This window comes from Oncorhynchus nerka, linkage group LG15, assembly GCF_034236695.1.
Source record: "Oncorhynchus nerka isolate Pitt River linkage group LG15, Oner_Uvic_2.0, whole genome shotgun sequence".
Taxonomy (NCBI): Eukaryota; Metazoa; Chordata; class Actinopteri; order Salmoniformes; family Salmonidae; genus Oncorhynchus; species Oncorhynchus nerka.
Window position 1 is genome coordinate 94,576,638 of NC_088410.1, and position 71,427 is coordinate 94,648,064.

The 71,427-nt window shown below is 44.7% G+C and overlaps 4 protein-coding genes across 6 annotated transcripts in view; 2 read left to right on the plus strand and 2 right to left on the minus strand.

The window, feature by feature from the left end:
* The first annotated feature begins 23,608 nt into the window (after positions 1-23,608).
* tarbp2 (TAR (HIV) RNA binding protein 2) lies at positions 23,609-37,643 on the plus strand. 2 transcript variants are annotated; one of them, XM_029645869.2, is made up of 8 exons: positions 23,609-23,819; positions 24,541-24,614; positions 29,933-30,164; positions 30,416-30,491; positions 34,134-34,251; positions 34,516-34,643; positions 34,888-35,083; positions 35,915-37,643. In XM_029645869.2, the coding sequence occupies exons 1-8, from the start codon at positions 23,767-23,769 to the stop codon at positions 36,070-36,072; spliced, it is 1,035 nt and encodes a 344-aa protein (XP_029501729.1). In that variant the 5' UTR covers positions 23,609-23,766; the 3' UTR covers positions 36,073-37,643. The 2 variants fall into 2 exon arrangements, with proteins under 2 accessions (XP_029501729.1, XP_029501730.1); XM_029645870.2 differs by having other exon boundaries at positions 23,795-23,819; positions 24,541-24,664.
* Positions 37,639-58,070, minus strand: LOC115117396 (protein ITPRID2-like). Its single transcript, XM_029645868.2, has 12 exons — positions 57,708-58,070; positions 54,626-54,798; positions 54,034-54,076; positions 45,537-45,580; positions 45,369-45,422; positions 44,621-44,660; positions 44,375-44,431; positions 43,995-44,087; positions 43,580-43,788; positions 39,597-41,017; positions 38,971-39,058; positions 37,639-38,254 (listed from the first exon to the last, which is right to left on the minus strand). Exons 2-12 carry the CDS (start codon positions 54,777-54,779, stop codon positions 38,166-38,168), a joined length of 2,292 nt encoding a protein of 763 aa, XP_029501728.2. The 5' UTR covers positions 54,780-54,798; positions 57,708-58,070; the 3' UTR covers positions 37,639-38,165.
* Positions 58,071-60,151: 2,081 nt separating this feature from the next.
* On the plus strand, positions 60,152-68,998 carry sp1 (sp1 transcription factor). 2 transcript variants are annotated; one of them, XM_029645871.2, is made up of 7 exons: positions 60,152-60,256; positions 60,898-60,974; positions 61,872-62,954; positions 63,527-63,734; positions 66,257-66,398; positions 66,899-67,089; positions 68,651-68,998. In XM_029645871.2, the coding sequence occupies exons 1-7, from the start codon at positions 60,250-60,252 to the stop codon at positions 68,950-68,952; spliced, it is 2,010 nt and encodes a 669-aa protein (XP_029501731.1). In that variant the 5' UTR covers positions 60,152-60,249; the 3' UTR covers positions 68,953-68,998. The 2 variants fall into 2 exon arrangements, with proteins under 2 accessions (XP_029501731.1, XP_029501732.1); XM_029645872.2 differs by lacking the exon at positions 60,152-60,256 and adding an exon at positions 60,266-60,345.
* A 106-nt stretch (positions 68,999-69,104) lies between these two features.
* The window catches only part of LOC115117401 (cell division cycle-associated protein 7-like), a 7,124-nt gene continuing 4,801 nt past the window's right edge, over positions 69,105-71,427 (minus strand). Inside the window, exon 9 of the mRNA XM_029645874.2 lies at positions 69,105-71,427. This exon is cut by the window's right edge and continues 117 nt beyond it. The gene's annotated coding sequence lies outside the window, so the exon portion shown is untranslated.

Here is a 71,427-nt window from a genome sequence, read left to right on the forward strand (position 1 = left end):
GGGTTTGTGTATTTAGAGGACAACAACATGTAGCTGGGTTTGAGTATTTAGAGGACAACGACATGTAGCTGGGTTTGTGTATTTAGAGGACAACAACATGTAGTTGGGTTTGTGTATTTAGAGGACAACAACATGTAGCAGGGTTTGTGTATTTAGACAACAACATGTAGCTGGGTTTGTGTATTTAGAGGACAACAACATGTAGCTGGGTTTGTGTATTTAGAGGACAACAACATGTAGTTGGGTTTGTGTATTTAGACAACAACATGTAGCTGGGTTTGTGTATTTAGAGGACAACATGTAGCTGGGTTTGTGTATTTAGAGGACAACATGTAGCTGGGTTTGTGTATTTAGAGGACAACAACATGTAGTTGGGTTTGTGTATTTAGACAACAACATGTAGCTGGGTTTGTGTATTTAGAGGACAACAACATGTAGCTGGGTTTGTGAATTTAGAGGACAACAACATGTAGCTGGGTTTGTGTATTTAGAGGACAACAACATGTAGTTGGGTTTGTGTATTTAGAGGACAACAACATGTAGCTGGGTTTGTGTATTTAGAGGACAACATGTAGTTGGGTTTGTGTATTTAGACAACAACATGTAGCTGGGTTTGTGTATTTAGACAACAACATGTAGCTGGGTTTGTGTATTTAGAGGACAACAACATGTAGCTGGGTTTGTGTATTTAGAGGACAACATGTAGCTGGGTTTGTGTATTTAGACAACAACATGTAGCTGGGTTTGTGTATTTAGAGGACAACAACATGTAGCTGGGTTTGTGTATTTAGAGGACAACAACATGTAGCAACAACATGGGTTTGTGTATTTAGAGGACAACAACATGTAGCTGGGTTTGTGTATTTAGAGGACAACAACATGTAGCTGGGTTTGTGTATTTAGAGGACAACAACATGTAGCTGGGTTTGTGTATTTAGAGGACAACAACATGTAGCTGGGTTTGTGTATTTAGAGGACAACAACATGTAGCTGGGTTTGTGTATTTAGAGGACAACAACATGTGTATTTAGAGGACAACAACATGTAGTTTGTGTATTTAGAGGACAACAACATGTAGCTGGGTTTGTGTATTTAGAGGACAACAACATGTAGCTGGGTTTGTGTATTTAGACAACAACATGTAGCTGGGTTTGTGTATTTAGAGGACAACAACATGTAGCTGGGTTTGTGTATTTAGAGGACAACAACATGTAGCTGGGTTTGTGTATTTAGAGGACAACAACATGTAGCTGGGTTTGTGTATTTAGAGGACAACAACATGTAGCTGGGTTTGTGTATTTAGACAACAACATGTAGCTGGGTTTGTGTATTTAGAGGACAACAACATGTAGCTGGGTTTGTGTATTTAGAGGACAACAACATGTAGCTGGGTTTGTGTATTTAGAGGACAACAACATGTAGCTGGGTTTGTGTATTTAGAGGACAACAACATGTAGCTGGGTTTGTGTATTTAGAGGACAACAACATGTAGCTGGGTTTGTGTATTTAGAGGACAACAACATGTAGCTGGGTTTGTGTATTTAGAGGACAACAACATGTAGCTGGGTTTGTGTATTTAGAGGACAACATGTAGCTGGGTTTGTGTATTTAGACAACAACATGTAGCTGGGTTTGTGTATTTAGAGGACAACAACATGTAGCTGGGTTTGTGTATTTAGACAACAACATGTAGCTGGGTTTGTGTATTTAGACAACAACATGTAGCTGGGTTTGTGTATTTAGAGGACAACAACATGTAGCTGGGTTTGTGTATTTAGAGGACAACAACATGTAGCTGGGTTTGTGTATTTAGAGGACAACAACATGTAGCTGGGTTTGTGTATTTAGAGGACAACAACATGTAGCTGGGTTTGTGTATTTAGAGGACAACAACATGTAGCTGGGTTTGTGTATTTAGAGGACAACAACATGTAGCTGGGTTTGTGTATTTAGAGGACAACAACATGTAGCTGGGTTTGTGTATTTAGAGGACAACAACATGTAGCTGGGTTTGTGTATTTAGATTTAGACAACAACATGTAGCTGGGTTTGTGTATTTAGAGGACAACAACATGTAGCAGGGTTTGTGTATTTAGAGGACAACAACATGTAGCTGGGTTTGTGTATTTAGAGGACAACAACATGTAGCTGGGTTTGTGTATTCCAACTGTTCTGTGACTCTGGCAGCGTATAATTATCACATTAACAGGAAAGAGCTGCCAAATAATATGCTGGAGGCCGGGGGCTCTGTCTCTCTTCCTTTTTCACCAGCCAGCCAGTCCTGTGTGTGTGTGTGTGTGTGTGTGTGTGTGTGTGTGTGTGTGTGTGTGTGTGTGTGTGTGTGTGTGTGTGTGTGTACTATCCTTGTGGGGGCCAGAAGTCCTCACAAAGATAGTAAAACATTGACAATTTGGACAAGTGGGGACATTTCACCAGTCCACACAAGGAAAAATACTATTTTAGGCTTAGGGGTTAGGTTTACGCGGAGGTGGAAAAAGTACTCAATTGTCATATTTGAGTAAAAGTAAAGATACCTTAATAGAAAATGACTCAAGTTAAAGTGAGTCACCCTGTAAAATACTACTTGAATAAAAGTAAAAGTACTTCGTTTTAAATATACTCAAGTGTCAAAAGTCAAAGTAAAAGTATAAATACATTTCAAATTCCTTATATTAAGCAAACCAGACGGCATCATTTACTTGCTTTTTAAATTTACGGATAACAAGGGGCACACTCCAACACTCCAACACTCCAACACTCCAACACTACAACACTCCAACACTACAACACTCCAACACTCCAACACTACAACACTCCAACACTACAACACTACAACACTCCAACACTACAACACTCCAACACTCCAACACTCCAACACTCCAACACTACAACACTCCAACACTACAACACTCCAACACTCCAACACTACAACACTACAACACTCCAACACTCCAACACTACAACACTACAACACTCCAACACTACAACACTCCAACACTCCAACACTCCAACACTACAACACTACAACACTACAACACTCCAACACTACAACACTCCAACACTACAACACTCCAACACTACAACACTCCAACACTCCAACACTCCAACACTCCAACACTACAACACTACAACACTACAACACTCCAACACTACAACACTCCAACACACTCCAACACTCAACACTACAACACTCCAACACTACAACACAATAATTTACAAACGAATGTCAGCAAATTCTACTGGTGTAGAAGTCAGGTGCAGGAGAGCAGAGAGTTGTGCTCTACTGGTGTAGAAGTCAGGTGCAGGAGAGCAGAGAGTTGTGCTCTACTGGTGTAGAAGTCAGGTGCAGTAGAGCAGAGAGTTGTGCCCTACTGGTGTAGAAGTCCGGTGCAGGAGAGCAGAGAGTTGTGCTCTACTGGTGTAGAAGTCAGGTGCAGGAGAGCAGAGAGTTGTGCTCTACTGGTGTAGAAGTCAGGTGCAGTAGAGCAGAGAGTTGTGCCCTACTGGTGTAGAAGTCCGGTGCAGGAGAGCAGAGAGTTGTGCTCTACTGGTGTAGAAGTCAGGTGCAGGAGAGCAGAGAGTTGTGCTCTACTGGTGTAGAAGTCAGGTGCAGTAGAGCAGAGAGTTGTGATCTACTGGTGTAGAAGTCAGGTGCAGGAGAGCAGAGAGTTGTGCTCTACTGGTGTAGAAGTCAGGTGCAGGAGAGGGAATTAGGGAATGTAAACCAGGTGTGCGGGGAACAAGACAAAACAAATGGAACAATGAAAAATGGCCGCCGAACGCCGCCCGAACAAGGAGGAGAGCCGACTTCGGCGGAAATCGTGATAACGAAGCATTTGTGTTTAGTGAATCCGCCAGATCAGGGCAGTAGGGATGACCAGGGATGTCCTCTGTTTAGAGAGTCCTCCAGATCAGGGCAGTAGGGATGACCAGGGATGTCCTCTGTTTAGAGAGTCCTCCAGATCAGGGCAGTAGGGATGACCAGGGATGTCCTCTGTTTAGAGAGTCCTCCAGATCAGGGCAGTAGGGATGACCAGGGATGTTCTCTGTTTAGTGAGTCCGCCAGATCAGGGCAGTAGGGATGACCAGGGATGTTCTCTGTTTAGTGAGTCCTCCAGATCAGAGGCAGTAGGGATGACCAGGGATGTCCTCTGTTTAGTGAGTCCGCCAGATCAGAGGCAGTAGGGATGACCAAGGGATGTTCTCTGTTTAGTGAGTCCGCCAGATCAGGGCAGTAGGGATGACCAGGGATGTTCTCTGTTTAGTGAGTCCGCCAGATCAGGGCAGTAGGGATGACCAGGGATGTCCACTGTTTAGTGAGTCCGCCAGATCAGGGCAGTAGGGATGACCAGGGATGTCCTCTGTTTAGTGAGTCCGCCAGATCAGAGGCAGTAGGGATGACCAGGGATGTTCTCTGTTTAGTGAGTCCGCCAGATCAGGGCAGTAGGGATGACCAGGGATGTTCTCTGTTTAGTGAGTCCGCCAGATCAGGGCAGTAGGGATGACCAGGGATGTCCACTGTTTAGTGAGTCCGCCAGATCAGGGCAGTAGGGATGACCAGGGATGTTCTCTGTTTAGTGAGTCCTCCAGATCAGAGGCAGTAGGGATGACCAGGGATGTTCTCTGTTTAGTGAGTCCGCCAGATCAGGGCAGTAGGGATGACCAGGGATGTCCTCTGTTTAGTGAGTCCGCCAGATCAGGGCAGTAGGGATGACCAGGGATGTTCTCTGTTTAGTGAGTCCGCCAGATCAGGGCAGTAGGGATGACCAGGGATGTCCTCTGTTTAGTGAGTCCGCCAGATCAGGGCAGTAGGGATGACCAGGGATGTTCTCTGTTTAGTGAGTCCGCCAGATCAGGGCAGTAGGGATGACCAGGGATGTCCTCTTGATAAGTGTGTGAATTTCACAATTTTCCTGTCCTGCTAAGCATTCAAAATGTTAGGAGTACTTTTGGGTGTCTGGAATATGTATGGAATAAAAAGTACACTCATTTCTTTAGGAATGTAGTGAAGTAAAAGTACAAATATAAATAGTAAAGTAAAGTACAGATACACAAAAAAACTACTTAAGTAGTACTTTCAAATATTTTTATGAAGTACTTTACACCACTGGGTTTATATATAAGGTTCCAATCAGGGTAGGGGTTTGAATTAGGGTTAAGGGTTAAGGGTTAAGGGTTAAGGGTTAGGAGTGAGGATTAGGGTTAGGAGTGAGGATTAGGGGTTAGGAGTGAGGATTAGGGGTTAAGGGTTAGGAGTGAGGATTAAGGGTTAAGGGTTAGGAGTGAGGATTAAGGGTTAGGGTTAGTTTAAGGGTTAAGGAGTTAGGAGTGAGGATTAAGGGTTAAGGGTTAGGAGTGAGGATTAAGGGTTAAGGGTTAGGAGTGAGGATTAAGGGTTAAGGGTTAGGAGTGAGGATTAGGGGTTAAGGGTTAGGAGTGAGGATTAAGGGTTAAGGGTTAGGAGTGAGGATTAAGGGTTAAGGGTTAGGAGTGAGGATTAAGTTAAGGGTTAGGATTAGGGGGTTAAGGGTTAGTTAGGGTTAGGGATGAGGAGTGAGGATTAAGGGTTAAGGGTTAGGAGTGAGGATTAAGGGTTAAGGGTTAGAATTAGGGTTAGGAGTGAGGATTAGGGGTTAAGGGTTAGGAGTGAGGATTAGGGGTTAAGGGTTAGGAGTGAGGATTAAGGGTTAAGGGTTAGGAGTGAGGATTAAGGGTTAAGGGTTAGGAGTGAGGATTAAGGGTTAAGGGTTAGGAGTGAGGATTAAGGGGTTAAGGGTTAGGAGATGAGGATTAGGGTTAAGGGTTAGGAGTGAGGATTAAGGGTTAAGGGTTAGGAGTGAGGATTAAGGGTTAAGGGTTAGGAGTTTAAGGGTTAAGGGTTAGGAGTGAGGATTAAGGGTTAAGGGTTAGGAGAGGTTTAGGGTTAAGGGTTAGGAGTGAGGATTAAGGGTTAAGGGTTAGGAGTGAGGGGTTAAGGGATAGGAGGGATTAGGAGTGAGGATTAAGGGTTAAGGGTTAGGAGTGAGGATTAGGGTTAAGGGTTAGGAGTGAGGATTAGGGGTTAAGGGTTAGGGGCAGTGAGGATTAAGGGTTAAGGGTTAGGATTAGGGTTAGGGGTGAGGGTTAGGGGTTAAATTTTAGGAGTGAGGATTAGGGGTTTTTGGGTTAGGAGTATAAGGATTAAAAAAGTTAATTTCTTAGGAGTGAGGATTAGGGGTTAAGGGTTAGGAGTGAGGATTAAGGGTTAGGAGTGAGGATTAGGGGTTAAGGGTTAGGAGTGAGGATTAGGGGTTAAGGGTTAGGAGTAAGGATTAGGGGTTAAGGGTTAGGAGTGAGGATTAGGGGTTAAGGGTTAGGAGTGAGGATTAGGGGTTAAGGGTTAGGAGTGAGGATTAAGGGTTAAGGGTTAGGAGTGAGGATTAAGGGTTAAGGGTTAGGAGTGAGGATTAGGGGGTTAAGGGTTAGGAGTGAGGATTAGGGGTTAAGGGTTAGGAGTGAGGATTAAGGGTTAAGGGTTAGAATTAGGGTAAAGGTTTGGGGGTTAGGTTAAGGATTAGGAGTTAGGATTAAGGGTTAAGGGTTAGAATTAGGGTAAGGATTTGGGGGTTAGGTTAAGGGTTAGGAGTGAGGATTAAGGGTTAAGGGTTAGGGGTCAGGGAAAATAGGATTTTATAAGGATAGTAATGTGTGTGTGTGTGCTTGCATGTGTGTGTGTGTGTGTGTGTGCTTGCATGTGTGTGTGTGTGTGTGTGTGTGTGTGTGTGTGTGTGTGTGTGTGTGTGTGTGTGTGTGTGTGTGTGTGTGTGTGTGTGTGTGTGTGTGTGTGTGTGTGTGTGTGTGTGCTTGCATGTGTGTATGCAAGAGCGAGAAGGGAGAGTCAGTAAGAAAGAGAGAGTGAGAGAGAGATATTGAGAGTGATATGTGGTATATGTGTTTTTCCCATTCCGTTACCTCAGATAAACTGTGTGTGTTTTGTCCAGCCCTCTGTTCTGTCTGTTCTCTGTGACTCATGATCATTGTTGATCATCTGGGGAAGCATCAGGCAATAGTAGTCATCTAGGGAAGCAACAGTAGTCATCTAGGGAAGCAACAATAGTCATCTAGGGAAGCAACAATAGTCATCTAGGGAAGCAGCAGTCCCACAGTAGTCATATAGGGAGGCAGCAGTCCAACAGTAGTCATATAGGGAAGCAGCAGTCCAATAGTAGTCATCTAGGGAAGCAGCAGGTCAACAGTAGTCATCTAGGGAAGCAACAATAGTCATCTAGGGAAGCAGCAGTCCAACAGTAGTCATCTAGGGAAGCAACAATAGTCATCTAGGGAAGCAACAATAGTCATCTAGGGAAGCAGCAGTCCCACAGTAGTCATATAGGGAGGCAGCAGTCCAACAGTAGTCATATAGGGAAGCAGCAGTCCAATAGTAGTCATCTAGGGAAGCAGCAGGTCAACAGTAGTCATCTAGGGAAGCAACAATAGTCATCTAGGGAAGCAGCAGTCCAACAGTAGTCATATAGGGAAGCAGCAGTCCAACAGTAGTCATCTAGGGAAGCAACAATAGTCATCTAGGGAAGCAGCAGTCCAACAGTAGTCATATAGGGAGGCAGAAGTCCAACAGTAGTCATATAGGGAAGCAGCAGTCCAACAGTAGTCATATAGGGAGGCAGCAATCCAACAGTAGTCATCTAGGGAAGCAACAATAGTCATCTAGGGAAGCAGCAGTCCAACAGTAGTCATATAGGGAGGCAGCAGTCCAACAGTAGTCATATAGGGAAGCAGCAGTCCAACAGTAGTCAGATAGGGAAGCAGCAGTCCAACAGTAGTCATATAGGGAAGCAGCACTCCAACAGTAGTCATATAGGGAAGCAGCACTCCAACAGTAGTCATATAGGGAGGCAGCAGTCCAACAGTAGTCATATAGGGAAGCAGCAGTCCAACAATAGTCATCTAGGGAAGCAGCAGTCCCACAGTAGTCATATAGGGAGGCAGCAGTCCAACAGTAGTCATATAGGGAAGCAGCAGTCCAATAGTAGTCATCTAGGGAAGCAGCAGGTCAACAGTAGTCATCTAGGGAAGCAACAATAGTCATCTAGGGAAGCAGCAGTCCAACAGTAGTCATATAGGGAGGCAGCAGTCCAACAGTAGTCATATAGGGAAGCAGCAGTCCAACAGTAGTCATCTAGGGAAGCAGCAGTCCAACAGTAGTCATCTAGGGAAGCAACAATAGTCATCTAGGGAAGCAGCAGTCCAACAGTAGTCATATAGGGAGGCAGCAGTCCAACAGTAGTCATATAGGGAAGCAGCAGTCCAACAGTAGTCATATAGGGAGGCAGCAGTCCAACAGTAGTCATCTAGGGAAGCAACAATGGTCATCTAGGGAAGCAGCAGTCCAACAGTAGTCATATAGGGAGGCAGCAGTCCAACAGTAGTCATATAGGGAAGCAGCAGTCCAACAGTAGTCATATAGGGAAGCAGCAGTCCAACAGTAGTCAGATAGGGAAGCAGCAGTCCAACAGTAGTCATATAGGGAGGCAGCAGTCCAACAGTAGTCATATAGGGAAGCAGCAGTCCAACAGTAGTCATATAGGGAAGCAGCAGTCCAACAGTAGTCATATAGGGAGGCAGCAGTCCAACAGTAGTCAGATAGGGACGCAGCAGTCCAACAGTAGTCATATAGGGAGGCAGCAGTCCAACAGTAGTCATATAGGGAAGCAGCACTCCAACAGTAGTCATATAGGGAGGCAGCAGTCCAACAGTAGTCATATAGGGAAGCAGCAGTCCAACAGTAGTCATATAGGGAGGCAGCAGTCCAACAGTAGTCATATAGGGAAGCAGCAGTCCAACAGTAGTCTCTCCTTTCTCCTGAAGTATCCCACTGATCTCTCTCTCCTGAAGTATCCCACTGATCTCTCTCTCCTGAAGTATCCCACTGATCTCTCTCTCCTGAAGTATCCTACTGATCTCTCTCTCCTCTCTCCTGAAGTATCCTACTGATCTCTCTCTCCTTTCTCCTGAAGTATCCATCTGATCTCTCTCTCCTGAAGTATCCATCTGATCTCTCTCTCCTCTCTCCTGAAGTATCCATCTGATCTCTCTCTCCTGAAGTATCCATCTGATCTCTCTCTCTCCTGAAGTATCCATCTGATCTCTCTCTCCTCTCTCCTGAAGTATCCATCTGATCTCTCTCTCCTGAAGTATCCTATGGATCTCTCTCTCCTCCCTCCTGAAGTTTCCCACTGATCTCTCTCTCCTCTCTCCTGAAGTATCCCACTGATCTCTCTCTCCTCTCTCCTGAAGTATCCCACTGATCTCTCTCTCCTGAAGTATCCCTCTGATCTCTCTATCCTCCCTCCTGAAGTATCCATCTGAGTGCTCTCTCCTTACTCCTGAAGTATCCCACTGATCTCTCTCTCCTCTCTCCTGAAGTATCCATCTGAGTGCTCTCTCCTTTCTCCTGAAGTATCCCTCTGATCTCTCTCTCCTCTCTCCTGAAGTATCCCTCTGATCTCTCTCTCCTCTCTCCTGAAGTATCCCTCTGATCTCTCTCTCCTCTCTCATGAAGTATCCCATTGATCTCTCTCTCCTCTCTCCTGAAGTATCCCACTGATCTCTCTCCCCTCTCTCCTGAAGTATCCCTCTGATCTCCTCTCCTCTCTCCTGAAGTATCCCACTGATCTCTCTCTCCTCTCTCCTGAAGTATCCCTCTGATCTCTCTCTCCTGAAGTATCCCTCTGATCTCTCTCTCCTCTCTCCTGAAGTATCCCTCTGATCTCTCTCTCCTGAAGTATCCCTCTGATCTCTCTCTCCTCTCTCATGAAGTATCCCACTGATCTCTCTCTCCTCTCTCCTGAAGTATCCCACTGATCTCTCTCTCCTGAAGTATCCCTCTGATCTCTCTCTCCTCTCTCCTGAAGTATCCATCTGAGTGCTCTCTCCTCTCTCCTGAAGTATCCCACTGATCTCTCTCTCCTCTCTCCTGAAATATCCATCTGAGTGCTCTCTCCTCTCTCCTGGAGTATCCCTCTGATCTCTCTCTCCTCTCTCCTGAAGTATCCATCTGAATGCTCTCTCCTCTCTCCTGAAGTATCCCTCTGATCTCTCTCTCCTCTCTCCTGAAGTATCCCTCTGATCTCTCTCTCCTCTCTCCTGAAGTATCCCTCTGAGTGCTCTCTCCTCTCTCCTGAAGTATCCATCTGATCTCTCTCTCCTGAAGTATCCCTCTGAGTGCTCTCTCCTCTCTCCTGAAGTATCCCTCTGATCTCTCTCTCCTCTCTCCTGAAGTATCCCTCTGAGTGCTCTCTCCTCTCTCCTGAAGTATCCCTCCGCAGACTATGTCTGTTGTGTTTATTTTCTCAGCAACCATGCACGTGTTTATCCAAAGGGATGCATTATTTCTCTGCTCCTCCATCATAGTGGCTTTAGTGCTCTCTGTGGTCAGTGTGTGTATTTGTGTGTAGTTTACTCCTACATGGGGAGACTGATGTGCTGTTCCCTTCAGACCCCTCCTCTGCTGTCTAAAAAGAAGAGAAAAAAAACTCTTCGTTTTTTTCCGTTGACAGACAAACTGACTTGCAGTAAAGTGTTCTCTCTGTTTCTCATGCTCACCACAGCTCCAGCTAGGGTGGGTGAGTCATCTCATACACACATAAACAACAACGTACAAAGATATTAATCAGAGAGATGCATATCCACAGTACACATCAATGTTGTATAATATACATACGTACACTCCCTTTACTCATGTAGAACAAACACACTAGTATCTTAAAGGCTCTTCTCCCCCTTGTCTGTCTTCATCTTTCTTTTATGATCGCATAAAGAAAATACAGTACCCATTCGTATGCATGCACGAGCACACATATAAACACACAAAAGGAGCACACAAAAGAGTAAAAATGCGCTGTAATTATTTTTGGGGAAATAAAAATGGAAACTGGCACCAATTAAGGAAACCCATAAAGAAACCTCAAAGCAGAGAAGCACAAGGGGATTCAACTGAGAGTGTACATGTCAGAATACACCCAGGCTTCAGGATGCCATCCAGATACGATCCTCAGTCTATATAGCAGTGTTACCCTTTTTATCTGAACTTTTATACAGTTTTCCAGGTGTTGTTAGTCCATGTTATCTATAAATAAATAAAAACACCTAGTGCCTTAATGCGTCTTAATGTGTTTCGACCCCAGGAAGAGTAGCTGCTGCCTTGGGAGGGTCGTCATTGTAAATAAGAATTTGTTCTTAACTGACTTGCCTAGTTAAATACAGGTTAAATACAGGTTAAATAAATCAAATAAAAAGCTAACGGGGATCCCTAATAAATACAAATACAAAAAGGCCTTGAAAAGCAGAAAAAAAGATGTTGAATGTAGATTTATTTGGGCTCACTATTCTAGTTAGATAAAAAGTTTAAAATACAAAGATTAGATCAAATATACCTGGGTGCTGGTGTTTTTGAGTTGCTAGTTTGGAGAATATAATTTGGAAGTATACAGTATATTATTTTTTTATTTTTTTTATTTTTTAATCAGAAATGATTGCTTATGGGTATGTCAAACGTGTGTGTACTGTTCTCAGATGTTTAATTCATAGATTTTAGATGTGTATGAAAATGTTTTTTTGTTTTTTTTGCGAACCGTTATTACAGTGCTTTGAAAAATATTTTCCCCCTTTTCTAATTTTCTATACTTTTGTATATGTTTTATACTGAATGTTATCGGATCTTCAACCCAAAACCTAATATTAGATAAAGGGAACCTGAGTGAACAAATAACACAACAATTACATACTTTATTTAATTTACTTCATAAACAAATTTATGCAACACTCAATGTCCCTATGTGAAAAAGTAGTTGCCCCCTTACACTCAATAACTGTTTGTGGGACCCATGTCGTCCAAAACGTTATACTTCTGACTCATCTGTCTCTAGAACATTCTTCTAAGAGTCTTGATGTTCATCCAGGTGCTTCAGGGTGTTTTTTGGCAAACTTAAGTAAAACTTTTTAGAGCCATGCAGCAAGCAAGCAGCAAGACAAAAAACACACAATCAACAAGACAAAACACATTATCAACAAGACAAAACACACAATCAACAAGACAAAACACATTATCAACAAGACAAAACACACAATCAGCAAGACAAAACACACAATCAACAAGACAAAACACACAATCAACAAGACAAAACACACAATCAACAAGACAAAACACACAATCAGCTAGACAAAACACACAATCAGCTAGACAAAACACACAATCAGCAAGACAAAACACACAATCAGCAAGACAAAACACACAATCAAAAGTCTACATGAAAATGTCTAAAGAGCAACACATTTGAAGATTGGAATGGCCTAGTCAAAGTTCAGACCTAATCCCTAGTCCCAATTGAGATGTTGTGGCAGGACTTGAAACGAGCATTTCATGCTTGAAAACCCACACGTCGCTGATTTAAAGCAGTTCCGCATGGAAGAGTGGGACAGAATTCCTCCACAGCGACGTGAGAGACTGATCAACAACTACAGGAAGTGTTTGGTTGGAGTCGTTGCAGCTAAAGGAGGACTGATCAACAACTACAGGAAGTGTTTGGTTGGAGTCGTTGCAGCTAAAGGTGGACTGATCAACAACTACAGGAAGTGTTTGGTTGGAGTCATTGCAGCTGAAGGTGGACTGATCAACAACTACAGGAAGTGTTTGGTTGGAGTCGTTGCAGCTAAAGGAGGACTGATCAACAACTACAGGAAGTGTTTGGTTGGAGTCGTTGCAGCTGAAGGTGGACTGATCAACAACTACAGGAAGTGTTTGGTTGGAGTCGTTGCAGCTAAAGGAGGACTGATCAACAACTACAGGAAGTGTTTGGTTGGAGTCGTTGCAGCTAAAGGTGGACTGATCAACAACTACAGGAAGTGTTTGGTTCTGTATATCCATCTGTATATTCAGCTGTATATCCATCTGTATATCCATCTGTATATTCAGCTGTATATCCATCTGTATATCCATCTGTATATCCATCTGTAAATATCTGTGTGGTTGTCTCATCTATTAAGATGAATACACTGTATATCCAAATGACTTCAGTAAAAAAGGTTGTTATTTGATACATTAGACTGTGTAAAAACCCAGCAGTGAGGCGAATATATAGCATTTTGGGGGGAAAAAGCATGATTATTTTTCTCTCTGAAACGAAACCATCAAGTGATAGGTTTTAAATAAATGCATGTCTGTCATTGAACAACCCCAAGCCATGATTAGATATGGGGAAAAAAACACACCAATCTTTTTCATAATTTCTTTAACCTTTTAAATGTAAACCAAAATGTAATCTACATAATCCCCAAAAGTAATTATTTATCATGAGAGGGCCATAAACAATAACTAGTAATGCTGCATACCCCAAGAAAGGATCCTATCTCACCTTTCTGTTAAAAAAATAGTTATAAATTGCTGAGATATAGTCACTTTTGAGGACCCAAGCTCAAGTACACAGTATAAACAGAAATGTTTTTTTGTTTAAAATCTATTAATTATTTTAGATTGCTGGCTATAAATCGATCTCTGAATGTGCTACAGCTGAATGTGCCCCTACTCTCTCCTGCTGCGTTACAAAGTAAGGATTCCAGGGGATTGTTAGTGGCTGTAGGGTTTAGCCAGGAATTGATGAACAGTCGGTAGAGCGAATGAAATGGTAGGAGGGACATCCCAGCTTCATGTGGTGTCAGATTTCACGTCCTGCTTCACACAGGCAGAAGAGACACACTCATGTGTCTGTGAGAATCAGGGCTACCTCTCAATGCAAGCCATTTCCATTTAATGGTGCCCATACATGAGTGAATATAGTCAGAACCGATACCAGAACCACGCAGGTCCCCAAAACAGGGAACTTTACATATAAGAGGTTTTAAACAATAAAAATACCTTTACCAACAATTTTGAAAATGGATATATAGCATTTTGGAATTAAACTCTTCATATGGCTTACAGTAGGCTGTAGACTTACAGGAGGCTGTAGACTTACAGTAGGCTGTAGACTTACAGGAGGCTGTAGACTTACAGGAGGTTGTAGACTTACAGGAGGCTGTAGGCTTGCAGGAGGCTGTAGACTTACAGGAGGCTGTATACTTACAGGAGGCTGTAGACTTACAGTAGGCTGTAGACTTACAGGAGACGGTAGACTTACAGTAGGCTGTAGACTTACAGGAGGCTGTAGGGAGGCTGTAGGCTTGCAGGAGGCTGTAGACAGGAGGCTGTAGACTTACAGGAGGCTGTAGACTTACAGTAGGCAGTGTGGCTTAGGAGGCTGTAGGCTTACAGGAGGCTGTAGACTTACAGGAGGCTGTATGATTACAGGAGGCTGTAGACTTACAGTAGGCTGTAGACTTACAGGAGACGGTAGACTTACAGTAGGCTGTAGACTTACAGGAGGCTGTAGACTTACAGGAGGCAGTAGACTTACAGGAGGCAGTAGACTTACAGGAGGCTGTAGACTTACAGGAGGCTGTAGGCTTACAGGAGGCTGTAGACTTACAGGAGGCTGTAGGCTTACAGGAGGCTGTAGACTTACAGGAGGCTGTAGACTTACAGTAGGCTGTAGACTTGCAGGGAGAGCAGAGACCCTACACTCTTAGAAGTAAAGGAGCCTCAAAGAACCTTTTGGGGTTCAGATTGCCAATGTGGGGGAACCCCTGTGATATGATGCATTTTTTTGTGCAAAACCTTCACAGATTGACATTTCTACGTTGATATTGGGCTGCCTGTGTAAAGGTTCAAACAGGAACCTTTTTTTTGTGATGGAAGGGATTCAACCTTTTTCATAATATATTGTAGTGGCAGCAGCCTATTAGAAGATTGGAGGTTTGACTTTCAGATAGTTTTGGCCACACGTGAGAGTAAATGTCATTCCTGTTCATCACATTAAATTTGTACACTACGGATTAAAACTGTTCAACCGTAACATGAGATGACAATACAACAGAACAGATGAACAGGAATGACATTTACTCTCACGATGGTCAAAGTTAATTATCTGAAAGCCATGTATCTACTAAGCCACGCTTCCAGTCCTCAGATCGGACCCACTGGGTCATATTTTAATAACCCAACCTGGCTCTTTTTAAAGAAAACAACTAAACTAAGTGACTCAATGCCTGCAACCCAGCAGTTTGGTCAATCAAACAACCCAGCACTTTGGTCAATCAAACAACCAAGCATTTTTAAGAGTGTAGGCTACAGTAGGTTGAAGATTCTGTAGCTAGCTAGCGACCTAAGCCAACACCTAATAATTATCATCATAAACAAATGTCATTATCATCATAAAAAACTTTTCAGAATTAAACCTGGCTGGTAAAATAGTACTCATATAGGAATGGCTATTTGTTTACAAGTCGCTAGCTATCCCAAAAACCACATATTTTCATCTTCGTCTGAGTCTGGCAGCGCAACAAATCCAACAGCTAAATGAATTCAAAGAGCTCTGCACGTGCCAGCAACATGGTTCCTCCAGGATGCCTTTGCTACATTGAAACATTAAAGGTTTCTCCATTAACCCTTCAACTAACCAAAGGTGCAAATATTAACCTATTGACTGCAATGTTTCCTTGAAGAACTCCAGGGTTCCTTGAGAATGTCCAGGGTTCCTTGAGAATGTCCAGGGTTCCTTGAGTCACACCTAAATCTAAGAGTGTAGACAGTTGAGAGGGGGAGCAGGGAGATGTTTTGATTTAATTCAATTAAAAACGAATTATGCCCTTAACGAGAAGAGCAATGGATCACTTTCTACAGAACGTAACTTTAAATAAAGAAATGAAGAGGGTGCTGAGACTCCTGCCACTCGGTACTGTGACGGGGGAAATGTTTTGAGTTGCTTTCGTCCTGCCAGGGTGTGTGTGTGTGTGTGTGTGTGTGTGTGTGTGTGTGTGTGTGTGTGTGTGCGTGTGTGCGTGTGTGTGCGTGTGTGCGTGTGTGCGTGTGTGCGTGTGTGTGTGAGCTCTTCAGGAGAACCACTAATGGGTGCCACATTCAACCAGCACCATGACGCCATGCCACACGATCACACACACGCACACAGTACAATTACTATATACTGTATGTACACTCTGACTTGCAAAGATATGCATAGTCACACAGCTACAGTACACATACAGCGCTCCTTCAGCCTTACCCTGAGACAAACATACTGTCAAATATGATAATCATGTAAACAGTTTTGTACAGCGAACAGTACTGGATTAAGACTGGATTGAGACTGGATTAAGACTGTATTGAGACTGTACTGAGACTGGATTGAGACTGTACTGAGACTGTACTGAGACTGTACTTAGACTGGATGGAGACTGGATTGAGACTGGATTGAGACTGGATTAAGACTGGATTAAGACTGTACTGAGACTGTACTGAGACTGGATTGAGACTGTACTGAGACTGTACTGAGACTAAACTGAGACTGGATTGAGACTGTACTGAGACTGTACTGATACTGTACTGAGACTGTACTGAGAATGTACTGAGACTGGATTGAGACTGTACTGAGACTGTACTGAGACTGTATTGAGACTGTATTGAGACTGTACTGAGACTGTACTGAGACTGTACTGAGACTGGATTGAGACTGTACTGAGACTGTACTGATACTGTACTGAGACTGTACTGAGACTGTACTGCGACTGGATTGAGACTGTACTGAGACTGTACTGAGACTGTATTGAGACTGTATTGAGACTGTACTGAGACTGTACTGAGACTGTACTGAGACTGCACTGGGACTGTACTGAGACTGAATTGAGACTGTACTTAGACTGTACTGAGACTGTACTGAGACTGTACTGAGACTGTTTTGAGACTGTTTTGAGACTGTATTGAGACTGTATTGAGACTGTACTGAGACTGTACTGAGACTGTACTGAGAATGTATTGAGACTGTACTGAGACTGTACTGAGACTGTACTGAGACTGTACTGAGACTGGATTGAGACTGTACTGAGACTGTACTGAGACTGTATTGAGACTGTACTGATACTGTACTGAGACTGTACTGAGACTGTACTGAGACTGAGACTGTACTGAGACTGTATTGAGACTGTACTGAGACTGTTTTGAGACTGTATTGAGACTGTACTGAGACTGCTTTAAGACTGTATTGAGACTTTACTGAGACTTTATTGAGACTTTACTGAGACTGCTTTAAGACTGTATTGAGACTTTACTGAGACTTTACTGAGACTTTACTGAGACTGTATTGAGACTGTATTGAGAGGTTAAGTGATATTCTGGATTTTGTTTCATAATGACAGTTATTCTTCCAGGGCTGTCATTTAATTCCTATAAATCGTTTAAACCACTGGGACTTCCTCTCCATTTCTCTCTTCTCCTCCTCTCCCTACCCCTTCACTGCCCTCCCCACTCCTTCACTCCTCTCCCCACCCCTTCACTCCTCTCCATTTCTCTATTCTCCTCCTCTCCCTTTCCCTTCACTCCTCTCCCCAACCCTTCACTCCTCTCCCCAACCCTTCCCTCCTCTCCCTACCCCTTCACTCCTCTCCCCACCCCTTCACTCCTCTCCCTTTCCCTTCACTCCTCTCCCCAACCCTTCACTCCTCTCCCTACCCCTTCACTCCTCTCCCCACCCCTTCACTCCTCTCCCCACCCCTTCACTCCTCTCCCCAACCCTTCACTCCCCTCCCCACCCCTTCGATCCCCTCCCCACCCCTTCACTCCTCTCCCTACCCCTTCACTCCTCTCCTCACCCCTTCACTCACCTCCCCACTCCTTCACTCCTCTTCCCACCTCTTCACTCCCCTCCCCACTCCTTCACTCCACTTCTCATTCCTTCTCTCTTCATTCCACTCCTTTTCTATCCCCCACTCTCTCCCAGTTGGCTTCATGTGAGCCTGATTGAGCTTGAGGATTCAGCCCTCATCAAAAGCAGCATGTGGTTGAACGCAAACCACTTGGACTCCAAACCACTGACTCCAAACCACTGGGACTTAAAACTACTGGGACTCCAAACCACTGGGACTCCAAACCACTGACTCCAAACCACTGGGACTTAAAACTACTGGGACTCCAAACCACTGGGATTTCAAACCACTGGGACTCCAAACCACTGGGACTCAAAATCACTGGGACTCCAAATCACTGGGACTCTAAATCACTGGGACTTCAAACCACTGACTCCAAACCACTGGGACTTAAAACTACTGGGACTCCAAACCACTGGGACTCCAAACCACTGGAACTCCAAACCACTGGGACTCCAAACCACTGACTCCAAATCACTGACTTCAAACCACTGGGACTTCAAACCACTGGGACTCTAAATCACTGGGACTCAAAACCACTGACTCCAAACCACTGGGACTTCAAACCACTGGGACTCCAAACCACTGACTCCAAACCACTGGGACTTAGAACTACTGGGACTCTAAATCACTGGGACTCAAAACCACTGACTCCAAATCACTGACTTCAAACCACTGGGACTTCAAACCACTGGGACTCTAAATCACTGGGACTCAAAACCACTGACTCCAAACCACTGGGACTACAAACCACTGGGACTCCAAACCACTGGGACTCCAAACCACTGGGACTTCAAACCACTGGGACTCCAAGTCACTGGGACTTCAAACCACTGGGACTCTAAACCACTGTGATTCCAAACCACTGGGACTCCAAACCACTGGGACTCCAAACCACTGGGACTCCAAACCACTGGGACTCCAAACCACTGACTCCAAACCACTGGGACTTCAAACCACTGGGACTCTAAACCACTGACTCCAAACTACTGGGACTTAAAACTATTGGGACTACAAACCACTGGGATTTCAAACCACTGGGACTCCAAACCACTGGGACTTAAAACTACTGGGACACCAAACCACTGGGACTTCAAACCACTGGGACTCCAAACCACTGGGACTTCAAACCACTAGGACTCCAAACCACTGGGACTCCAAACCACTGGGACTTCAAACCACTGGGACTCCAAACCACTGGGACTTCAAACCACTGGGCCTTCAAACCACTGGGACTCCAAACCACTGGGACTTCAAACCACTGGGACTCCAAGTCACTGGGACTTCAAACCACTGGGACTCCAAGTCACTGGGACTCCAAACCACTGGGACTTCAAACCACTGGGACTCCAAGTCACTGGGACTTCAAACCACTGGGACTCCAAGTCACTGGGACTCCAAACCACTGGGACTCCAAGTCACTGGGACTCCATGTCACCTTAGCCCTAGTTAATTAGCCCCCACCCCCCACCCCACTCCCCCAACCTCCCCTTCCGTCCGTCTGTCCGCCCCACTCCCGGCATCACTCCTCCCTAACCTACCATCCCTTCTCCTCCTCGCCAGTCCCTCCACACTCCGTCAGCCACAGTCCCTCAACAGGATCTGTTCCAAACCCAGCCTGGCGTCTGTCTCTCTGTGTCGGACCCCCTCCAACCCACCACCACCATCACCACACTGATCATACATACTCCCTTATTTTGCACACACACACACACACACACACACACACACACACACACACACACACACACACACACACACATACATACACACACACACATCTTATACATGCAGAATCAAACACACACTCCAGACACGAGCACAGAAATATTCCCAGTTCTTTCCCCGGTAATTGCTTTAATGTGAAACTTTGAAAGGGCTTTCTTGTCACTTCATGTTTTCTGCAATAGTGATGTGGCGAGTATTTTGATGTTATCCTTGGAGTGGCAGTGGTGGGTAGTGTTGGGTTTTGGTCGTTATGCTGTTACTAAAGAAGATATTCCTAGAGCTTCCTACAGTTGGGTCATAAGAAGTTAAAGAATAACAAAACAACATGGAGACAGGGAGGACCTTGTCTTGTCTTAGTGTGCCTGGATGTGAGTGTGGAGGAAGAAATGAAATGGTGTTGCTACCTCGCAGTCCAACCGGGGTGCACGGAGGAAGGAAACAGCTGGATGTGTGTCTGTGAGACATTCATACAGCGAATTGTAACGCTCAGTGGCCCCTAATGCTTCTGTTGTGTCCCTGTGTCTGTGAGACATTCATACAGCGAATCATAAGGCTCAGTGGCCCCTAATGCTTCTGTTGTGTCCCTGGGTCTGTGAGACATTCATACAGCGAATTGTAACGCTCAGTGGCCCCTAATGCTTCTGTTGTGTCCCTGTGTCTGTGAGACATTCATACAGCGAATTGTAACGCTCAGTGGCCCCTAATGCTTCTGTTGTGTCCCTGGGTCTGGATGTGAGTGCAGAGGAAAATAAATTGTTTCTACCAAGGTACTGTATACGTAGACTGGACATATGAGGTACATTCAGCCACTGTCTGGACTGGAAAGGAATGAGAGGCCAAGGACCAGACAGAGGAGGAGGGGCCAGGAAAGAGCAGACAGCACTCAGGCCCATCCATATGTTTCCAATTCCCCCTCCCCCTCCCCTCGTCTGTCTGTGGTGCTCTCTGCCTGGGCTGGGGCAGGGCTTGGCTGGGCTGGGCTGGGCTGTGGTGACATCCTCACTCACACCTATTACTCCATGGGAGACCACTGCTGATGCCCCCCCCCTCCTCCCCCACTTTACTGCAGGGGATTATATACAGGGACAGACCAGACTTTACAACCCACCCTCTAAATATTTATAATAACATACACCCAACACTACTACAACCCACTACAAAATACCACTACAGTACACACACAGCCAAGGCAAAAAACCCTAGACACATACACAGCTGTATAGCTGTACACAACGTATCAATCAAATCAAATCAAATGTTATTGGTCGCATACACATATTTAGCAGATGTTATTGTGAGTGTAGCGTAATGCTTGTGTTCATAGCTCCAACAATGCAGTAGTATCTAACAATTCACAATAATACACACACATCTAAAAAATAAAATAATGGAATTAAGGATTATAATATTAGGATGAGCAATGTTCATGAATCATGGGACCAGCACTTTACATGTTGCGTTTATATTTTTGTTCAGTGTATATATATGTATGATGGGATGTATAGACATTATGGACAGTATGTGGATAGAATGTGTAGTATTTCTGTAGAATACGTAGGATAGAATAACAGTACAGTAATAGTTGAATAGGGTGGGCTTTGACTAGAATACAGTATATATATATGAAATGGATAAATCACTATGGGGTAGCCTAGTGGTTAGAGCATTGGACTAGTAACCGGAAGGTTGCAAGTTCAAACCCCCGAGCTGACAAGGTACAAATCTGTCGTTCTGCCCCTGAACAGGCAGTTAACCCACTGTTCCTAGACCGTCATTGAAAATAAGAATTTGTTCTTTAACTGACTTGCCTAGTTAAATAAAGGTAAAATAAAACTATGTAAACATTATTAAAGTGACTAGTGTTCCATTATTAAAGTGACTAGTGTTCCATTATTAAAGTGACCAGTGTTCCATTATTAAAGTGACTAGTGTTCCATTATTAAAGTGACTAGTGTTCCATTATTAAAGTGACTAGTGTTCCATTATTAAAGTGACTAGTGTTCCATTATTAAAGTGACTAGTGTTCCATTATTAAAGTGACCAGTGTTCCATTATTAAAGTGACTAGTGTTCCATTATTAAAGTGACTAGTGTTCCATTATTAAAGTGACCAGTGTTCCATTATTAAAGTGACTAGTGTTCCATTATTAAAGTGACCAGTGATCCATTATTAAAGTGACCAGTGTTCCATTATTAAAGTAACCAGTGTTCCATTAGTGATTGGGGACACTGCCCTGTGTAGGGTGCCGTCTTTCGGATGGGACGTTAAAACGGGTGTCCTGACTCTCTGAGGTCATTAAAGATCCCATGGCACTTATCGTAAGAGTAGGGGTGTTAACCCCGGTGTCCTGGCTAAATTCCCAATCTGGCTCTCAAACCATCACAGTCACCTAATCATCCCCAGTTTACAATAGCCTCTTTCACCCCCCTCCTCTCCCCTGTAACTATTCCCCAGGTCGTTGCTGCAAATGAGAACGTGTTCTCAGTCAACTTACCTGGTAAAATAACGGATAAATTAAAAATTAAAAAATTAAATTAAAGTGACCAGTGTTCCATTATTAAAGTGACCAGTGTTCCATTATTAAAGTGACTAGTGTTCCATGACTATGTACATAGGACAACAGTAAAATTAAAATAAAACTATGTAAACATTATTAAAGTGACTAGTGTTCCATTATTAAAGTGACTAGTGTTCCATTATTAAAGTGACCAGTGTTCCATGACTATGTACATAGGACAACAGCCTCTAACGGGACCTCTAAGGTTGATTAACTGGGTGGTAGCCAGCTAGTGACAGTGTCTGAGTTCAGGGAAGCGAACTGGGTGGAGGCTGCCTGGTGATGACTATTTAACAGTCTGATGGTCGTAAGATAGAAGCTGTTTTTCAGTGTCTCTCGGTCCCAGCTTTGATGCACCTGCACTGACCTCGCCTTCTTGATAGCCGGGTGAACAGGCCGTGGCTCGGCTGGAGGGCAGGCAGTGTGACCGCACCACCCTCTGGAGATCCATGCGGTTGCAGACGGTGCAGTTGCCGTACCAGGCGGCGATACAGCCCGACAGGATGCTCTCAATGGTGCATCTGTGAGGGTCTTAGGGGCCAAGGGTTTTAGGGGCCAAGCCAAATTTCTTGAGCCTCCTGAGGTTGAAGAGGTGCTGTTGCGCCTTCTTCACTACACTGTTTGTGTGGGTAGGCTATTTCAGATCATCAGTGATGTGTACGCTGAGGAACTTGAAGCTTTTCACCTTCTCCACTGTGGTCCCGTCGATGTGGATAGGGGCGTGGCTCCTTCTGCTGTCTCCTGAAGTCCACGATCAGCTCCTTCGCTTTGTTGATGTTGAGGGAGAGGTTATTTTCCTGGCACCACTCTGCCAGGGCCCTCACCTCCTCCCTGTAGGCTGTCTCGTCGTTGCTGGTAATCAGGCCGACCACTGTTGTGTCGTCTGCAAACTTGATGATTGAGTTGGAGGGCTGAGCACGCACCCTTGTGTAACAAAGTAGAATTTTGAATATCCATAAGAGGATCCAATACTTGTTCACAATAATATCCAAATATTATCAGAAAGGAGAGAGAATGAAGAATGAAAGGGTGTGAAAGGGGTTCTCATTAGATTCAACTGACTCAAATCAACCATGAGAAAGACTGATAGATTACGGCTTTGTTTTGTGAAACTAAAGTCTAGTGTCATGTGTCTTTTTTTATATAGTGGTTAGTTTGACTAAATTCAAGTTTAAAAAAAATATCCTTCCTTTCTTTAGTTCACTCAGTTAGAAAGGATGCATCTCAATCATCATCACTTCCATTCCATGTTGTGGGATGAGGAGGAGGAGTTGAGAGCCAAAGTTGAAACCAGGAGCCCCTGAGGCCCCAAAGGACTGGGGCCGCAAAACACTCGTCCTCGGCCTTAAAGTTCATTAAAAAAAATGTTTTAATCAGTCTGCTGCCCCCTTGAGGTAAATGTAATATGAGTAAAATTGCATTACCCCGAAACGGGACACGCCGCCGTGTAAAACGAGCGGATCGTAGATTTCTAGCGGACCAATGAACTGTCGAGATTGAAACGATTCCCGGTGCGTATTGACGACGTCATAAAAATTCGCCAAACAGAAGCTGTTTTCTGGTGGGACTGGGAGAGCGAGGTGTCTCTTCACATGTCGCTGCCTCCACTGACTTGGAAAATAGCTCATGAAATCAAGTGTCAGTATTTGTGGGGGGGGATTTGCAATTGTTGGCTTCATCTCTGTCGATAGGGAATGAATGACGAGACAACACCGGGCAGTTGCAAGATAAACTCTGGGTGCTCCAGGTAAGCGTGTAGCGATGGCTAGCTACCATATGTAGCTAGCTAGGCGGTCCAGAATCTCACCTAGTTTAGCTAACTAAATGTCCTCTAAGCACAAATTGTGTAGCAAAGTAAACCGATGAATTAATTTACCATTCAATGTCAAGCATTTTAATAATAGCATTTTGTAGTTCAAGGCCAGGGTATTTTTCATTAAACTGTCTGAGTTAGTTAGCTAACTAGCCAGCAGATCCGACCCGTTTGCTTACAGCTGCACTGGGGTCGGACAGCATTCCTGTGTATATTAACTGCGGAGCCGGTGCGAGTTCGGCAAACGTACCTCAATCCAGAGATGAAAAATGCATACTCCAAATTGTCCCATTATACCAACAGTAACATCAATAAGATTGAATGAGTGTTAGTTGAAAACAAGCAGTCATTCAATCTTGGTTGGGATAATGGGACAATTCGGGGGATACAGTGAGTTTCTTATCCCTGGATTGAGGTATGTTTTGCTGAGCCATATCTCATATCTCAAAATGTCTTAATTACATGCAAGAATGCTGTTCGACCCTCGTGCAGCTGCAAGTGGGTTGGATCTGTTGGCTAACAAACCTCCCAACTAGACAAGTGTTTCGGTCTACCTGCCTGTCAATCACTTCATGTCATAGTTCCTCGGAGAGAAACAACATATCGTTCCTCTGAACTGCTGACAATTTAATCTCTCCCATCTTTTTGTCCTCAGTATTGAGCAAATGCTGGCTGTGAACCCCGGCAAGACACCCATCAGTCTGCTACAGGAGTATGGAACGCGGATAGGTAAGGCAGAGATGGTCTAGGAATGCTTCCTCTTCTGTCTCAGAGTCTGGGTAAGGTTTCATTCTGTTCTGTCTTAGCTAGCTACCTACAACTATACCAAATGGACTGGTTTATCATCTGCTTATTTAGTAGAATTAACATACTGCATCAATACAGGTACCTGCTGGTCACTAGTCAAATATATATATTTTATACTGTAGAAGCCATAGAATTCTGAATTTGAGTACTAGAATGGACATGGCCAGTCTTATGATGGGATAAAGGTCAGACATTTTGGTCAGTTGGTCAACCCTGGTTTACCAGTGCTGCAATAAGATATTGTGTAAATAATGCATTTGAAGAATTTATCTGCACTCTTTGTTAGCTAGCTAGCCAGTCAGTTTCAGAGGAATAATTCCATAACTTAATGAAATGAACTGCCAAGATGCCAACATTAATCTTCAAACAATAGTGAGTCAATAGGCATTTTTCACGCCCCCAAAAGACCACTTCCTTCCACGCCGAGAAGTGTGCGATGATATCCGGTTGTCTGTAGTCTTCTGCTCAATTCAAACATTGGAGTTTACCCAGTCACTGCTCAATTCAAACATTGGAGTTTACCCAGTCACTGCTCAATTCAAACATTGGAGTTTACCCAGTCACTGCTCAATTCAAACATTGGAGTTTACCCAGTCACTGCTCAATTCAAACATTGGAGTTTACCCAGTCACTGCTCAATTTGCCCAAGTTTGGCATTAGTGGCTATCGTTCACGAACATTCCCAGACGAAGAGATCAGAACTTCATAAAAAGGATACAAGTTCTTCCACAAAGAATGTCTTCAACGATCAAGGTAAGTTAGTACTTGAAGTGACCAGTTGAGATAGATATCTTAGCTATCGTTAGCTAGCTGTTACCAAATTGGTTAGTGCTATCATGAGTTACCTAACGTTACTTAAGATTTGTCAGACTTAGTTAACGTTAAGTTAGCTAGCTATCTGACCAGCCACTGTAATCTACTTGTTTCTCGTTAGCTAGAGCCATCTCAGTAATGTTAAGAGTAGCAATGGTAACTTACTTGCATACATCAATTTAATATTTGTCACCTAACATTCTTACATGCTCTGCTCTTCTGAATATGCATTGTGAAATATGGTAGACCAGGAGGGGGCAGTGGTAGTATGGGCAAGGTGTCACATGTGAATGAGGAGCTCTAGTCACTGGTTACGAGAGATGATAGGCAGTTTCCCTGTGTTTTGTTCAAAATAATCCAACTCTGTATCTGTTCACCGTAGGCATAGTTCCTTTGTTACTGATCTGAAGAAGCTGGATAACCGTAACATGTCATATAGTCCACTTTTATTACTGTTGGTCAGTTATGTTTTTAATGTTAGAATTGATGAGAAGCAAACATGCATGATCTTGCTGGTGCAGATTATCAAAAACATTGTATGAACCCACCCCCCCACACACATGTTATTTTAGATTACATTGCAAGCACCCGAAAACATTGTATGAACCCCCCCCCCCCACACACATGTTATTTTACATTTACATTTAAGTCATTTAGCAGACGCTCTTATCCAGAGCGACTTACAAATTGGTAGATTACATTGCAAGCACCCAAGAACATAGTATGAACCCCCTCCCACACACACACACACACGTTATTTTAGTTTACATTGCAAGCATCCAAGAAGCCTGTCATCGTAAACGGCTTATCTAGCTGAGGGCGCTTTGTGCAATATGGTGGCTCTACTCTTCCAGACTGCACATTACACCACAATGGTGTTGTAGACCGTGTCAGCACCATTGCTTTGCACGGAGACACTGTAGTTGTGGCATTGGCCCAAGGACTCGGATGAGTTTTGAATGTGAGGATTATTCATATTGTCATAGAGAACACCCATTTAGCATTTCTGTGAACTCATATTACTGCACATAGTGTTAAATTCATCCTGAATCTTTTTTATGCATTTAAAAAAAAAATATTTAGCAGGGGATTTGACCAGAGCCCATTGGATGAAATGGTTCTGAGGAAGCCAAGGACATCAGGCAAGAGTGGCATAAAACCCACTCTTTACCAAGCATTCCCCGTGAGTTAAACTGTCTTTTAAACAAGTTGGCGTCCCCATTACGCTCACAAGTTGCTTTCACTTGTGTTGAAATTGCTTGAACTAAAGTTTTACAATCTTGGTTGACACTCATCCCTTGTCTGTGTTTCAGGGCCCCTTCCTGACATTACTGTGTCTGCTGAACAAAGTTTGAGGAGCATGTGACCACAGCCTGCCGTTGCCACGGTGCTGCATGGACTCAAAGAAATTACTCTGGGTGACTCAGTGCTGTCATGTCATTGTCCCCCAACTGTCACCAGAGATTCTAAAACACCCAGATGCTCCTGTGTTCCCCATGGGTCAGTGCTGTCATGTCATTGGCCCCCAACTGTCACCAGAGAATCTAAAACACCCAGATGGTCCTGTGTTCCTCCAGCTCTCAGTAAAATAAAGTAAATTGTACAGTAATTTAAACTGTGTCCCTACTTGCACTCAGTTTTACCACTTGGAGAGCTTAAAGGTGTCACCTGCATTGTAATCTGCTATTGAGAAGGACACAGTCGAGCAGTATTGTCTGTCAACTATGGAAGGAAATGAGGAAACCACGTGTGATTGCTAGCCAGTTTAGGGAGGCATGCCACGTGTGTGGGGAAACATCTAGCCAGGCCCTAGCCATGAGAATGTTTCCAGGTGAACGGCAAACCGGAGCTATGTGAAGGGGTATTGAGCTTAAGGTTCTCCAGAACTACTCTGAATGATTTGATGTCTCAGTCAAACGTTGTGGTTTTGTTGTGCACCCAGATGCACCCCATCTCGGGGCAAACCACGATGAGAAAGTTTATGGCCCTTCTGCAGCGCCACCCTTCAGGCTAGCTGACATCAAGTGCCTGATGTTGAGTGTAACTGGCACATTTTCAGTTTGTCAATGGCCAGGCCAAGCTCAAACACTGCCACACATCACTAGCAAGTCCAGGGCCAACTGCCTGTAACCGGTTTAGTTTAGTACGACTTCACTACAAGCACTAGAAGTGCCATTACAGTAGAGTTTGGAGAGCTGATTATTTTGAGGAACCTGACCTCTACACCTACAGGGATGTTTAGATAACTCATCAAAGTTGTATGTAGAGGAATTGTATTAATTGTTTTGTTCTTTTGTCTATCCCGTGTGGCTCAGGTGGTAGAGCATGAGGCTTGTAACGCCAGGGTTGTGGGTTCGATTCCCACGGGGGAACACAAGTATCAATGTATGCTATGCAGTCACTACTGTATGTCACTCTGGATAAAAGCATCTGCTAAATGACTTGGTGTAAATGTAATTAACATTGAATTAGAATGAGTTACTGATGTAATTGTGATTTTATTTTATGACTTAACATGTCACAAATGTATTTATTGAGTAAAGTCTTCAAATAAAGTTCTCTTTAACAAACACTACATCCCAAAAACCCATGTTATTCATAACCGTTTTATCAGTACATATTCCATATAAAAATTATCCCAAATTCATATATTCTTTGAACAGATTAATTTAAAAAAAATGTACACCGGTTTAAAGCTGTTATTTATCACGATCTAATTAATTTAACTAAAATCATTTATTTTGTTGTGTGTCCTGCTGTGCTTGACCATGTTTTCACACTGGCTGATCACCCTTGAGATCCAGAGGTCTCTGGTAGTTCACCAATAAGCAGCAGTTGATTGACAGCCTACCAGAATGAGTGGGATAATCTTGTCCCAGATACAGTGCGCTCTACTAGCATACTGACGTGCAATTGACTTGCTTTCGCTCTTGTCCTTCCACGTTAGCTGAGTTGCTCTCTTCAATGTGGGAATGATGAGTGTTACCCCCACATCTGACAGCATCCTCTCTGACGAACCCCTCGTCTTCCATGCATCCATCACCAGGCTCGAGGATTCCCGAGAGACTCGTGATCTCCTGATCAGTGAAGAGTTTGGATACAAAAGTGATGCCTCAACGAGGTGCAATCCCAATCAGGAACATCTCAGATCTGTGCAGTCCAGGTTAACTCTGACCTCTGGACAGTAAACCTGGAACTGATCCTATGGCATCTAAATGGGCGCAGAGCCTGAGACAAGATGCAGGTAGTTGGTCCAAGTTATTATAATGCGGTTCATTTGAAGGGACAAAGATGTCCGCCAACACCTTATCCAGCCCAGTTGCTACTCAACAGCATTACAGAAATAATTTGTCAATGAGTGGCAGCTTCCTGTTGGGGCTTGGTGTTGCACTTCCCATTCCATGTCTTCTGGGCCTTGGACCAGTAGATTCATCCTGGAGGTCAGAGGAGGCAGTAGACTCCCAGAACACCATGAAGATCTTCTCTGAATGGAACCGACTATAGGAACCTGAAGTCCTCATTGGCTGCGCAGAATGTTTGGAGCTGGATGTGTACAAAAAAACTGTTGGACTTAATAGCGCTTGTTCCTTGAGTCCATCCAATGCCGCATTCAACACACCTATTTATATTGATCAGTTGTCTTTTGAACAAAAAAAATATATGAATAATTTCAACGATTTTACTGAGTTCAGTCAATTAAAATAAATACATTAGGCCGTAATCTATGGATATCACGTTACCGGGCAGGGGCACGTCCATGGGTGGGTCTTGGATTGCTTAGGCCCACCCAATTGGGAACCGGAGCCAGGCCCAGCCAATCAGAATGAGTTTTTATTTAAGAGAAATGCTCCTCAGTTTCATCAGCTGTCCGGGTGGCTGGTCTCAGACGATCCCGCAGGTGAAGAAGCAGGATGTGGAGGTCCTGGGCTGGCATGGATACACGCGGTCTAATGTTGTGAGGCCGGTTGGACGTACTGCCAAAGGAGGGGCTCAAGTTGGAGTGCAGAGTGGGAGAAAAGACATGCAACCTGGCTAGCCAGTTAGCGCGATACAGCTAATGTAATACCTGAACTATAGCAACTGTTTTCAGAACTACAACACCAACCATCTGGAAAACCTAAGTTCACGTTACTCACCAGGGAGAGGAGGGCTTAGTCGTGGGGGGGACACACACTACAGTAGCATCGAGAGGATTGTGCTGCCATTAAGCTAGCTTGCTAACTCTGCGCTGTTGCTAGCAACCTTAGCTTAAACCGCAACAACATTCCATTCAAACAAGTCAATCCACAGCCATACGCTGCCTGAAATCAGTTGCTGATAGGACAGACAAGTTGTACATGCAACAAGTACTGATATTGTATCTATGGTAGTAGCATGGTAGGATCTCAAGTGTCTGTGCTGCAACACTACCAATCCTTTTGTTCCAGGTAACACCCCAGTGTATGACCTGCTCAAGGCCGAGGGCCAGGCGCACCAACCCAACTTTACGTTCCGCGTGTCCGTGGGAGAGATCAGCTGCACCGGCCAGGGGCCCAGCAAGAAGGCTGCCAAACACAAGGCAGCAGAGGCCGCCCTGAAGATGATGAAAGGAGGACTAGGGGGACCAGTGGTATTGGGAGAAGGGTTTATTGGGGCGGAAGAGCCTTTGGATGGGGACAGGTGAGTGGATTATACACGTTTGAATCCAGAGAAAATTAGTAGTTGAACGCAGTGATAATTGGCTTCAATGGCTTATGTGGCGAGAGTAATGTAGAGAGGCTATCTATTGGAAGCCAGGACGCAATAACACTAGACAAGTGCCTCTTATTTTGGTAAAAGTTGCAAAACCTCCTTGCCAACCATTTTATAATTATGATAGATGGTGTGCTCTTGGTCAGTCTGGTGTTTCCTCTGCTGTTTTCCCTCCCTAGTTCTCCGTCAGAGATGAAGACTTCAGGTAGCGGCACGTCTCAGCAGTCAGAATGCAACCCTGTGGGAGCTCTGCAGGTGAGATGCATCCCGAGTTCATTTACAGATGAACTCAGTCCTCTCAGAACTACATTTTGAACCCCTTTCAACTCAGTTCAATAAGCTTTATTGCTATTAATGTGTACATATGTACACAGTGCGTTCAAAAAGTATTCAGACCCCTTGACTTGTTTCACATTAAGTTAATTTAATCCATTTTAGAGTAAGACTTCATGTTTTTCCTCAATCTACACACACTACTCCATTATGACAAAGCGAAAACTGTTTAAAAATAAACGTTTTTGCAAATTGAATACAAAAAAAACTAAACATACCTTATTTAGTATTCAGACCCTTTGCTATGAGACTAAACATTTCTCAGGTGCATCATGTTTCCATTGGTCATCCTTGATGTTTCGACAACTTAATTGGAGTCCACCTGTGGTAAATTCAATTGATTGGACATGATTTGGAAAGACACACACCTGTCTATATAAGGTCCAACCGTTGACAGTACATGTCAGAGCAAAAACCAAACCATGAGGTCATTGTCCATAGAGCTGAGACAGGATTGTGTCGAGGCACAGATCTGGGGAAGGGTACCAACAAATGTCTACAGCATTGAAGGTCCCCAAGAACACAGTGGCCTCCATCATTCTGCAGCATTGAAGGTCCCCAAGAACACAGTGGCCTCCATCATTCTGCAGCATTGAAGGTCCCCAAGAACACAGTGGCCTCCATCATTCTGCAGCATTGAAGGTCCCCAAGAACACAGTGGCCTCCATCATTCTGCAGCATTGAAGGTCCCCAAGAACACAGTGGCCTCCATCATTCTGCAGCATTGAAGGTCCCCAAGAACACAGTGGCCTCCATCATTCTGCAGCATTGAGGTCCCCAAGAACACAGTGGCCTCCATCATTCTGCAGCATTGAAGGTCCCCAAGAACACAGTGGCCTCCATCATTCTGCAGCATTGAAGGTCCCCAAGAACACAGTGGCCTCCATCATTCTGCAGCATTGAAGGTCCCCAAGAACACAGTGGCCTCCATCATTCTGCAGCATTGAAGGTCCCCAAGAACACAGTGGCCTCCATCATTCTGCAGCATTGAAGGTCCCCAAGAACACAGTGGCCTCCATCATTCTGCAGCATTGAAGGTCCCCAAGAACACAGTGGCCTCCATCATTCTGCAGCATTGAAGGTCCCCAAGAACACAGTGGCCTCCATCATTCTGCAGCATTGAAGGTCCTCCATCATTCTGCAGAACACAGTGGCCTCCATCATTCTGCAGCATTGAAGGTCCCCAAGAACACAGTGGCCTCCATCATTCTGCAGCATTGAAGGTCCCCAAGAACACAGTGGCCTCCATCATTCTGCAGCATTGAAGGTCCCAGAGAACACAGTGGCCTCCATCCAAGAACACAGTGGCCTCCATCATTCTGCAGCATTGAAGGTCCCCAAGAACACAGTGGCCTCCATCATTCTGCAGCATTGAAGGTCCCCAAGAACACAGTGGCCTCCATCATTCTGCAGCATTGAAGGTCCCCAAGAACACAGTGGCCTCCATCATTCTGCAGCATTGAAGGTCCCCAAGAACACAGTGGCCTCCATCATTCTGCAGCATTGAAGGTCCCCAAGAACACAGTGGCCTCCATCATTCTGCAGTATTGAAGGTCCCCAAGAACACAGTGGCCTCCATCATTCTGCAGCATTGAAGGTCCCCAAGAACACAGTGGCCTCCATCATTCTTAAATGGATGAAATTTGGAACCACCAAGACTCTTCATGGAGCTGGTCGCCCGGCCAAACTGAGCAATCGGGGGAGAAGGGCCTTGGTCAGGGAGGTGACAGAGCTTCAGAGTTCCTATGGGAGAACCTTCCAGAAGGACAACGATCTCTGCAGCACTCATCAATCTTGGAGTTTGCCAAAAGGCACCTAAAGGACTCTCAGACCATGATGAAACCCAAATTGAACTCTTTGGCCTGAATGCCAAGCGTCACGAATGGAGGAAACCTGGCACCATCCCTACGGTGAAGCATGGTGGTGGCAGCATCATGCTGTGGGATGTTTTTCAGCGATAGGAACTGGGAGACTAGACAGGATCGATTCAAAAGATGAACAGAGTAAAGTACAGAGATCCTTGATGACAACTTGCTCGGGACCTCAGACTGTGGAAAGGGTTCACTTTCCAACAGGACAACGACCTTAAGCACACAGCAAGACAACACCGCATTGGCTTCGGGACAAGTCCTTGAGTGGCCCCACCAGAGACCAGACTTGAACCCGATCGAACATCTCGAGAGACCTGAAAATAGCAGTGCAGCGACGCGCCCCATCCAACTGGACATGGCTTGAAGGTCTGCATAGAAAAGTAGGAGAAACTCCCCAAATACAGGTATGAGCTTGTAATGTCATACCCAAGAAGACTCACGCTGCCAAAGGTGCTGCAACAAAGGGTCTGAATACTTACAGTACCAGTCAAGTTTGGACATCCCTACTCATTCCAGAGGTTTTCTTTATTTACTCATTTCTACATTGTAGACTGTCTTCACATAATATTGAAGACTACTATGAAATGACATATGGAATCATGTAGTATCCAAAAAAAAGTGTTAAACAAATCTAAATGTATTTTATTTTATTCAAAGTAGCTATCCATTGCCTTGATGACAACTTTACACACTTGGCATTCTCTCAACCAGCTTCATGAGGTAGTCACCTGGAATGCATTTCAATTAACAGGTGTGCCTTGTTAATTTGTGGAATTTCTGTCATTATTGTGTTTGAGCCAATCAGTTGTGTTGTGACAAGGTAGGGGTGGTATACAGAAGACAGCCCTATTTGGGGGGGAGGGGCAATTTAATCAATTTTAGAATACGGCTGTGGAAAAGTTAAGGGGTCTGAATACTTTCTCAATACACTATATATAGATCAGGGTTTTCCAACCCTGTTCCTGGAAAGCTACCCACCTATACGAGGGTAGCTCTCCAGGAACAGGGTTGGAGTGAAAACCCTACAGGAGGGTAGCTCTCCAGGAACAGGGTTGGAGTGAAAACCTACAGGAGGGTAGCTCTCCAGGAACAGGGTTGGAGTGAAAACCTACAGGAGGGTAGCTCTCCAGGAACAGGGTTGGAGTGAAAACCTACAGGAGGGTAGCTCTCCAGGAACAGGGTTGGAGTGAAAACCTACAGGAGGGTAGCTCTCCAGGAACAGGGTTGGAGTGAAAACCTACAGGAGGGTAGCTCTCCAGGAACAGGGTTGGAGTGAAAACCTACAGGAGGGTAGCTCTCCAGGAACAGGGTTGGAGTGAAAACCTACAGGAGGGTAGCTCTCCAGGAACAGGGTTGGAGTGAAAACCTACAGGAGGGTAGCTCTCCAGGAACAGGGTTGGAGTGAAAACCTACAGGAGGGTAGCTCTCCAGGAACAGGGTTGGAGTGAAAACCTACAGGAGGGTAGCTCTCCAGGAACAGGGTTGGAGTGAAAACCTACAGGAGGGTAGCTCTCCAGGAACAGGGTTGGAGGAGCCCGGCTATAGATGTATACTGTCAGTCAGTCTCCGAACCGCTTTTCGCAAACCCTCCTACCTTTACAGAGGATAATGGCGTTAATTGTGAAGCAAAACATTTAAAGGTAAATTAATCTCCCACTTTATGGATACATGACTTTGTGTGTTTCACTGAAAGGAGCTGGTGGTTCAGAAAGGCTGGCGTCTGCCAGAGTACACCGTGACCCAGGAGTCGGGGCCTGCCCACCGCAAGGAGTTCACCATGACATGCCGGGTGGAGAGATTTGTTGAAATTGGTAAATCTAACTTGGGTTCTGCCCTTTTCAATATGTCATGGATTTGTTTTAGTTTTTTTTACATTACACCGTTAGGTATATTGTATGTCCTTGTGTAGCAACATGATTCAATTGGTCAACTAACCAGGAAGTGAAATCAGGCGTGCTAGTTCTGGAATAGAATCCATGGAGTGACTGAGGGGATACTTTTAGGAGATGTTTGGGAAACTGTTTACAAGAAGCAATTCTGTGTCTTAGTACTAACATCCAGCCTCTGTCCCACAGGCAGTGGCACATCGAAGAAACTAGCCAAGCGGAATGCAGCAGCTAAGATGTTGTCCAGGATCCACGATGTTCCTGTAGACCTGAGGAGCAGCCACGAGACTGAGCCTGAGGATGACACTTTTATCATGGTGAGACAGCGACCTGTTGATGGCTTTTTCTAAGACAATATTGCTGCTGTGCTCGCTTCCTGACAGTTCATCATTGCAAATAAGTGTCTGTTCTTCAGACTTTCCGGTTATAAATCAATCAAATATTGTTGGTCGAAGACACATGTTTAGCAGATATTGAAGGTGTAGCGAAATGCTTATTCAAATGAATGTGAGGTTGCCAGAGTGTCTGAATCATGGTACCACTGTCTCCTCTGGTGGTCAGAACATGGGTGGGGGCAGGGTGGAGGCAGGGAAGTGTAAAGGTCTGGGCTGTACCTGGGACTCTCTGAGGAACTCTGCTGGGGAGAAGATGTTGCAGCTAAGGAGCCACCCTCTGGGCATGCCCAGCTCTGACTTCTGCTCTCTGCTACACGACCTCTCAGAGGAGCAGCGCTTTGACGTCAGCTACCTCGACATAGGTAAATAACATCCCCTCATCACTGGGGCCAATTCACATACAGGGGGAGTGGGCTAGGAGGTCTGGGGGGGGTGGGCTAGGAGGTCTGGGGGGTGTGCTAGGAGGTCTGGGGGGAGTGGGCTAGGAGGTCTGGGGGGAGTGGGCTAGGAGGTCTGGGGGTGGGGGGGGTGGTCTGGGGGGAGTGTGCTAGGAGGTCTGGGGGGGGAGTGGGCTAGGAGGTCTGGGAGGTCTGGGGGGGGCTAGGAGGTCTGGGGGAGTGTGCTAGGAGGTCTGGGGGGAGTGGGCTAGGAGGTCTAGGGGGTCTAGGGGTCTGGGGGGTGGGCTAGGAGGTCTGGGGGGTCTGGGGGTCTGGGGGAGTGGGCTAGGAGGTCTGGGGGAGTGGGCTAGGAGGTCTGGGGGGAGTGGGCTAGGAGGTCTGGGGGGGTGGGCTAGGAGGTCTGGGGGAGTGGCTAGGAGGTCTGGGGGGGAGTGGCTAGGAGGTCTGGGGGGAGTGAGGGTCTGGGGGGAGGAGGTGGGCTAGGAGGTCTGGGGGGAGTGTGCTAGGAGGTCTGGGGGAGTGGGCTAGGAGGTCTGGGGGGGGGGGGGGAGTGTAGGTCCACTTTGTTTTCCTGTTTTTATACTATATGTATTAATAAGAAATATACTTTTTCTTTAGTGGCAGCTACTTTATCATATTGAAATGGATAATGTACCTATAACCCTCCCCAACAAAAAATTACAAAAATAAAAACATTGTATAAAACAAAAAAGATCCTAAACCAGCTCTCTTTGTGAATGTGACCAGGCTGAGATGTATGAACCTAATGTGTGTTTCCTTATTTCCTTGTGCCAGAGGAGCGCAGTCTGAGCGGTCTGTGCCAGTGTCTGGTAGAGCTATCCACTCAGCCAATCACGGTGTGCCACGGCTTCGCACCCAATCAGGACGGTGCCCGCGCCAGCGCAGCCCACAATGCACTGCAATACCTCAAAATCATGGCTGGGGGGAAGTGACTGTCTCCCAGACCAACCTCTCTCCATGGCAACGACCTAGACCCTGATCACATGACACATCCACCTCGGAGGGTGGAAGCATCTTCCAACCAATGGTGGTCAAGGGAAGTAACCATTGATTGATCCAGAATTACCCATGATGTGGGAATTGGAATTTGTCTGTCCCCCCCACAGCCCTGTAGTTCTATCTGGTCTGTTCATTCCTAAATGCCCCCTGAAGATATCCCACATAGCCCTAGATAATTTGTCCCTATGCCTTGAAGATATCCCACATAGCCCTCAATGACCTCTTGATTGGCTACACCATTTATTTGGATGGTCAGTCACCCACCTCCTCTGCTGTCACAGGCCTAGAGAGATACTCTGCAGGGAAAGGGCCAAATACATTTGACAACAACCCCTGTTTGACTGTAGCCTCCTTGACTGTTTTATTTGTTTTGCCACATCTACAATGATTGGCTTTGGTTGCCTTTTCATTAGCTAGTAAGTACTTTGTCGTCAACCAAAAATACCTCTCCCCCCGTTGAAGAAGTCTTGGCCTGAATGAAGTCTAATTTTGGACATTGAAAAGTGGACCTTTTAACGACATGAATTCTTAAATTAGAGACTTGTGTACTTTTATTGCCAAGTAGACAAGATCCAGCCCATCTGTCTGTCTTGTCATTTGTGTTAAGTAATTGACCATTTTTTTTTTTAAAGAAGAGTCATCTGATAACTGTTAAAAGGTGTACATTTTTAAATTGTCATTGCTTAACATCTGAAATGCAAAATGTGAGTTTTGGAATTTACATTTACCATTGATTATTTTCTTTGTTAGACCTCACAAAACCCTGTTTGAAATTGTGAATAGATTACTGTGATTTAAAATGGGTAATTTTAGATGTTAGTTAATAGCTGGTTGCTCTCGTAAAACCGTGTCAATGGCCTCTCAATGAATTGATAATATCACTTCCCTTCAACTGTAGTTGTTCATGTCTGAAATGGACCATCTAATTAGCCTGTGTGCCAGTCTGTTCAAGGTCTCTTACCCACTACTTATGGAATTGCAATGTTAATACAATGACAATAGAGTAGGCCAAAAGCACAAACAGATCTGGGACCAGGCTAATTTGAGATGGAATTGTATCGCTGCATTTAATATAGTAGATCATCTAAGTTGGATTCTCTTGCACAACGGCTGACTAATCCACTCCTCTACTTCCTGTTACATGCTAATGGTATAGCCTGAACTCTATATCCTCCCGTGTTCACTCCCACCAGTTCAGATAGTCAAGCCTTCATGGTTTCATATGGGAGGTTGAGTCAAGAATAGTCTTGGTAGCGAGTGCCTGAAGTATACTGGCTTGTAGTAGGGTGACTTGGTCGCTGCTACATCTCATGATGTGAGAGAAACACAACGTAACGTATCTGATTAGTTGGGTTAAATGTGGAAGACCCAGTTCAACTGACTAGGTATCCTCTCTTTTCCAATGTTTGACAATTGTGGGGACGTGTTGCCCAAATACGTGGTCCATCGCGGTTTTGATTTGTTCCTTTTTGAAATAAAATACTTGTTTTCAGCGCAAATCAAATGTTTATTGAAATCACTTTATTGAATCTCTTCATTTATAAAACATTTATTTTTAACATTCATAAATAACGACTTTCACAAAAGGCGCAGCACTAGCATGGATTAATGACTGTCAACAGAAACACTGGACACACGACGGTCTACACAATCAAAACCGAAGGGTTGAGTTCCTGTCCGACTACACTGAAGATCTTACAACGCCTGGACAAGTATTTAAACATGTCAGCTAACCGCATTGCATTGTCTGGCACACAACTGTTGGTTGAGGCAATGCCTGCGCATCAGGTTAGGAAACTTGATCTGTGTGTTTAAATATGCCTAGGGGGCAATGTGTTGAACCAACGGAAGACAACGTTGAACTCTGAAGTGTAACGTCGAAGTGGGTAGTCAGAATGCCACCTGATTTCATGATGTCGTTCACAATAACAGTCCGTATCTGACTGTACCTTCAGTGGCTCAATATGTTTGTGTGACTCATGTAAATAATAGTTCCCGGAGTCCATTTCCCCGAGGGTCCTGTTCGTCAGCTCTTGTCTCTGTCAGGGGAGTCGACGTCGTCATCAGCGTAGCCACTACTGTCTGATTGCATGCTGTCCCCTCGAACCACCAGACCTACAGAAAGAAAACCTCAGGTCTACACACACACAGCCATACTCTCCTCATGGCTTTAACACAGGCCTACAGTACATCCCTGAATTAAACATGGAGGGTCAACCTGTCCATACTCTCCTCATGGCTTTAACACAGGCCTACAGTACATCCCTGAATTAAACATGGAGGGTCAACCTGTCCATACTCTCCTCATGGCTTTAACACAGGCCTACAGTACATCCCTGAATTAAACATGGAGGGTCAACCTGCCCATACTCTCCTTCACATTTCCAGTTAGCTGACGTTCTCGATGAACAACAATTATTCTTACGAGAGAAAGTGTGTGTACAAGTTGTGAAAACACCTTTCTTCACACATACGTATGGGCACACAGCAACTCATTGGCAGGTAATGTAACACCACTGCCCATTGCAGCTACAGTATCAACCACATTCATTTGAAAAGGGTGTGTGTTCCTGTGAGATTAAACCAAAGTCCCAGTCGGTAAATTTGACTGCTCTGAATCACACTAGTCAGTCATCTTTCTCTAAAAACAACTAGTTTGGTCGTAAAATCTTTTAAAAATATATATAATAAAGGATTCTCCTTTGGGGACAGCCGAGGAACTGTTTTAGGGTCTTTGTTTTCCCTAAGAGTGCAGTGAGCAGATATAGACTGGTAATATCACTAGGTATCAGCTGACTATGACCACATATCAATCAAGACTATGAACTCACCTTTGTTTTGATTGACAGTAGACCGTGACAAAGATGTCGACCTTATAGTTTCTTGCTGTCCGAAGTCTTCCTCCCCTGCGCTCTGTACCTATTGGAAAACAGGTAGTCAGGAAAAACTCCTGGCCCAAGTATGCATAGTCACTTCACCCCTACCTACATGTACAAATCACCTTGAGTAACCTGTACCCCCGCACACTGACTCGGTACCCCCTGTATATAGCCTCGTTACTAACCTGTACCCCCGCACACTGACTCGGTACCCCCTGTATATAGCCTCGTTACTAACCTGTACCCCCGCACACTGACTCGGTACCCCCTGTATATAGCCTCGTTATTGTTATTTTATTGTGTTACTTTTTATGAATATTTTTTACTTTAGTTTATTTGGTAAACATTTTCTTAACTCTTCTTGAACTGCACTGTTGGTTAAGGGCTCGTAAGTAAGCATTTCACTAAAGTCTACACTTGTTGTATTCGGCGCATTTGACAAAGTTTGATTTGATTTGAGTCAGGCAGCCAAGGATGGATAATGGACTACACCAGATAGATGTGTATCAGACCTAGGAACTCAGAGACCGGAGTACAGTGCGCCATATAGGTCAATCCAAAACAGTTCTGTCACTTACCTCCTCCAGCTCAAAGGAGTTGGCCTGTTGAATAGTGTGGGAGACCTGCCCCTGGAGTGGTGTTGGTTTCAGAGGACTCAGGTACCTCTTGTTCCTCCATACACCTGGATAATACTGGGCTGCTGGAGGCTCCACTGTGGTCCCACCACTGGCAGGGAGAATCATCTCAGGTGCATCTGTATCTAAAGAACTAGAAGGTGTCACATCAGTAACAGTGATGAGACAAGGGGACTTCCTGCAACTAAGGAGCTCTATAGACACGAACGTTGACACAACCCGTGTTCCAGTTTCTCCCAAACTAGACTCCACCTTAGACATGGGAGTTACTGTGACCTCTAAACTCTTGGCTGCGTTACTGGTAGTTAAGAAATCCTCCTCCCTGGGTTTGTGTAGTCCGTCCGACGTGGTGAAGGATCGATCAGATCTTCTGACGTTCTCAGAGGACAAAATGTCCACGGCCTGTGTGTTACTATTCCTCTGTTGTAGTTGACTGCTGTACGGAGCCTGGTGAACACACTCAACGATCTGAGGACGGGTGATGTCATGGGTAACCTTGGCGACCGGTGCCACTACTGTTGCCCAGCCTGTGGGATGAATTGTGTTTTGAGTTTCTCCAACTTCACAAGTCGGTCTTGGAGTGGTAAGGCCAAAGTCCAGCTTCTTCCTACTACTGGGCTCTCTTTGATGACCCGATTCTGAAAGTGATGATGCCCCAAGGTTGGGTGTTCTGTCAGAATGTCGCTCTCTCTCTAAATCAACTCCATCCCCATGTGATGACGATCCCTGCTCCAACTCCTTGTCCCTGACTGTGTCTCTATGTCCCGGTGTCTCTGTCTCTCTGTCCCTGAACATACGTGTGCCCACAGCACACGTCTTGTTACTATCCCCAGTGTCCATATCCTGTACATCTGAAAACAACCCCTGCTCCCCCTCCCTGTCTATGTGTCCCTGTGTCTCTGTCTCTGTATCTCTCACCATCGTGTCCACAGCAGCACTCGTCTCATTACTGTCCCCTGTATCCTGATTATCCTCCTCCATGTCTCTGGATAAAGGCTCTGCCTTAGTGTTCTCCAGGACCAGACCCACCAAGTCAGGAAGGCTGCTTCTCTTCTTGGGTGCCGACCCAGGCCCGGGGGAGAGTCCTGGTCTGGGGCAGGCAGAGTCCGAGCCCAGCCGGGCAGAAGCCCCAGAGCCAGTATACAGGCACATCTTAGAAACCGTATCCTTGAGTCGTTCCACTGGAGACCTCGGTTCGCTGCGGACACTTCCCATGAAGCGCCGTCCGATCTGCCCGTCAGCGGTGGGGGAGAAGCTGAACTCAGGAGGGGCGAGCTTCTGGAGGGGCGTGCGGGACACGTGTGAGTAGAGGGAGTAGAAGGCGTTGGCCATGGCTGTCAGCACCTCTACCTGCCTGAAACGGCCTGCAGGGGAGAAGACACGTTCAGAGAAAGGAACAGTTTGCTTGGAATGCTGCCCAACACAGAGGACAGAGTATTGTACTGTTTGGAATGCTGCCCAGGACAGAGTATTGTACTGTTTGGAATGCTGCCTAACACAGAGGACAATGAGAGTATTGTACTGTTTGGAATGCTGCCCAACACAGAGGACAATGAGAGTATTGTGCTGTTTGGAATGCTGCCCAACACAGAGGACAATGGGAGTATTGTACTGTTTGGAATGCTGCCCAACACAGAGGACAGAGTATTGTACTGTTTGGAATGCTGCCCAACACAGAGGACAATGAGAGTATTGTGCTGTTTGGAATGCTGCCCAACACAGAGGACAATGTACTGTTTGGAATGCTGCCCAACACAGAGGACAATGAGAGTATTGTACTGTTTGGAATGCTGCCCAACACAGAGGACAGAGTATTGTACTGTTTGGAATGCTGCCTAACACAGAGGACAATGAGAGTATTGTACTGTTTGGAATGCTGCCCAACACAGAGGACAATGAGAGTATTGTACTGTTTGGAATGCTGCCCAACACAGAGGACAATGGGAGTATTGTACTGTTTGGAATGCTGCCCAACACAGAGGACAGAGTATTGTACTGTTTGAAATGCTGCCCAACACAGAGGACAATGAGAGTATTGTACTGTTTGGAATGCTGCCCAACACAGAGGACAATGGGAGTATTGTACTGTTTGGAATGCTGCCCAACACAGAGGACAGAGTATTGTACTGTTTGGAATGCTGCCCAACACAGAGGACAATGGGAGTATTGTACTGTTTGGAATGCTGCCCAACACAGAGGACAGAGTATTGTACTGTTTGGAATGCTGCCCAACACAGAGGACAGAGTATTGTACTGTTTGGAATGCTGCCCAACACAGAGGACAGAGTATTGTACTGTTTGAAATGCTGCCCAACACAGAGGACAATGGGAGATGTGAATTGTTGATAGAAAAGTCAGAGTGTGGGGAAAACTCAATCTGATTGGCTGGGCCCGCTTCCCAGTGGGTGGGCCTATGCCCTCCCAGGCCCACCCATGGCTGCGCCCCTGCCCAGTCATGTGAAATCCATAGATTAGGGCCTAATGAATTTATTTGAATTGACTGATTTCTTTATATGAACTGTAACTCAGTAAAATTGTTGAAATTGTTGCATGTTGTGTTTATTTTTTGTTCAGTATAAATGAGATACAGTGGCTTGTGAAGGTATTCACCCCCCTGGCATTTCTCCTTTTTTGTTGCCTTACAACCTGGAATTAAAATAGATTTTTTTGGGGGTGGGGGGTTGTTATCATTTGATTTACACAACATGCCTACCACTTTGTAGATGCAAAATATATTTTATTGTGAAACAAGACAAAAAAACAGAAAACGTGGATGTGCATACCTACCCCCCAAAAAAAAAAAAAGTGGTGTTGCAGACTCTGGGGCCTTTCAGAACAGGTGTATACAGTATATACTGAGATCATGTGACACTTAAAGTCCACCTGTGTGCAATCTAACTAATTGGGTGACTTCTAAAGGTAATTGGCAGCACCAGATGTTATTTAGGGGCTTCATAGCAGAGGGGGTGAATACATATACACCCACCACATTTACATTTTTAATTGTTTTACATTTTTTGAAACAAGTCTGTTTTTTTCACTTCACCAATTTGGACTATTTTGTGTCTGTCCATTACATGAAATCCAAATAAAAATCCATTTAAATTACAGGTTGTAACGCACCAAAATAGGAAAAAACGCCAAGGGGGGGGTATTGTGATGTCATTATGGGGTATTGTGCTGTTATTATGTGGGGTATTGTGATGTCATCATGGGGTATTGTGATGTCATCACGGGGTATTGTAATGTCATTATGGGGTATCGTGGTGTCATTATGGGGTATCGTGGTGTCATTATGGGGTATCGTGGTGTCATTATGGGGTATCGTGGTGTCATTATGGGGTATTGTGATGTCATTATGGGGTATTGTGATGTCATCACGGGTATTGTGATGTCATCACGGGGTATTGTGATGTCATCACGGGGTATTGTAATGTCATTATGGGGTATTGTGATGTCATTATGGGGTATTGTGATGTCATTATGGGGTATTGTGATGTCATTATGGGGTATTGTGATGTCATTATGGGGTATTGTAATGTCATTATGGGGTATTGTAATGTCATTATGGGGTTTTGTGTGTAGATGGGTAAGAAATATATTTTTTATTTTTCTATTTAAATTCAGGATGTAACAACAAAAAGGTGGAATAAGTGAAGAGGTGTGTAAACCTCCTGAAGGCCCTGTATACTACAGAGTTATATAGACACTATCAGTCTGTACATGTAGTTGTCTATTGTACACTTTGATTTAGTGATTCAACTCTTTCAACTGCATGAAAAGTGCTACATAACTACAGTTATTATGTAAATTATAGCTGAGTCATATTCAGACACTATCTATATCTTGGCTGTGGGTGTTGCATGATGGTGATGACCACAGTAATGTGGGTGGGAGTCCCACACAATGGTGTGTGTTTGTCTTACTGGCCAGGGAGAGTCCTGGGTCCTCCTGTCGGAGCCGGCGCAGTTGGGACTGAAGGAAGAGGCGGAGGTTGATGCCGTGGGCATGGGAGGGGAAGTTGATGAAGCGGATAGGGATACGGGCCGTGACCTCAGGCTCATCACAACCAAACCCTAACTGGTACAGAGTCTCCTCTGCATCCTCCGCACACATCTGCAGGGCCTCCGACACACTAGGGTGTGTGTAAGTGATGAGTCAGAGAGACAGATAGAAGAAGAGAGAGGGGATGGGGAAGGAGATATATATATATATATATATATATATATAGAGAGAGAGTGAGTTACTGACTGCACTTCAGTTGAAACATTCTTCAGTGACGTTGTACTAGATCTGTTAGACTGTGAAACATCAGGTTGAGAGTGGTTGGTCCCAACTCGCCTCGAGGCTTTACTGGTGCTTTTGGAGAGCCCACTGGAGGCCAGACTGTGACCCAGGTGGAGAAGGGACAGAGCCAGCCTGTGGCGGGGAGTACTGCAGATACAGAACAGGAGAACAGGAATCAAAGACAAACACCTAGGACAGGCAGAAATAAACAATGGCCAAAACAAACCAGAAAGATTCAAATAACTTTGTAATAGTAGTTGATGCTATTATTTATTATTATGCCTGTATTAAACCAGAAGTCATATCTTAATGTACCTGTATTTAAAATGTACTAGTAGCTGGGGGAAAAAATGTATTAAAAAAAAACAACTCCAGACAATAAATTTAGCCTGCCATATGTAGTACTTTGTAAATTTGACAGATCTACCACTGACCTGGTGGTGACTCCTCTGTGAGGATCTTTGGGTGGCGGAAACAGCAGTGGGCAGCTGCTACACAGGCACCATTTAGCCAGCAGGCACCATTTAGCCAGCAGGCACCACCATTGGGAGATAAAAGCAGGTCAACTTACATCTCTTCAACAATACTTGACTAAACTAAACCTCCCTCTAAAACAGGAAAGACGTTTAAGACAGAATTTATGTAATTAAACCACATATTCCGGTTAAATATGGTCTTACCTCAGTTCTGAGACTCCTTCCTCAACATTTAATACTGTAGCTGTAAAACAGTAAAGAAAAGTAACGTTTGAGTGAAAAGAAAACACTGGTGTGTGTGTGTTTTCCCCCAGAAGATTTGGTACATTTCCTCTGTGTCCCTTTGTGTTGTGACTAGACTTCAGTGAGCGATGGCTTGTCTCTTTTCAGACACGCCCTCATCTTTGCTTTATATAAAATCGGGCCAGTCTTAGGGAGAGTCAGTCAGTCAGTCAGCAGCTAAATAACATGCACCAGCATGTCAGACACTCAATTAAGTTAGGTGAAGGCTGAAGGTTAGATGCTACAATGAGCCTATTGTTTTGTTTCAGTGGAACTACATGTCGTTGATGTACTAGCAGTGGAGAAGCAGTCCTATGCCATGAGAACGGTGTATCTCACTAACATTGCACAGACCTGTACCCTGGATTTATTAAATGGCAAAATAATGAAAGCCTTCCACTAGACAAAACAGGTCTAATGGGACTTCACAAGGTAACACACATACACAGACCATCCGCTTCCAAAACATTCATGATGCTCTCCTAATTTTCCTACAAAACTATTTCCTGCTTTGATTATTTCCTATGGTGTGTTTTTATCTCGGTGTGTGCATGTGTGTGTTGTGTGTGTGTGTGTGTGTCTGTGTCTGTGTCTGTGCGTGTCTGTGCGTGTGTGCGTGTGTCTGCATGTAAATGTGTGCCAACGGGTTTATGTTCTCTTTCATCCTCACCCTCGGCCCCCAGACTCAGGTCATCTTCAAAACTTTTCGATTTCAGCAGAGACTCTGGAAGAACAGAGGAGACTAAAATCAGTGTTCTGTTGTGACCAGTAGGATATGACATCATTGCTCCATGCTGACAGTAGATTTCAGTGACGGTGGCTTTGTTGTCAGACTTACCAACAGTCAGATTATGTCTAGAGTTTTCTGAGTCAGTCTCCAGCCTAATGAGAAGACGTAGGTTACATGTTGTTACTAATCATAAAGTTTACATTTAAAATAAAAAAATAAGACATACAAACCAAAACAAAAACCTTTATTATTACATCACAGCCTAGTATGACAACTGCTCGGCATCCACCCGCAAGGCACTACAGAGAGTAGTGTGTACGGCCCAGTACACCACCTGGGCCAAGCTTCCTGCCATCCAGGACCTCTACACCCAAGTTATAGACTGTTCTCTTTGCTACCGCACGGCAAAAGGGTACCGGAGCGCCAAGTCTTGGTCCAAGAGAATCCTAAACAGTTTATACCCCAAACAGGTATACAGGTACCCCTGTATATAGCCTCCACATTGACTCTGTACCGGTACCCCCCTGTATATAGCCTCCACATTGACTCTGTACCAGTACCCCCCTGTATAGAGCCTCCACATTGACTCTGTACCAGTACCCCCCTGTATATAGCCTCCACATTGACTCTGTACCAGTACCAACCTGTATATAGCCTCCACATTGACTCTGTACCGGTACCCCCTGTATATAACCTCCACATTGACTCTGTACCGGTACCCCCCTGTATATAGCCTCCACATTGACTCTGTACCAGTACCCCCTGTATATAACCTCCACATTGACTCTGTACCAGTACCCTCTGTATATAGCCTCCACATTGACTCTGTACCGGTACCCTCTGTATATAGCCTCCACATTGACTCTGTACCAGTACCCCCCTGTATATAGCCTCCACATTGACTCTGTACCAGTACCCCCTGTATATAGCCTCCACATTGATTCTGTACCAGTACCCCCTGTATATAGCCTCCACATTGACTCTGTACCGGTACCCCCTGTATATAACCTCCACATTGACTCTGTACCGGTACCCCCCTGTATATAGCCTCCACATTGACTCTGTACCAGTACCCCCTGTATATAACCTCCACATTGACTCTGTACCAGTACCCTCTGTATATAGCCTCCACATTGACTCTGTACCGGTACCCTCTGTATATAGCCTCCACATTGACTCTGTACCGGTACCCTCTGTATATAGCCTCCACATTGACTCTGTACCAGTACCCTCTGTATATAGCCTCCACATTGACTCTGTACCGGTACCCCCTGTATATAACCTCCACATTGACTCTGTACCAGTACCCTCTGTATATAGCCTCCACATAGACTCTGTACCGGTACACCCTGTATATAGCCTCCACATTGACTCTGTACCAGTACCCTCTGTATATAGCCTCCACATTGACTCTGTACCGGTACCCCCTGTATATAACCTCCACATTGACTCTGTACCGTAATACCCTGTATATAGCCTCCACATTGACTCTGTACCGGTACCCCCTGTATATAGCCTCCACATTGACTCTGTACCAGTACCCCCTGTATATAGCCTCCACATTGACTCTGTACCCCTGTATATAGCCTCCACATTGACTCTGTACCGGTACCCCCTGTATATAACCTCCACATTGACTCTGTACCGGTACCCCTGTATATAGCCTCCACATTGACTCTGTACCGGTACCCCTGTATATAGCCTCCACATTGACTCTGTACCCCCTGTATATAGACTCCACATTGACTCTGTACCCCCTGTATATAGACTCCACATTGACTCTGTACCCCTGTATATAGACTCCACATTGACTCTGTACCCCCTGTATATAGCCTCCACATTGACTCTGTACCCCTGTATATAGTCTCCACATTGACTCTGTACCCCCTGTATATAGTCTCCACATTGACTCTGTACCCCTGTATATAGTCTCCACATTGACTCTGTACCCCTGTATATAGCCTCCACATTGACTCTGTACCCCTGTATATAGCCTCCACATTGACTCTGTACCAGTACCCTCTGTATATAGCCTCCACATTGACTCTGTACCGTACACCCTGTATATAGCCTCCACATTGACTCTGTACCAGTACCCTCTGTATATAGCCTCCACATTGACTCTGTACCAGTACCCCTGTATATAACCTCCACATTGACTCTGTACCGTAATACCCTGTATATAGCCTCCACATTGACTCTGTACCGGTACCCTGTATATAGCCTCCACATTGACTCTGTACCAGTACCCCCTGTATATAGCCTCCACATTGACTCTGTACCCCCTGTATATAGCCTCCACATTGACTCTGTACCGGTACCCCTGTATATAGCCTCCACATTGACTCTGTACCGGTACCCCCTGTATATAACCTCCACATTGACTCTGTACCGGTACCCCTGTATATAGCCTCCACATTGACTCTGTACCGGTACCCCTGTATATAGCCTCCACATTGACTCTGTACCCCCTGTATATAGACTCCACATTGACTCTGTACCCCCTGTATATAGACTCCACATTGACTCTGTACCCCTGTATATAGCCTCCACATTGACTCTGTACCCCTGTATATAGCCTCCACATTGACTCTGTACCCCTGTATATAGTCTCCACATTGACTCTGTACCCCTGTATATAGCCTCCACATTGACTCTGTACCCCTGTATATAGCCTCCACATTGACTCTGTACCCCTGTATATAGCCTCCACATTGACTCTGTACCCCTGTATATAGTCTCCACATTGACTCTGTACCCCTGTATATAGTCTCCACATTGACTCTGTACCCCCTGTATATAGCCTCCACATTGACTCTGTACCCCTGTATATAGTCTCCACATTGACTCTGTACCCCCTGTATATAGTCTCCACATTGACTCTGTACCCCTGTATATAGTCTCCACATTGACTCTGTACCCCTGTATATAGTCTCCACATTGACTCTGTACCGGTACCCCCTGTATATAGTCTCCACATTGACTCTGTACCCCCTGTATATAGTCTCCACATTGACTCTGTACCCCCTGTATATAGTCTCCACATTGACTCTGTACCCCCTGTATATAGCCTCCACATTGACTCTGTACCCCCTGTATATAGTCTCCACATTGACTCTGTACCCCCTGTATATAACCTCCACATTGACTCTGTACCAGTACCCTCTGTATATAGCCTCCACATAGACTCTGTACCGGTACACCCTGTATATAGCCTCCACATTGACTCTGTACCAGTACCCTCTGTATATAGCCTCCACATTGACTCTGTACCGGTACACCCTGTATATAGCCTCCACATTGACTCTGTACCAGTACCCTCTGTATATAGCCTCCACATTGACTCTGTACCGGTACCCCCTGTATATAACCTCCACATTGACTCTGTACCGTAATACCCTGTATATAGCCTCCACATTGACTCTGTACCGGTACCCCCTGTATATAGCCTCCACATTGACTCTGTACCAGTACCCCCTGTATATAGCCTCCACATTGACTCTGTACCCCCTGTATATAGCCTCCACATTGACTCTGTACCGGTACCCCTGTATATAGCCTCCACATTGACTCTGTACCGGTACCCCCTGTATATAACCTCCACATTGACTCTGTACCGGTACCCCTGTATATAGCCTCCACATTGACTCTGTACCGGTACCCCTGTATATAGCCTCCACATTGACTCTGTACCCCCTGTATATAGACTCCACATTGACTCTGTACCCCCTGTATATAGACTCCACATTGACTCTGTACCCCTGTATATAGACTCCACATTGACTCTGTACCCCCTGTATATAGCCTCCACATTGACTCTGTACCCCCTGTATATAGTCTCCACATTGACTCTGTACCCCCTGTATATAGTCTCCACATTGACTCTGTACCCCCTGTATATAGTCTCCACATTGACTCTGTACCCCCTGTATATAGCCTCCACATTGACTCTGTACCCCCTGTATATAGCCTCCACATTGACTCTGTACCAGTACCCTCTGTATATAGCCTCCACATTGACTCTGTACCGGTACACCCTGTATATAGCCTCCACATTGACTCTGTACCAGTACCCTCTGTATATAGCCTCCACATTGACTCTGTACCGGTACCCCCTGTATATAACCTCCACATTGACTCTGTACCGTAATACCCTGTATATAGCCTCCACATTGACTCTGTACCGGTACCCCTGTATATAGCCTCCACATTGACTCTGTACCAGTACCCCTGTATATAGCCTCCACATTGACTCTGTACCCCTGTATATAGCCTCCACATTGACTCTGTACCGGTACCCTGTATATAGCCTCCACATTGACTCTGTACCGGTACCCCTGTATATAACCTCCACATTGACTCTGTACCGGTACCCCTGTATATAGCCTCCACATTGACTCTGTACCGTACCCTGTATATAGCCTCCACATTGACTCTGTACCCCTGTATATAGACTCCACATTGACTCTGTACCCCTGTATATAGACTCCACATTGACTCTGTACCCCTGTATATAGCCTCCACATTGACTCTGTACCCCCACATTGACTCTGTACCCCTGTATATAGTCTCCACATTGACTCTGTACCCCTGTATATAGCCTCCACATTGACTCTGTACCCCCTGTATATAGCCTCCACATTGACTCTGTACCCCCTGTATATAGCCTCCACATTGACTCTGTACCCCCTGTATATAGTCTCCACATTGACTCTGTACCCCTGTATATAGTCTCCACATTGACTCTGTACCCCCTGTATATAGCCTCCACATTGACTCTGTACCCCTGTATATAGTCTCCACATTGACTCTGTACCCCTGTATATAGTCTCCACATTGACTCTGTACCCCTGTATATAGTCTCCACATTGACTCTGTACCGGTACCCCCTGTATATAGTCTCCACATTGACTCTGTACCCGTACCCCCTGTATATAGTCTCCACATTGACTCTGTACCCCCTGTATATAGTCTCCACATTGACTCTGTACCCCCTGTATATAGTCTCCACATTGACTCTGTACCCCCTGTATATAGCCTCCACATTGACTCTGTACCCCCTGTATATGGCCTCCACATTGTTATTTACTGCTGCTCTTTAATTATTTGTTATTCTTATCTCTTACCTTTTTTTTTGGTATTTTCTTAAAACGGCATTGTTGGTTAAGGGCTTGTTAGTAAGCATTTCACTGTTGGTCGTATTCCTGTTGTATTCGGTGTATGTGACAAATAAAATAATATTTGATTTGCTTTATTCCATCATTGGTTACTCTGAGAGTTCCTCATATTAACGTTGGTTGCGGCCCCAGGCCCCATGGTGCCGTTTTGTCAGAAACACAATACAATGGCACAGAGGTTTCACACAACACAATGCCACAGATGTTTCAAGTTTTTAGGGAGCGTGCAATTGGCAAGCTGACTGCAGGAATGTCCACCAGAGCTGTTGCCAGAGAATCTCCTTTCTCTACCATAAGCCACCTCCAACATCGTTTTTGAGAATTTGACAGTATGGCCAACCGGCCTCACAACCGCATGTGTGGGCGAGCGGTTTCCTGATGTCAAAGTTGTGTTCCAATACCTGCCCATATCCAGCAACTTCACACAGCCATTGAAAAGATTAGGACAACATTCCACAGGTCACAATAAACAGCCTGATCAACTCTATGTGTAGGAGATGTCACACTGCATGAGGCAAATGGTGGTCACACCAGATACTGACTGGGTCTCTGTTCCACACCCCTACCTTTTCTTTAAAGTACATGTGACCAACAGATGCATATCTGTATTCCCAGTCATGTGAAATCCCATAGATTAGGGCCTCATTATTTATTTAAATTGGCTGATTTCTTTATATGAAGTGTAACTCAGTACAATATTTGAAATTGTTGAATGTTGTGTTCATATTTTTGTTCAGTATATCTTTAATCGTTTGTCTGGGGAAAAATGTCAACTGTTATAGGGGTCTTACTGTCCTCCCCCGGCTAACCTTTGCGCACTCGATGAGGAAACCAGTTTTTTATTTGACTAAAATCAGAAGTTATTATCCTGGGTGACCTAAATGATGATTTGGGAAATGCAGACAATCCAAACCTAACCCAGATGATGACTAAACCCACACAGCCCAACCCTAAAGATCCTTCAAAATCAACTCTGTTCTTATTTTAACCGATACACCAGATAAATATGTTTTTACTGGTGTCTTCACCCAGGACAGTGACTATTGCCCCGTTTTTGTGGGCTCGCTATGTTGCTTTGTATATGTATTTCTTTAGTAAAGTACGTTGAATACGCATATCTGCTGTCCTGCGCCTGACTCTCTACACCAAGCTACACACTGGACCATTACATTGGGTCAAGGCCAGGAACAGAAGCTTAAGCCCAGACGGACAAGCTTTTAAGCAACTGAGGTATCATTATGTAAAAACTTTTTTTTTTTTTATCAGAAAAGGCTAAATCTGATCATTATGTTACCACTCTTTCAGATTGTAATGGGAACCCGGCTAAATGTAGACTATTTACAGAAAAACAAGTCCTGGATGCCTTGGTAGCAATAGACAACAACAAATCCACAGGAACCGACCAATTGGATCCCAGTCTGCTTAAAGTGTGCAGCACCCATCATTGTTGGCTCAATAACCCACCATTTTTTCATTTAACATTATTATCAGGAAATATTCAAAAAATTATAGAAATCATCTCTTGTGCTGCCACTCCATAAGCACAGAGATAGTAGAGATCATACTCATCACCCCATTTCAACACTTCCTTGTTTGGCTAAGATTCTAGAATCCTTGGTAAATGCACAACTTTGCACTTTTTTTTCTTTCTTTTTTTTTGCTTTGTTTTGTGGACCTGTCAAAAGCTTTTGATACTGTTGATCATGCTGTTTTATTGAATAAGTTGTCCTCGATAGGCCTGAGGTCAGACACCTGATTGGTTAAGTCTGAATAACGACATAACAGGTGTTCCACAGGGGTCCGTCTTGGGACCTGTTAATTATTCACTATTTATATAAAACACCATTGGTCTATCTATTAAAAATTGTAAGGCGGATATACAGTGCATTGGGAAAGTATTCAGACCCCTTGACTTTTTATACATTTTGTTACGTTACATCCTTGTTCTAAAATGTGTTTTTTTCCCCCCCTCGTCCATCTACACACAATACCCCATAACGACAAAGTGAAAACAGCATTTTAGAAATTTCAGCAGAGGTGTATATATATAGTATTTATTTACATGAGTATTCAGACCCTTTGCTATGAGATTTGAAATTGAGCTCAGGTGTATCCTGTTTCTATCCTTGAGATGTTTCTACAACTTGATCGGAGTTCACCAGTGGGAAATTCAATTGACTGGACATGATTTGGAAAGGCACACACCTGTCTATATAAAAGTTTCCCCAGTTGAGAGTACATGTCCGAGCAAAAACCAAGCCACAATCACATGTCGGAACTCCTTCAAAACTGTTGGAAAAGCATTCCTCATGAAGCTGGTTGAGAGAATGCCAAGAGTGTACAAAGCTGTCATCAAGGCAGGGTGGCTACTTTGAAGAATATAAAATATATTTGTTTAACACTTTTTGGGGTTACTACTTATTCTACAATGTAGAAAATAGTAAATAAAGAAAAACCCTTGAGTTATATATATATATATCTGGCTATTTAGCCCCAGTGATGAGCTGCAGTCGGAATGATTAAATACTACTGTCTGTTAGATCGATTGTTAATGGTTGTTTAACCTTTGCCTTCTGTGTTAAACACATCCAGGTCAAACCAGACCTACTGGTATCTTTACTATACAGGGTCAGACCTACAGGGATCATCTCTAGCCAGCTATCCTCTCAGTCTGTCCAGCAGAGCTACAGCTTTTACAAGTTTGTTCACTTCCTACAGAGGAAATGCTCTCAAGCGGATTGTCAGATAGTGAAGTTAACCAGATGCTGTAAGAACACCCCAGCATTTCTTATCTCACTTTATCCGACTGAAAAACCTACAAAATAATATTACAAGTTCGCACGTCCCTTTTAGTCGCGTTTTCAGACTACTTGAGCAATTTGACTTGCGTTCATGACATCATGTTGCCAATAGAGTCGCGACCAAGTCATCTACGATCATTGGTAATAATACATAAGTAATTACACAATACTTAAGTTTCCATCCAGTTATACAACAATTGCTTTTCTGTGCTAACATGGATGCTATTTTCTGTTAAACATAACTGGAGGAATCAACAGAACAAAGAGTACTATTCTACCAAATATGATGGAAACCTGGGACTATAAACACAACACCAAAGAAAGTTTGGAAATAGAATGTCCAACAGTATAAATAGAACACAACTAGTTCTAGAACCAAGGTGTTTCGGGAAATGACTCAAGAATCCCCTTTGGGCCATGCCATTGACCTGTAACCAGATCCTAAACAGAAAAGATCTATTTTTGAGCACAACTTGATACTGACAATTCACATCTGTTACATTTCCCCCACACTGTGGGCGGTTTCCATCAACCTTTAGCTGCCACTGACGAATCATCCTTGCCTATTGAGTTCCTCTCTGAAGTTTTTCATTTCAAAGTCAAACCTTGCACGGCATGCTCACTCACCCACAGCCCAGCAGCCAGCTCTCAATCTTTCCTGCTGAGCATCCTGTGGAAACAGTAGATATAGAACAATCTGGGTGAGCATTCAGCATTAAGACAATTAACACTTCGCACATTTTTATTTGCTCTGTTCTGTCGCAAAGCTGTGATGCATCATGCAGAGGCCAGCCGTCCACAGAGGCCAGCCGTCCACAGAGGCCAGCCGTCCACAGAGGCCAGCCGTCCACAGAGGCCAGCCGTCCACAGAGGCTAAACAGAGTTTCTGTTAAGGAGTTTTAACCCCCTGCCTGTTGTTGTTCAATAGATATTATACAGTAATGCATCAATGTCGCAGCGGTCTAAGGCACTGCATCTCAGTGCAAGAGGCATCACTACAGTCCCTGGTTCGAATCCAGGCTGGATTACATCCGGCCGTGATTGGGAGTCCCATAGGTCAGCACACAATTGGCACAGCGTCGTCCGGGTTTGGCCGGGGTAGGCCGTCATTGTAAATAACTGACGTGCTTAGTTAAATAAAGGAACGTTTATTTTGTATTTTTTTTAATGTCACTCAAAATGTAAGCTCTTTAATCGAACTACCAAAATGAGAACTGACCATCTGAGAAGACATCATCCTCTGATGCAGACTGGTGTGGAACAGACGGGTGGGTGGATGGAGGTCCCTGTGGATCTTGTTCTTTCAGGGTAGGCCACTGGCGACCGGTCTGGAACCAGGCCTGGCGCCTGGTAGTAGAAGACGGCCTCTCCATCAGATGAGGTGGGGGGGGGCTGCATGGGGACAACAAAAAGAGACACTGTTTTACAATATGCGTAACTCACTGTCACGGCTTCCACTGAAGTCGGTCCCTCTCCTTGTTCGGGCGGCGGTCGACGTCACCGGCCTTCTAGCCATCGCCGATCCACTTTTCATTTTCCATTCGTTTTGTCTGTCTTACACACCTGGTTTCTATTCCCCAATTACTTGATCATTATTTAACCCACTGTTCCCCCATGTTTGTTTATGAGTAATTGTTTGTATGTAGTACGGTCCGTTTATGTGGGCTCTCTTTTTTGTATTGCATTTGTTGAGTAAAGTACGTTTATTTACTCATATCTGCTGTCCTGCGCCTGACTCCTCTACTCACAGACCTCATTACACTCACTCAACAGCTCACCAAGTCATTGAATAGCCTACTTAAATAATGATCAACTGGTAGAACCAAAACAATGAAGTTAGTATTATACAATTTCATCAATAGACTTATTATTGATAATACTAGAAATTTCCAAACCATTACCATCTTAATGACATTTTCAGTGAAGCTACTGGTGCCTCTCGGGCATTTCAAGCAGGAACACATATTCACGGATTAATAATCTAGTACTGTTGGTTGGAAGTGGTTAGGAATTTATCACATGATTGGAATGAATAGTTGCTATTTCAAAAATAATTGACACCACACACACACACACTCACTCACTCAAATCAATCTATAATTAGATAGAGTTTATTAATTTGACCAAAACAAGTACACATAAAACAAGCCATACATACATACACGTTAGTTAAATCAGAGGAAAACACAATAGTGTGGGACTTATTACATTGCGATTGTCACGTCTACTCCCACTCCGACGCTCGACATCGCCGGTCTACTAACCTCCGGTCCTGGCAACCCATCATTACGCACACCTGGCAACCCATTATTACGCACACCTGCTAACCCATCATTACGCACACCTGCTAACCCATCACTCCGCACACCTGGCAACCCATCAAATCAAATGTATTTATATAGCCCTTCGTACATCAGCTGATATCTCAAAGTGCTGTACAGAAACCCAGCCTAAAACCCCAAACAGCAAGCAATGCAGGTGTAGAAGCACAGTGGCTAGGAAAAACTCCCTAGAAAGGCCAGAACCTAGGAAGAAACCTAGAGAGGAACCAGGCTATGTGGGGTGGCCAGTCCTCTTCTGGCTGTGCCAGGTGGAGATTATAACAGAACATGGCCAAGATGTTCAAACCCATCATTACGCACACCTGCGCCCCATTTTGAGGCACACCTGGCAACCCATCATTACGCACACCTGGCAACCCATCATTACGCACACCTGGCAACCCATCATTACGCACACCTGGCAACCCATCATTACGCACACCTGGCAACCCATCATTACGCACACCTGGCAACCCATCATTACGCACACCTGGCAACCCATCATTACGCACACCTGGCAACCCATTTTGAGGCACACCTGGACTCCCATCCCTCCCTGATTACTTCCCCTTTATCCAACACTCCGTTGTATCACTTGTTAGGTAGTATTGTTTCCTGTTTTTCCCATGTTTAGCAGCTCCTGCCTATGTGGACTCACCTTCAATACCACCCTGATCATCTTATTCTGGGCTATCTGGAGCTTCCCCTTCAGAAGTTTAGATAAGACCCCAAACCAGGAAGTACTAGAGTAGTCAAAATGGCATTGAATGAGGGCAGTGGCTAGCACTCTCATGGAGTCCTTATCAAGCAGCTTGGACTTTTTAGCCAAAACTTGGTGCTGGCAGTAACCTTCCCTAGCACTTTAGTGGCCATGCTCACACCCCCAAGCTTCCACCGTGGATGCTTCCCGGGCAGCTAACAGAGGTTTTAGTAGTCAGCACCTCACTCATATATACAGTAAAAACCATAGAGGCCCAGACACACTCCCCTGCGGAACACCACAACTCAATGGTTTTGCCTGAGACAGTCAACCATTAACCTCTACCACTTGCTCTCGACCTGTCAAGTAGGACTTTACCCAGCCTAGAGGGATACTGCTTAACCCCAGTGCCTCCTGTTTGGAGATTAGGAGACAGTGGTTAACTGTATCAAAGGCATTCTGTAGGTCCAGCAGCACCATTCCACACACAGATTTCCCTCGTCAATCTCTTTCCTGATGAAGTCAACCAAGTAAAGTAGACATGAATCAGTGGACTATGTTTTTCTAAAAACCCAAATGAAAATCATACATTAGAATTTGTTTGTTGACATATTCATACATTTGCTCATGAACAATTCTCTCTAGGATCATTGATGCTATACTGAGGATAGATACTGTAATTCCCAGGGTCCGATTGTATCCCCTTCTTATACAGAGGAAAAGGGGGATATCTAGTCAGTTGTACAACTGAATACATTCAAATGAATTGTTTCTTCCGCATTTAACCCAAAACCTCTGAATCATAGAGGTGCGGGTTAACTTTATCTTGCTTCGTGCCCTTAGGAAAGATGCATTGTTCAAGAGAGAGATTAACGATATGCATAATACAAGGAAAAACAGAACATTGATAATCATCGTAATAGTAACAAACTCACAAAATGCTTGCAATTATGTTAATGTTGACCAGAGCTGAAAAATCATAGCCTACATGACAATCACATAAGTTCCCTCTGAGAAAAAAGTAAGTTATTTAATTTCTATAGCCTAACAACTGCCAATATTGGTAGAAATCTTTCAGTGCCCATCGTCAGTCTAACGTAAAATGTTATAAAACTTGATTGCACTGCCTATTTGCTCAAGCAAAAAACAAGGACATATTTAGAAAACATGGTTGAAAAACAAACCGCATGCAAATGCTGACACCAAACTACAGTATTTCAAGGACAAATGTTTGTTTTTTTAAGTTACAAAAAAGGAGAACATGTTCATTCCAAGCCTACCTTCACTGAAGCACCGCAGGTTTCAATTCTGGTTTCTCCCACTGCGCTCACCGGTCTCGAGTTGCATCTTGTTGTCAGCATAGCACTGCGTATTTCATCCAGGTTTTCTTCTGTTTTTCAGATGACAATTTACTGGAACGGTTCATCCTGGATAAATGTTTCAACCTTTATCAACACAACGCCTAGGCTACATGTTCGCGCCTCTCTTTCTCAAACCAATGTGTATAATATATACATCATTGCTGTCAACTCCTCTGACTGTCTCTTGACGCGCAAATTACAATACAAGGAAGGTAGAAAAGGAAGTTCGTGTGGTTTCAATTTAAGAAAAAGAAGAGCGTGTGAAACACTTGTGACATACATCCTCCCTGCGTAACAGAGGCCAAAAAACACTGTAGGCTAATAAAGAAGAGCCCACAGTATAGCCTCGTTTATACCTGGTGCTAACTCGCGTCCTTTGTCCTGATCATTTCCACATTCTGATTGTACATGATCAGATAGTGATTGGATCACATTGATCCGATTACGAAACGTACATGTTAACACAAGGTGTAAACGAGGCTAGTGATTGTGACGTGCACATGTTATCCAGTATGTGCTGTAATCCCTTCAAGTTCCATCCCTTGAAACTACTAACTATTTGGCAAAAATATTTGTTATTATAGGGAATCTACAGGTAACTGCCAAAATAATTGAAACACTTGAGTAAATGATGGATAAAAAGTATATTGAAAGCAGGTGCTTCCTCACAAGTGTGCTTCCTGAGTTCATGATGCAATGAACATCCCATCATGCTTAGGGTCATGTATAAAAATGTGCAGGCCATTCTTTTGGTTACCATGGCTATGCCTCCATAGGATGACAATGCCCCCATCCACAGGGCACGAGTTGTCACTGAATGGTTTGATGAGCATGACAACAATCGAAACCATATGCCAAGGCATCTCAGTAACCAGATCTCAACCCAATTGAAAACAATGTTTTCCACCACCATCAACAAAACTCCAAATAGATGGAATTTCTCATGGAAGAACTGTGTCAGCATCCCTCCAACAGAGCTCCAGACACTTGTAGAATCTATACCAAGGTGCATTGTAGCTGTTCTGACTGGTGTTTGTGTTTTCATTATTTTGGCAGTTACCTGTATGTATAATAACAACACTATTTTAAAGATCTTCAAACAAGATTGAAGTATATTCTACTTGGGACCATGATCTTTCAAACGGTAGTCATATTTGTATTTATTATTACATATTAAAATCAATTCCCTACAGTAGGGTTAGGCATAGATGCAGATGGGCTGTGATGGGATGCCAGGTGTTCTGTTAATACACTTGGGAGGTTGGTTCTACAAAGAAAACATATGGTCGTTAAAACCTATTTATAACCTAAATATTATTGTCAATATCCACTGTGAGGATATCAAAAAAAGGCTACTAAAAACAGCGTCTATGTGCTTCTGAATATCTACAAGATGGGCTTGGAGAACAGTTGGGGATGTACCACTGAGCGATGGATTGGGGGTGGAGTGTGGACTGGAGGGAGTGATGGACTGGAGGGGGTGGTCCACTTCGATGGGAGGGCGGAGGGTGTGTGGCTGTCCAGCATTGGCAACTCCACACTCCATCCTAAGGGGACTGAAATGTTTACCCCGGCCACATGTGTTCCACGGACACCCCCTCACACGTAAAAACCCTCCCACCCACGACAAATCTCCTCCCAGCGCTATCAAAACGAGTCCCTCCACATTGAAGGGTCTCTCCACCCACCCCGGTCCCAGCCCTCCCCTTTGCACGTTCCCAAGCCCACAATGTTCATCCAGGCAGGGAGTGGCCAGCGAAAAAGTTTAGCCCATCTGTTGCTGAGCGATTTCTAAACCTCCCTCCTGTAATTTGCATTATGTTGTAAAGGATGTATGAAACATTGTATGATGTATTTCGTTGTGAATGTGGCCTGTTTTTGTTACTGTTGGGCTCGTCAACAACAATTTATTTAGGTCATGTTTGTCAATGGCGCCTTTTCCGCCAAAAAACACTAGTCAACGTAGCCGCTAAAAGGTACAACCTACCATTTGTTGACCCCACCCAAATACCCGCCCATGACCACATCCCCATTGGTCAGCTCTTCCCATTTTAGAATAACCACAACTCTTGTTAGGTAGCGGTTAGTGTCACTCATACATGGGGTGCACTTGATTCAAGTTGCACGGTGTGGCATGCAGGCACTTCGGGAACAAGATTACAATCGTTCCACAGGTTAAAAAAAATAATAATAATTTAAGCGCAAATATACAAGCCGATGTAGCTCAGTTACTAAATCAAACTCACACTGCTCAACGTAGAAACCCCCCGGGAGTGAGGTCTAAGTTATGAAAGAAAACAGCATTTTCATTGGCCCACAACAACACAATTCGACATCTGATTGGATAAAAAAATTAATCTCCTCCTTTCGCCTTCGTAGCAGAATCAGCATGTTTGGTTGAAGAGCAAAAAGTTGATGTCAACCTGAAAGAAGCCCGAGAAACTCCTCCCGTCTCGAAATTATGAGTGGTAGGTTAACTTTTTTTTATTCCCTCTTCTCCCCCCCTTTCAGAAGTAGCTACAGTAGTTTTGTAAAAGTCTATGAAGCTAACTAATAGGTAGGTGATTGTTTATGGAGTAGATAAAGCTAGGCAAATCTGAAATTACAAGGTCTCAAACTCTTCAGCTCTAAATTTGATAACCATTTATTGAATCTTAGCTAACGTTAACGAGCTAATGGTTAGCCAGTCACTTAGGATGAAAAGTCGTATGAGATAGATACGCTAGCTTTGCTAACAACTAGTTAAGGTTGGAAAACAATTTTCAACTCTTCGAATATCATGTCATTAGCTAGTCAGGCAGCTAACGTTAGTTAGCTCTTGTGGTTGTGTAATTAAGACTCCACTAATCGTTCCCATGCTACGAGCTAGCTATTTAGCTACTTTCTTTAGCTAGTTAGCAGCTGTTTTGCGGTTGTTTTTTGTTGTTGAAAAACTTGCATAACTTAGTTTGCTAGTTTGTGGTATTAGCAGTGTTTTTTATTTTATCTAATGAAAGTATCATAGTCGTGTCAGCTGTAATATCCTAGCTTGGTTTTGTTTAACTGGCAACTAATATCAGGTAGTTAGCTACTGTTAGCAGCTAATCCATTTGCAACGTTACATTTACAGACCAACAGGATGAAATGGCCGCGATGGTGGAAAGCGGTGGAGGCTTCCTTCAAAAGCGAAACACAAATACCGGACAAGTATGCTTGCCAGTCAAATAACATTACACATTCCCAGATAACGTGCATTCAATGTATTCCTCTGATGTTTGCTAGAGACGTTACCCCCTTTCCTCCCCCCTTCTGACATGTAACGTTAACTAGCTAGAAAAGTAGCCAAGCATGAGACATTTTTTATCTAGCTAGCTATGGATAAATGCGTAGCTTAACTGTGGTCAGTGGTGGGAATGGGTTTTGATCAGTGTTGTTGATTTCTCACAAGCACATGTCACCGGGGTGGGGATATAGGCAGTCGTAGAGGTGGATGATCCCACACGGGGAGTTCCTGCCAGCCCCGTACAGCAGCTCGCACAGCCCATTTTGGCTGGCGTCGGAGGGGGTGGCTTCGGCTGAGTGAGCTAGTTTATAGGGCAAGATAAAGGTGTGGGTGGGTTGGGGGAGGGGAAATTTAGCCCGCCGCTGCTCTTTAAAAAAAAAAATATGATCCCACCCATTTGCCACTGGCGCTCCCCCATTTCCTCTCCCTTGGCTTGCCCTCTCACTCATGCCTGCTGCAGCACATACGCTGGAATGCTGTGTGTACTGTCACATTTCACTGTAGGTGTGATGTTAAAACCATGGCAAATGTGACAAGAATTTTACATTATGTTAATTATTCTTTGTCTTTCACTGTGGTTTAATTTGTTTTAATTTAACTCTTTCAGACTAGATTTAGTTTTATCTTATGAACACCTTGAAAAGCAGATCACATTGTTATATCAAACAGAACCCCTTTGGTAAAGTTTTGTGATGCTGTATCTTATTGATTAGATCCCCGTTAGCTGTTGCACATGTAGGAGCTATTCTTCCTGTGAACAATGTGTTGAGTTTTGTATACTAGTAGCTTCACAACAAAAATCCAACTTTGTTTTTTTGCAGGACTCCCAGCAGCCCTCTCCTTTAGCTCTGTTGGCAGCGACCTGTAGTAGAATCGACACCCCAGGCGAGAGTGACTCCGGCTCCGAACAACAGTTAGACCTAAGCCAAGCCCAGCTGACCCAGACAGCCAATGGGAGCTGGCAGATCATCCCTGTCAGTCTCGGTAGCTCCAGTGGTTCCAACACCATCACCACCGACTCCACTGGCATGGTCATGACCGCGGGCGACTCGGGGAAGAACAGGGGGCAACAGGTGTTGACGTCGGTCTCCAGTGGGCACCAGGGACAGCAGCAGTATGTGCTGTCCTCAGCTCCTTCTCTACAGGGCCAGCAGGTCCTCACCATGTCTGGGGGCCAGGTTGTGTCCATGCCCAACATCCATTACCAGGTGATCCCTCAGTTCCAGACGGTGGATGGCCAGCATCTACAGTTTGCCCAGGCAGGGGTGCAGCAGGACCCTAATGCAGCTGGGGCAGGACAGTTCCAGCTCGTCTCCTCGCCTAACGGGGGTCAGCAGCTGGTTAGAACAGGGAGTGGAGGAAATATCCTAACCATGCCCGCCGGGGTCCTACAGCAAGCCATCCCCCTACAGAACCTAGGTCTGGGTAACAGCGTCCTGCAGAACAACCAGGGCCAGTTCCAGTTGGCTAATATGCCTGGTCTCCTAAATGGCAATATCACCCTCCTTCCGGTCAGTGCAGCTAGTGGGTCTGAAGGGGACGGAGGCTCTAACCAGCAGCTGATGCAGCAGGTAGTGTCAACCTCTGGCACATACTACACCAACTCAACCACCACCACCACTCAGACAGGCACCTCGTATGGAGGCATGACTCAGAGCACCAACGGCTTCCAGAATTCTGGCGGCGGGATCCCCATCCAGCCAGATAACAGAGATCAGCCTCAGCAGATCCTCATTCAACCCCAGCAGCTCATCCAAGGAGGGACCTCCCTGCAGACAATCTCAGCTGGGGGACAGGTGTTTGCGACCCCGACGCTTACCCAGGATGCCCTGCAGAACCTGCAAATTCAGACCCTCCCCAACACCTCTCCCATCCTGCTGAGGACCGTCGGGCTCAACGGACAGGTAAGCTAGAAGGAGTTCTACTCAAGATTTTTCAGGATGTATTTGTTGATTAGTGCTGGCTCCCTAGTTACAGGCTCTGACTAGGTTATTATAAGATGATAACCAGTTCTCAGGTATAAACCCCTGGCCCTATAGCTTACATTTGTGATTTAGCACCTTTTCCCCTTACTGTACCACCAACTGAATGTTGCTCTGGCTGGAGTACCCCTGAAGTACCCCCTCTTGCAGTTTACCAGTAGGCCTATGGTCTCATGAGTCTTATCATAGTATCCCATGTGGATAGACTAGGTACCCTGGTTGTACCCTGGTTGGGAACCACTGACTTAGACACTCCTGTCTTTCTCCTAATGATCCAATGTAACAATGATCTCTGTGCAGATGATGTATGATGTTTTAATTTCTGAATAGTTTGTGATGAAAGAACCCACTGATGCCAGAGAGAAAACAAAAGGGGAATGTAAACTCCTCTCAGTCCAACAGAATGGAAAATATAACCTAAATGTGTCCGTTCCTAATCGATCAATACGGACTTCCTCGATCTGCTAATCAATTCCTCTACCTCATCCCTCCAGGTGAGCTGGCAGACCCTCCAGCTGCAGAGCCCAGCGGGGACCCAGATCACCCTGGCCCCCATGCAGGGTCTCTCTCAGCTGGGCCAGGCCCAGGGAGGTACCATGCAACTCCCTGGCCTGCACACCATCAACCTCAACACACTGCAGAACTCTGGTTTACAGATGCACCAGCTACAAGGAGTCCCCATCACCATCTCTAACACAGCTGGTACGTGTTCTGCTCAGGACTGAATTAACACTTATCCTATTGAATTTGAATTCGTCTTTTACTAACAGCCCATAGAAACGCATTGAGTAACGCATTCATAAATGAAACAAAGGACTGCTATAAATAAAGTTTTTTTTTTACCTTTATTTAACCAGGCAAGTCAGTTAAGGTATATATATATGTGTGTGTGTGTAACCCCTTATTTTTTTGGGGGGCACCAAATTACCTCCATACTACTTTTTTATATGAGTCCTTCAGACGAGTCTCGTGACACTTGTGTAGGTCGTAGCGCACGATGGAGAACGCCATCATGTTCGCGAGAGTCTCTTTCCATCGATTGGTCATAATCGTTTTCGAAGCCAAATCGTTCAGACGCGGAAGGCCGACCTAGACGGATATGGTGGATTGAGACGCAGCCCATATCTTAAACTGACCGATTTAAAAAAATATATATATATATATTTTTAATGTTACTTCGCTTGATGCACGGGTGGTCACAGTTGTAGACTTACCCATATCTGCACTTTAATTGATATATTCAGATTAAAGGTTTTCATTCAGTCGGTTTTGAATAATTTGATGTCAACAAACAAATGTAGCTTGATGCCTGGAATGCGAAAGTAAGTGTTAAGTAAGCCAACTGGTTTGCCTTGTTCACCCTACATGGTGCTAGTATCTACATGGTGTGTGTTCAGAGTAACAGACGGGCATTGACTAAGCATTTCCTTTACTCCTCCGTGGGTCAGTGACAATCCGCTAATAAGATGTTTGTCTAGTCAGCTAGTAAGAGGTTTGTCTGGTCTGGCAGTCGGCTAGTAAGAGGTTTGTCTGGTCAGCTAGTAAGAGGTTTGTTTGGTCCGGCAGTTGGCTAGTAAGAGGTTTGTCTGGTCCGGCAGTTGGCTAGTAAGAGGTTTGTCTGGTCCGGCAGTCTGCTAGTGAGAGGTTTGTCTGGTCCGGCAGTCTGCTAGTGAGAGGTTTGTCTGGTCCGGCAGTCTGCTAGTGAGAGGTTTGTCTGGTCCGGCAGTCTGCTAGTGAGAGGTTTGTCTGGTCCGTGAGAGGTTTGTCTGGTCCGCAGTCTGCTAGTGAGAGGTTTGTCTGGTCCGGCAGTCTGCTAGTGAGAGGTTTGTCTGGTCCGGCAGTCTGCTAGTGAGAGGTTTGTCTGGTCCGGCAGTCTGCTAGTGAGAGGTTTGTCTGGTCCGGCAGTCTGCTAGTGAGAGGTTTGTCTGGTCCGGCAGTCTGCTGGTCCGGCAGTCTGAGAGGTTTGTCTGGTCCGGCAGTCTGCTAGTGAGAGGTTTGTCTGGTCCGGCAGTCTGCTAGTGAGAGGTTTGTCTGGTCCGGCAGTCTGCTAGTGAGAGGTTTGTCTGGTCCGGCAGTCTGCTAGTGAGAGGTTTGTCTGGTCCGGCAGTCTGCTAGTGAGAGGTTTGTCTGGTCCGGCAGTCTGCTAGTGAGAGGTTTGTCTGGTCCGGTCAGTCTGCTAGTGAGAGGTCTGGTCCGGCAGTCTGCTAGTGAGAGGTTTGTCTGGTCAGCAGTCTGCTAGTGAGAGGTTCGTCTGGTCCGGCAGTCTGCTAGTGAGAGGTTTGTCTGGTCCGGCAGTCTGCTAGTGAGAGGTTTGTCTGGTCCGGCAGTCTGCTAGTGAGAGGTTTGTCTGGTCCGGCAGTCTGCTAGTGAGAGGTTTGTCTGGTCCGGCAGTCTGCTAGTGAGAGGTTTGTCTGGTCCGCAGTCTGCTAGTGAGAGGTTTGTCTGGTCCGGCAGTCTGAGAGGTTTGTCTGGTCCGGCAGTCTGCTAGTGAGAGGTTTGTCTGGTCCGGCAGTCTGCTAGTGAGAGGTTTGTCTGGTCCGGCAGTCTGCTAGTGAGAGGTTTGTCTGGTCAGGCAGTCGGTTGGAGTAGATGAGGGGGTGTAACCACCCCACCCACCCTGTCAGTGTCTTATCCGAGCCCCCACAGACAGACAAACGTTATGTGGGCGTGTCCAAGTTTGCCCTGTTCCTACCAGCATTTACATTTTATGGCTTGGCTATAGTTTTTCTATCCTGAAATTAGACATGAAATTCAACGTGGATTTCCCCATTGCCTCAACCTGACCATACTGGTTGGACTTGTAATTTTAATTTGGGTAGGTAGGATGATAAGATGTTTAAACTGGTTTAGTCTCCACAGTACAATGACAGAATAATTAATCACATGCTATTGTATTTGGTCTGTTGACTGTCATGAGGTTCTCTTTATGCTAAGCAGTTCTCTTTATGCTAAGCAGTTCTCTTTATGCTAAGCAGTTCTCTTTATGCTAAGCAGTTTTCTGCACCCGCTAGGACATCTACTAAACTGTGTACGTGACCAATAAATGTTGATATTACTTGAAGGTGATTTTGTATCTGTAATGGCCAATGGCTCGAGATACACACCTAAAACAATTGATTCGTCGCAGTAAGCTTTCATGGACGGGAAGGCCAATGATGTTTGTAAACACTGAATATACTGTATGTTTATTGTAACGGCTGAAGTTCCTGTTCATTCCTCCACAGGAGACCAGGGTTTGCAGGCAGGGGGAGACAGTCTGGATGACGGCACAGTCATGGAGGAGGGAGACACGTCCCCTCAGCCTCAGAACCGCCGGACACGCAGGGAAGCCTGCACCTGTCCCTTCTGCAAGGACGGAGAGGCGAGGTACATAACATCTGAGTCTGTCAACACTATTGCATTATCGGGGAAACGCCAAGAGCTGGGTCAAATGTTGGTTTTTACCACCTGAAAGCCTTTCTCTTGATTTTACGATGATGTAGCCAGGAACCGATGATGTAGCCAGGAACCAGGTTATGTGGGTTTATAACCAGTTTTCAGGAAGAACCACTGACACTATTGCTTATGACTCGTATGCACGTACTTCTGTCTTGATCCTATTGGTCCCAATGTAACAATGACCTCTGTGCAGATTAGATTTTGATTTAGGAGTAATCCTGATGAATAAAAAAAAATGCTGATGCCAGAGAGAGGGGGAAAAGAATAACAATGCAAGCTAATCGGAGAGACCGGGTGGGAAGTATGTTTGAGCGGCATGATATGTGAAGACTGGGGGCAGTATTTCTGAAACTGCAGAAAAAGGTTGGTGGCACACATCTAATAGCCTAGCAGCAAAATGACTGTCAACTCCCCCTTTTCCTGTTCAGAGATCCCAATAAGAAGAAGCAGCATATCTGTCACATGCCAGGTTGTGGGAAGGTGTACGGTAAGACATCTCACCTGAGAGCTCACCTTCGCTGGCACACTGGAGAACGACCCTTCGTCTGCGGCTGGTCCTTCTGTGGGAAGAAATTCACTCGCTCAGACGAACTGCAACGTCACAAGAGGACACACACAGGTGAGACGGCCGATTTTTAAATGACATCTTTATTGATACGTTATAACAGAGACGATGGTTGGTTGTTTTAGCGACAAAACCGACACGCGCAACTATGGAGCCAAACAGACTGGGTCAGCAACATGTAAACTATATAGTTAATCTCCGATGTTTATTGAAAACATAAATCAAGTTGCACATTGAGCACTTTTCTCTCTAATACGTTGTTACAGTTGTTGGCTAGCTAGCTAATGTTAGCTGTGACGCCCATCAGAACAAGACATGGTATCGAGAACAAGGTCAAACTAGCTGAAATCGGTCACTTAGGATTCCCCACATGGCAGTTTCTTGTCATTGTTGCTCGCTGTCTGACCATCCAGAATCACAACACATGTCCTTCTGCCCCATTTGAAGAGCCCGCAGCATTTTCACCACACAAACAGAGCTGGAGGTGGTGTTGTGAATGTCCCCGTACCCAGCCTCACCACACAAACAGAGCTGGAGGTGGTGTTGTGAATGTCCCCGTACCCATCCTCACCACACAAACAGAGCTGGAGGTGGTGTTGTGAATGTCCCCGTACCCAGCCTCACCACACAAACAGAGCTGGAGGTGGTGTGTGTCACCACACAAACAGAGCTGGAGGTGGTCCCCGTGCCCAGCCTCACCACACAAACAGAGCTGGAGGTGGTGTTGTGAATGTCCCCGTACCCAGCCTCACCACACAAACAGAGCTGGAGGTGGTGTTGTGAATGTCCCCGTACCCAGCCTCACCACACAAACAGAGCTGGAGGTGGTGTTGTGAATGTCCCCGTACCCAGCCTCACCACACAAACAGAGCTGGAGGTGGTGTTGTGAATGTCCCGCCTCACCCAGCCTCACCACACAAACAGACTGGAGGTGGTTTGAATGTCCCGTATAGATCACCACACAAGACTGATTTGGATAGATCTGTCTAGAATAGTGAGTTGTAGATCGGTCTAGAATAGTGAGTTGTAGATCTGCACCATTTCTATGCTTCCTGTTTTTGTATCTTTTTACTTTTGGTTTTGTACACCAGCTTCAAACAGCTGAAATATATTTTTAGTTATGGAAAATATTTTTCAGAGACGTTTAGATCAACTGATTCTCTACATTATACTTGTTTGTTTTTTGTCAAACAAACTAAAATTAGGCTCGCTAGCCAGGAAATAATGGAGTGATATCTGCATAGTGCATCTCTATGGTTGTTGTCTGTCACTGCTGACCTTGTGATGACTGGACGAGGAACAACTCTGGGGCCCTAGTTACAACCTCTGACTAGGTTATTATATGGTGATAACCAGGTCTCGGGAATAACCTTTGACCCTATTGCGTAATGATTTACAGTTTCAGTCATTTACAGACACTTCTGTCTTTCTCCTATTGGTCCCAACATAACACTGACCTCTGTGCAGATTAGGTATGTTTTTTTCTTCTTTTTTTCTGAACAATCATGATGAAAGAAACCACTGATGCCAGACATTTGTTCTGTTTTTGAAGGAGACATTTCTCCAGGTTACAAGAATAATCACTACTAACCTGTAACCTCTTCATGCCATCTAGGTGAGAAGAAGTTCACGTGTACAGAGTGTCCAAAGCGCTTCATGCGCAGCGACCACCTCTCCAAACACCTCAAGACCCACCTCAACAAGAAAGGAACCACCGGTGGCGCTGTGACCTCCGATAACTCCGCCCCTCAGTCGGGTGGAGGCGGAGCTACAGATGGCGGGGCCGGGGTCAATGACCAACACGCCCTCATTGCCATGGAGACACTGTCGCCCGAGGGCATCGCCCGATTGGCCAGCAGCGGCATCAACGTGATGCAGGTGGCTGACCTGCACTCCATCAACAGTAATGGATATTGATTACTGATTGGTTGATTGGATGTGGGGATCAGGACGGTAGTGGAACAGAGGACATTGATCTATAAGGGCTATATGTGTCTAGATTATATACAGTAAAACTAAGGGCTAATAATGGGAGGGGAGAGGTCTGTTTAGATATTTTTGAGAGCTGAGACAGGATCCAGGGAGTCCCTTCAGATACACTGCTATGGCGTATTTCCATGACCTTACCCATTTCATTGGCTGTGAGTCGGGTGGAGAGCAGTCTAGATGTTAGTTACCTAAATCTGATCGATAATGGAAGGGCATGAATGGTACTACTACAGTGGTTGTCTTAGTAACACATTCACAAAGGCACCTTCTCTGGAACACAATACAAATCCATCACTTCCAATCTCTATTTGTACATAACGCAGAAACGCACTACTGCTACTCAAGAGTCCCCTCCCCATGGCTAGGAGCCACCCCCCTTCTCAGGTCTCTTGTCCAACCCCCCTCTGTCTGGGTATAGTACAGTATACACCAGGGATAACTTCAGTACTCCACTGTACTAGCTGGTTGAGTGGGTTGGGCCTTCGCCTGGTCTCTCACACCTCTTGTCTAGCCCGGTATCACCGTTGGTTCTTTCTCATTGGAGGCCAGTGTGGATGGGGGAGGGGCTCACCGTTATTTGGTCACTAGTGACTTCTGGGGCCTGTTCAGGAGGATGTAACGTTACACAACGTTCAGATGGTGTAGAAAAAGGGAATCGGCAGCGTTTGGCATGTTTCATGTCCCTGAATCCAGCCTAGACCCAGGAGCATTAATCAGCAGGGAGGGACACAATCACCTACATGGGGTCCTGGTCAAAAGTAGTGTACTAAACAGGGACACCAATCTAAAATCGTCATGAAATATCTCCTTGTTTTTTGCCTTTTTATATGATTATTATATAGGTACACATTCAAGCCATCATGCTTTGATACGTTTATCATAGCAACAAAAAAAAAAGAGAACATTTGGGATAAGTCTTTTTGTATGTACATATGTTTTTTTTTCTTTTCTCTTTCGTGTAAAGCTACGGAAATTCTTAGCATAGGAAGGATCAACTTGAACTTTATATATGGTTGCAAGAGATTGCCTTTCTGTTGTGAGTCTCTCATACACAATCAATCTTAAACTTCTAAGACTTTTATAAATGTAGATTTTGTTTAAACTATTTCAAAAAGTGTTCTGTCTATAGAATGAACTATGTATGTATTCAATCCAGTCCCAGTACATATTATTTACTTCTCTGGTATATTTGTCCATTTGCTTCATACTCAAGTTCTTTCTCTGATGCATTTAGATATCAAATTCTTCCTAGACTACTTTAACCCTCTTTTTTTTTTTACCTCTTATTTCCAAATAATGCAAAAAAAAAAATTTCAGCTAAAACCAAAAAAAATCCATATTCTGTTTTAAGAGAACTGTGGAATGGAATGTTTCGTCATCAGTTCCAGACAGTCAATATAACCTGGCTCTGGTTGTAATACAGCTTAGGTTTCTGTATTATGGTTGCAAAAGACCGGTAACATTCTTAGGTTAATGAAATCTTGTTGGGTATTCCTGTTTACGCAATCACTTTTCTGGAAAACCACATTTATACAACCCTACTTCTGTAACAACATTGGCCTGCATGTTTTGGAAGAAAGATTTATTACGTAAGAACAGCATCATTAGTTTGTCTCAAACAGAAAGCCAGGGTCGATCAAACGTTAAGATTGACCTCGTCACTATTTTAATCCAGTCAGTTTCAGTAGTGTGGTCAGTCAGATGTATTGCAGAAGACTGACTAGCCGGGGTTTTAAATGTGCATCAAATGGCACCCTATTCCCTATGTAGTACTATGGGACCCTGGTCAATAGTAGTGCACTAAAGGGAGTAGGGTGCCATTTTAGATACACATTTGAAGGGGGTTAAGTACTTCCCTCCCTATTGACTTGATGTCCGCTTGATCAACTACAAGTTGTGGGAAATGTATTTGGATGCATTGTTTCAGTATTTGATTTGTACTCCGATCCTTGCAATTTAGTTTTCAGACAAGTGCCCTTAATGTTTTTATTTCATTTAAAAAGGGAGTTTTTTTTTTAATGTTATTACTACAAATGCCAACATCTGGATTAAAAATTATGAATACAAAATGTGTGATGTGTTTAGATTTATGATCCTATTGACTGAGTTGGTCGAGCATGGCACTTGCAACGCCAGGATTGTGGGTTTGATGCCCGCTGGGGCCAACCATGCACACGTGACTAAATTGCTTTGGATAAAGTGTCTGCTAAATGGCATTCTTTAAATCTGACGTAGTGTCCGCCCCTTCAGCATCTGAGTTGACTGGTGTTGTGACTCGTCCTTAGTAAAGTGAACGACAAATAATTTATTTGAAAAAAATCTGATTAAAATCAACATTCATATCAAAAACAGCAGTATAAACCATGTTAGAGCTATAGAACATAAACCTCATCTGGATTAGGT

Bases quoted from the DNA above. Each gene is read 5' to 3' on its own strand.
- tarbp2 (XM_029645869.2), top strand. From the start codon at position 23,767: ATGAATGACGAGACAACACCGGGCAGTTGCAAGATAAACTCTGGGTGC. The intron at 24,615-29,932 runs GTAAGGCAGAGA...CTTTTGTTCCAG, and splicing joins GGAGTATGGAACGCGGATAG to GTAACACCCCAGTGTATGAC. The intron at 34,252-34,515 runs GTAAATCTAACT...TCTGTCCCACAG, and splicing joins GGAGAGATTTGTTGAAATTG to GCAGTGGCACATCGAAGAAA.
- LOC115117396 (XM_029645868.2), bottom strand. From the start codon at position 54,779: ATGGAGAGGCCGTCTTCTACTACCAGGCGCCAGGCCTGGTTCCAGACC. The intron at 44,661-45,368 runs GTGAGGATGAAA...ACTGTTTTACAG, and splicing joins CCTGAGTCTGGGGGCCGAGG to CTACAGTATTAAATGTTGAG. The intron at 44,432-44,620 runs GTAAGACCATAT...GTGCCTGTGTAG, and splicing joins GAAGGAGTCTCAGAACTGAG to CAGCTGCCCACTGCTGTTTC.
- sp1 (XM_029645871.2), top strand. The intron at 63,735-66,256 runs GTACGTGTTCTG...ATTCCTCCACAG, and splicing joins CACCATCTCTAACACAGCTG to GAGACCAGGGTTTGCAGGCA. The intron at 66,399-66,898 runs GTACATAACATC...TTTCCTGTTCAG, and splicing joins TGCAAGGACGGAGAGGCGAG to AGATCCCAATAAGAAGAAGC.